Here is a 72089-nt window from a genome sequence, read left to right on the forward strand (position 1 = left end):
ATTGGGAAACATTTTTGTACATTTATTAGAATTTGTTGAGTCCCAGGTTGGGCTATTTGAATCTTGGTTATCATTATCATCTGACCAATGGCAGCAGAGCATCTTGTTCTAAAGAAATTCCAGTGTCCTGATAATTATCAAATTAATGAAGTCAACATATCTCCTTCTGTTTTGACTTCTGAAGAATGAAGTTGATAATAGTGAGACCTTGTTGGTATAATATAAAAAACAGGCTATGCTTCATATCAGGCATGGTCTTTCTGACGAGTGTACAATGGTTATGTACCTTTTATAAACAATCTCATTGGGATTCTTCCACACTGGCTAAGTGTTGTAGCTCTTATCATTTGCCATAGATTTTGGTACCAGAGAAGTATTGTTGAGGTCCTAGATTTATTTACTTTTTTAGTGAGAAAAATCACTATGTAATAGCAAGTATTCTATTACTAAATGTAATCAATTCGCAGTTAAAACAAAAGATCCATTTTAGAACAAGTCCAATTTGTTCTTGTGAAGTTAGAGGAAACATACACCACACTAACTTAACATCTTTTTTCTTTTTAACATAAAAAAACAATGTGGGATTTTAGGGGCCAGAACTAAATAAATGAACTTCTTTTCAAACCATATTGCCCCAGATTTTAAATGACCTACAATTAACTTTGTTAATCAGACTAGATACTATGGTACTAAGAAAGAGATTAAGAAAAACTATATATGCAACTTGCACATTGTTTGGTAATTTTTCCCTGTTCTTTCATTATCAAAACTTCCTTACTCTTACTTCATACATGGTGGACCCCCAAGGGAAATTCACTATCAGAAGTCTTACCAGGAGTACAACTTTCAGTTGTTTGGGGTCCTTTTTTTTCAGAAGTTAGTTCTTGCTTACTGTGTACAAAAAATGGTGATAAATAATATTACTCTCTTAATATTAACATAAGATAGTTACAAATATTGTAAATTCTTAGAATATTTCAGATAATATCAGCACTAATATTAAAACTTTATTTATACTATCTACTTTAAATTTGTAAGTTATACAACTGTTTTATGAAGTATGGAATTTAAAAAAGTTGTAACAAGTCATGATTTGTGCGTAGTTCAATGAATTAATTAGAGTTAGCTTGACATTATCACAAATGTCTTGAACTCACACCTCTTAGTTCTATATCCCACAGCTATTTCTCCTCAAACAAGTCACTTTTCTTTGGCTCAAGGTCCTCCTCTACAAAAGAAGAATCTTACTACCTTATTTCAGAAGGTTGTCATTAGGATTAAATGAGATGATAGAGCAAAAGTACATGTTCAGTAAAACAGTAAAGAAAAAAATAAACTTTATTTGTTGAAATTATTTTTGAATCCCAAATAAATCCCAATGTGAACTTTTCATGGTTTGTAACATCCAAATGTTGCAGTTTTCAGAAAACGTTATGAATTTTGGTTATTACCTGTACTGACATTGTGGTTTGTATTTCAGGGCATCTCAGCTATTATGTAACTGACAGCTAAATGTAGGTACTAATATATTACCTCATGCAGTCAGATAACACCATGCTCCCTGCTTTTTGCAGCGAATCATACCAACCACAGAAAACTAACAGAAGCCAGCACCTGGCCTGGACTCCTACTACCCTTCTCTGCCTCCTCACACTGTGACCCAGCAGATCTTTATGAGAACGATGCTGAATCTCCCTGGCCACCCCAATTGGCTTGGAAGACCCAATCCTACTGGTCACCCGTGGATACTGATGAGTCATGGATGGGCCCTTAGCAATTTTATGGACCAATAACCTACTTGGGATTCAGAGCTTTCTGTTGACTGGCTTCCATGTGAGGCATAATTTACAATATTTTGAAACCTGAGGTAAAATTAAGTCGCTTGGGAAAATTTCATTGTTATGGCAAAGAGATCCCTGGAGGGGCCAACTCAGTTAGGGAACCTCAGGCAAGCTGGTGCGTACTAGTCTGGAAAGGCCTGAGGGGACCTTCCACTCCCTAAACAAAGATGCTCCACAGGCAGAGCATGACCTGGAGCGCAGATCTGGTGACAGAGGAGGAAGGAGCCTCTGGTCTCCCCGGCAGCACTATTGGTGTCTCTCTGGCAGCTTAGCATGGTTCCAACGAACACCCGCTTCTTCTAGCCGAAGCTCTTCCGGTTTTACTGCCCCCAGCTTTCAGAAATGTTCTCTCCAAATAAAATTTTAAAAACAACAAACTATTGTACCTGTTGTCCTCATCCTGTTTTGCACCTCTGGATATTAAAAATTCCACTATGTTACTCTTGTTTAGAAGTTTAGCAAGTGCAAGTGGTGTGAGGTCACACTGTAAAGCAGTAAAAACAATTCTTAATTTAAGAAATTACATAGATCCAAATTGAATATTAAAAATTATGAAATACCCTCTGAACTTACACATATAATATAGAAAGTAAACAAAAAGTAGCCCCTTTTGCCCTGGCCAGTGTTACGCAATGGCTTGAGTGTCAGCCTGCACATGGAAGTGTCGAGAGTTAGATTCCAATTCAAAGGTAGGTCCCTGGGATGCAGGTTTGATCCCTAGCCCCAGAGGGGGCCCCTGGCGGAGGCAACCAATCCATGTGCCTCTCTCACATAGATGTTTCTCTCTCTCTCTCTCTCTCTCTCTCTCTCTCTCTCTCTCTCTCTCTCTCTCTCTCCCTCTCTCTCTCTCCACCCCCCATCCCTCATCTCTCCCTCCCTCCACTCTCTCTAAAATCAATGGGAAAGAATCTCCTGTGGTGAGGATTGAAAAAAAAAATAAGAGCCTCTTTCTTCGCACCCCTGTGCAGTCACTGGCTGTCCTTCCCTTTTAACATGCCCTCCACTCCCTCTTCACTAGATGAACTGCAACATCGTTCTCCCAATCTCACTTCCAACATGGACAGCACTGGCTCCAAGAACCTTTGTTCCTATCGTGGTACACTGTCATGGCTTTGTTGCCTGTGGACTGGGGCTTCCTCCTCCCACTCGCTCTCACCCAGCTCCCCTTGCCGGGTACTACGCCTCCTCCTCCCACCCATCCCCAGCAGCACCATTTCCTAAGCGCCTGCCAGCAGAGCAGCCAGTCCACAGCATCACTTCACGCCCCCAGGCCTTCAGTCCTCAGTGGGCTCTGAGCCTATCTCCCACTCCCAGGCACTAACAGGAAGTTCTTCCTTCTGGGGTGGAAGGGAGGCAGAGCTTTGCCCCCTTCCGTGGATGCTACATTTCTCCAGCCGCCTCTGACTGGGCTTTGGAGTTGTTTCCATGGTGACAGGGCCTGATACATTCTCTTCAGTGTATGGATGTGAGAAAGAAAATGCTTGTGCCCAGCTGCTGTGGCTCAGTGTTTGAGTGCAGACCCATGAACCTAGAGGTCACAGTTGATGACAAGTCAGGGCACATGCCAGATTTGTGGGCTCAATATTCAGCAGGGGATGTGCAGGAGACAGCCAATGGATGATTCTCGCTCATCAACGATGTTTCTCTCTCCCTCTTCCTTCCTATCTCAATACAAACATAATTTTTTTAAAAAAATGCTTGTAACTAAACTAAAAACATGTATTTCAAATATTTTGTAAATAAGGTTACTTGAGCTATACCTTGTTTCTCGCTTCAATATCTGCATTGTCCGAAAGCAGCCTTTCCACTATGACTATACTGTCACCACGGACAGCATGGTGGAGCGCAGTGTCACCTTCAATGTCCACTATATTTGGATCGGCGCCATGGTCTAGCAGCACATTTGCACAGTACGTTTTCCGGTGTTGTAGGGCCTGTCAGTATTATGTCAAGAAATAGATGATAAGTTCTAGGAATCAAAGTAAACATTCCACAAGTTTCACCAATGACTTTTAGTTCAATGAGATGAATTGATTTTTATTCTAAGTAATTAAATCAAACCCATCTCATTCTTTCACCAATGACTTATAGTCAATGAGGTAAATCCATTTTTATTCTAAGTAATTACATCAACCCCATCTAGTGCTGACATAGTTGGTGAGTGCATACCTGCATCAGAGCTGTCTGATTCTCAGCGTCACAGAGGTTCAATTCGCATCCTCTCTTGATTAGGTATTTCACGATCTTTGAATGGCCATAGGCACATGCCACATGGAGAGCAGTCCTATGGATGTCAGAGGACTCTTTAGGAACTTAAAGGGCACTGTCTCAAAACACACATTATCCATGTCATTGAAAACATGTGTCCCTATGACTTCAAAACCAACATTTCTTTTTCTTCTGCAAACAGTGCAATCATTATTAGTTCTCGTTACTCAGCACATTAATGAAAGAGCAGCCTATTTGAGTAGAGAGAAGCCCTGGGAATTCAGCTCAACAGGGGTCTGATCCTATCTTAACTGCCACTTATTAGTTATCACTTGGCCTTTCTGTGCCTCAATTCCCTCATCAACAAAATCGAGATAAAAAGAGTAATTATCTCCCAGGACATCACTGTTTGCTTAAATGAGAATCTATGCAAAGTGTTTACTACAGTTCCTAGCACACACAAAAAAGCCGGCTCAATAATTGTTAGATAACATTATTGTCATAATTACTACCACTTTATAAAGGCATTTCAATTAAATAAAATGACCTCATTATACCTACTCTGCAGACCTGTTTTAAAGATCAGAAAGAACACAGTATCTCAATGATTCTAAAATGGTTATCTTCTCACACTTTAACATCTCTGACACTGGAATCCAATTTCTAATTCAGAACGTGTTACAACTATTATTGGCAGCATTTTAAAAAGTTTATTGATGTATAAAATACTGGCATCATGCCATCCATGGTGCCTTACATTAAGTGACATAATGGTGAGTACAACAGAGCTCTTGCTGTTCTAATCAATGGTTGGCATTTAAATAAATTTTAGTTCTTAAAAGCCTTATGGAGGAAAGAGACTAAAAAAGCAAAACAAGAATTTTTTTAAAGTAATTCGTACTTTGATTTTCAAGAAAACATAAACCAAAGGAAATTCAGGATTCAAATAAATAGGATGACTCATTTTGTCCAATATTTAGATGTACCTGGTATAGATTGTCTGGAAAACAGATGTTCCCAATGATCAATATTATTTAATACTATTATACTTTTCAGAAGGGCAGGTAACGGTTACCCTTTACAATTTCCTCCCTTCAAAAACACTTTTGTTTTTTTTGTGTGTTTTTTTTATCTTTTAATTCTTTATTAGTTAAGGAATTAAAATGTGTCATCATCCCCCCCATTGTTGAAAGCAGGGAGAAAAAAGCTTCAACTGTGATTAAGTCCTAATACTTCCATTCTTAATATCTCATTTTGCTCATATTGGCCAACATGAACCTTTTAAGAATGAAAAAAGGGTCTGGGAGACAGACTGAAAGGGTCCTGAGTATACAATGTCTGCTATATAATAGATATTCAGGTTATGTTTCATGTACAAATGGATTGAAAGAATGAATAAACAGTGGGAGAGTTCAATATTTTTAAAGAAAACTTTTATAAGTTAAAATGATACTTCTGGAATAGTAATAATCACTTCTATTTTCTACTTTTTTAAAGAAATAATCCAGTTGAAGAAAGACAAATATTACATTATCTCACTTATATGTGGAATCTAATGAACAAGATAAACTGATGAACAAAAAATGTCCAGAGGTATGGATGCATGGAACAGAATAACAGATCTCAGGGTGGGGAAGGGGGAACAGGAAGAGATTAGCCAAAGAACATATATACATATATGGATAACCCATGGACATGGACAATAGTTTGGGAAAGGCATGTGGTGGGGTGGAGGCTGGGTTGAGGGGGGACAAAAATGGAAAAAAATAGGAGACATCTGTCATACTGTCAAAAACAAGACAAAAATAAAAAAGTTTTAACTATAAAAAATTATTTTTAATTCATTCTAGAGAAAGAGGGAGGGAGCGGGGGAGAGTGAGAGAGAAAAAAACATCAATGTGAGGGAGAAGCATCAATCAGTCCCCTCCCATAGGTATCCCGACCAGGGATGGAACCCACAACCTAGATATGTGTCCTGACCTGGAATGAACCCACACCCTTTCAGTTCAGAGGAGGTGTACCAGACAACACTCCAAACAACTGAGTTATACTGGGCGCTATTTTTGATTTTTGATTTTTATAAGCACACAGCTAAAATGATTAATCTATAATCATTTATAGGTAATAAATATGTATATAAAATAATATATAAAACACATATGTGTGTAATTAGATATAAGCATACACTCTACAGTCACATATAAAAAGCAGCGCAAGTGCCCATCGTCAGATGAGTAAAGATGTAGTACATTTGCACAATGGAATACTATGCTGCTCTAAAAAAGAAGGAACTCTCATATGTTTTGTGACAGCATGGATGAACCTGCAGATTATTATGCTGCGCAAAATAAGCCAATCAGAGAAAGACAAATACCGTATGATCTCATTTACATGTGGAACAAAATAAATTAACAAACAAAATAGGACCAGAGGCATGGATATAGGGAACAGACTGACAGATCTCAGAGGGAGGGGGTTGGGGGAACTCAAAGAGATTAGCCAAAGAACATATGTGCATATTTGCACAGCCCATGGACACAGACAACTGTGAAGTGAAGGCTAAAAGGGGCTGGGTGGAAAGGCACTAAGAGGGGAGATGGGGGTGGGGGATATCTGTAACAGTGTCAACAATAAAAAGAAACGTAAAAAAAGATTCCCTTTACTTCTGAAGATACCAATCCTCAAAAATCTTTCAAACATAAGTCCAAAAAATAGGAAGTAAGCAACCAATTTTATCTGTGCAGGATTCATATTATTGCTCCTCCCCAGGATTATTTCATTCATAATAATACTTACTAGAATTTTTGTACAGGATCCTTGCAGAAATCAGATTTTTTTTAAATGTTCATTTTTAATTCAAATTCTCAGAAATAAATTGTATCACATTTTGCATTTATTTTTGGCTATGATCATAATCTGTTTTTGTGTTTGTGTAACCAGACTGACCTTTTTCTTCTCATTATATTGCTATTTTAAGCAGTGCTGAATAAAACAAACTATGTAAATTGTCTATTTCATAGAGATATTTTAGTATAAATAGAATTGATGGGTATAGGAAATATAAATATGTTTTTAAATGTGGTACTCAGCACCAAATTGCCTATGGACAAAGTCAGAAGCAACTTAAACTTTAAGCAGCAGTATAAGGATAATCACTGGTCATCTTCACAAACCTTGTGGATGGAAAATATTATTTTCCTCTTTTAACTTAAATTCCTTTTGCTACCAAGGACACTAAATATTGTTTCCTTTGTCATTGGTCACTTGCACATATGCAAAAAGTACTTTGTCCACTTTCGAATTAGTTTTTTTCTTGCCAATTTCAAAAAACTTCTCCATAAAGTGAGGACTTTTTTTTCTCTAATAAACATACATTGCAAATATTTTGCTAGTACTTCTTCTTTTAGCCTGCTAATATTATTTTCTGACACACAGAGGGTTTGAATTTTTTATATTGCTCAATCAACCTCCAGGGGTTTGAAGGGTTTATAATCATTTAACAAATATAAATAGCCCTGGCTGGTTTGGCTCAGTGGACGGGGCATCAGCCTGGGCACCGAAGGGTCCCGGGTTCAATTTCGGTCAAGGGCACATGCCCGGGTTGCAGTCTCAATCCCTAGTGGGGCCCACGGTGTGTGTGCATGAGGCAGCCAATTAATGATTCTCTCTCATCATTGATGCTTCTATTTCTCACTCTCTCTCTTACTCTGTGAAATCAATAAATTTTTTTAAAAAGGAAAAAAGTATAAGTCGGTATTTGTGTTTTCTTCTAGTACTTTTCTTATTTTGTATACCTAAATTTTTTAATCTGGAATTTATTTGGAGGTGATAAAAATCTAGCTAGTTTTCTCCAAATACTCAACAGATATTTCTCCACCAGTTGTCACTGACCTTTTCCTACAACATGAAATGTCACCAGCATCAAGTTCTAAGTCTTACATATATTTGGGTGTTTGGGCATTTTCCATTCTGTTCCAATCATTTACCTGTCTTTTCAGCTATTAGTAAACAACTACTTTGTGGAAATCTACAGCACACGCTGATATCTAAAATGATCAACCTGTGCCTACTATACAAAAATGTTCTTAATCTCATCACAATGATAAATGATAACATGTAACTTGAAAATTTTAAACCATATCTATTTGCTTGTAAAATTGATAAACATAGCACACATTCTGAGAAATTGAATCTTCCTAAACAGGACCACAGCCATCTTCCCACTTCAAATTCCTTCTGAGGTCGCTCCATAAAGAACATAGGTGAGCCCTGATGTAGCTTGGTAAGTGAGCTTCAACCTATGAACCAGGAGGTCACAGTTTGATCCAGGACAGGGCACAGGTCTGAGTGGTGGGCTCAATCCCCAGTGTGGGGCATGCAGGAGGCAGCTGATGAAACATTCTCAACATTGATGTTTCTATCTCTCTCCCTTCCTCTCTGAAATCAATAAAATATTTTTAATAAAAAACATAGGCATACATTGATATAAAGTGGTTATTGGATTTTATCCAAAGAACTTTTAACCTAGAGGTTGATCTATTATGGGAATTATCTCTCTCATTATTCACTTTCCTATACTACGCAACATTATGGTATAAAATGTGTACACCAAATATAAAGTGCAATATATGCTCAATTTTGTTTCAATTATTGATATGTAGTTAAATCACTTAAAACTTGCCAGTAAAGGGTTCTGTAAGAGGAATTATGAGTGCGTCTTTCTGGTTTTGTTTTTGCTGCTCACAAAGTTGGTCTGAGAGCCCGACCCCAGGTCAGGTGTCCACCAGGGAGGTGCTGCGGGGCCCCGGAGGGGAAGTCAGCCCTGCACCCTGGCTGACAGGAGGGCTGATCTCCAGCTGCTGAGCCCAGGCCAGGGTGTGCCTCTCCCAGGTCTACCCACCTCCTCCCAGTGGACCCCAGGCCCCAGCCTTGCAGTCCCTATTACCTGGCATTCTTGTCTCTTTCGTTCACATCACTTATCCCCAAAGAGAGGATTAGCTGCAATCTCAACCGGTTGTTATCTCTGGCAGCTCTGTGGATCTCATGCAGACTTTTGTCTAGAATGCAGGGATCTCTGAATTCCCTGCCACGGGACCCCTGGCTGGTAGCGCAGACCTTGGCCCCTCTGGGAGGAGTGACCACATCCCCGCTGGTAGAGGAGTCCATGACTCCTTTGGTAGGGGAGACCTTCGCCCCTCTGATAAGGGATTTCTTCACCCCGTTCGTAGGAAAGTCAACCGCACTGGTAGGGGAGACCTTCGACGCCCCCCTAATAGGGGGTTTCTTCGACCCGCTGGAAGGGGAGTCCTTGCCTGCCACGCTGGCATTCTTCAGAAAAGAAAACACTTTCTTCATCGTGGAGAGTCTAGGCTTCAGAGAAGCCTCACCTTCCCTTCACTTTTAGCGCCTCCTGAGCCCAAAACTAGCTCTCTAGCCAACCACCTCCCACCACAGCATTCCAGCAGGGCAGTTGGGCAGTTGGGCATCTCCCAGCTCAGAATCATTGTAACCAAGCAACAGCCTCTGACATAACTGCCCATGTGCACAGAGCCTTGTGGTCAAGGGCAGCCAGAGCCCATGTGCAAGGCCCAAGCCTCTCAAATCTCAGCAACTGCCTGTGGGCAGGTGTGGGTCCTGTTCAAACTCCCTGGGAGTTGGCCAAGTGTTTCCAGGCACTTGCAAAGGTTACTCACCACAGTGAAAAGGCAGTCTTTGCCTAAGACCAGGGCTAGGGTGGTGTGGAACTTCAGGATGCTCAAGGTCTGGGGCCCCAGAAAACTCCCCTTAAAAACTTCTCCAAATCTCCTTGTGACTCGGTTTATTTCTCTTCCTCATCCCTTGGTGCCCCAGCCAAGCTCCAGGGAATGTACCTAATGCAAGAACAGATGGATGTTTTCATGGCTTCAGAGATTGTGGCGATATGTGTCTGTAAGTGCAAATTTGTGGGAAACCAGTGCCTGTTCTCCAGATGAAATAAAACCTCTTCCCGCGTGCCTCTTATTCCCCCCTGTGGCCCACCTCTTACACTTACATTTCCTTTCCCCCAAATAAATATTTAACCAATCAAAGATTCATTTCGTAGCATGGTATTAACTTTTGAGAACTTCTTGTTAAAAAGGGGCAATTCACCTGTCACAAACCACCTTCTCTCGCCTAGCTTAAAATGTCACTTTACTGTGCATTCAATTCTCAAGTTATGCTTTTAGTTTTGGGGTTTTCTGTTCTCATCCATCAAATGGTCTGCTTCTTTTTGCATCCGTGATACCGCTGTAATAAACCCAGTTACAAACAAGGGGAGAGGAGCAAAGGGAAGGCCAAATTTCATAGGCATGTCTTTTGTGCAGCTTTGCCAGAAAATGGCAATGTAACACACCCCTGGGGTTTCGCCCCAGAGGGCAGGGGGAAGGGACTGGACAGGGGAAGAGTAGATGCATGCCCAGTCAAGTCTCCGTGAAATAGGGAAGGTACTTACTTGACTGTCAGTAACACCTGGGAACAGGTCATTGGTTACAATAGGTGTGGCCACTGCAAGTGTGAGAAGATGTAAGACACTTACCTCCTAAACAAAGGAGTTCTCTTCCTTGCTAGGCACACAATCCTGGCCTGCGGGACTCTCGTGCTCCTGCTTTTGCCCACAGAGCCCAAGGCCGTGTGGACCCCACACACAATGGACTAATGGACTGCAACTAAGCTGATGTCATGCAGGACCCAGCTCCTCCAGGGGAAGGAAACTCTGGACACTGGCTCTGCTTCAAGCTCTGCTGAGTCCCCAGCTGCACATTTTCCAGGCCTGGATTAAGGGACACGGGACTTGGCCAACGCAGGGATGTCAACCACTCCTCCTCCAGTGTGAGTCTCAGACATTTCTTTTTCTCCAGATATTGTAAGGACCCGACTCCAAGCACCCAGTGGGGAAGGGGATGCCCACTTCCACTGATAGCACTGTGTGGGGACTTTAGGTCTCTGAGTGTAAGGGCTGCCAGGCACCTCCCCTGAGCTCGTCAGGTTTAGTATGTGGTCACGTTTTTGTTCACACTTGACCTGTTAAGTCTTTGTTTATTGTCTACTTTCTGCCAACTAGAATGTGCCATCCGTGAGAAAGCTAATCATTTTCTTCACCATCTATCTGCATTGCTTTTAGAAGAGTAGATGCTTAATAGTTTCTCATTAACTAAATGACTGAACTATGAAATTGCCTCACTTATATGTCTAATTTATATCTTTATGTCTCCACCGCTTCTCCACATAGAAATACTTGAAGACAGCTGTATAGGGGTAGAGGAGATTCATGCAACCCTATTTACAAACCATAATGGATTTTAACTGCTGTATTTTCAGATCTCCCCACATTCTCTCAGGAGACTCCCATCCACAAAGCCACTGGGGTTATTCCAGTCAGTCAGTCCTTGGCTGTGAAAAATGGGCGGGGGGGGGGGGGGGCAGAAAGGCCCTGTGCATATGCATTACTTCTTGTCATCACTTGATCTTTAGAATATATTCCAGAAGAATAATTGCTGGATCAAAGGGTAATTCCACATGTAAATTACATAGCTATTGCCTAACACCACTCCCATCCCTATCCCCAACCCTACCCACACACTGCACAGGGCACAGCTCCCATAAGCGTACCCACAGTCTGTTCCCCCCAGAGGAGGCCTGGGCTGCCCTGGGCCATGCAAGCAAACTGGCTACAGAAAGAGGCCCCGAGACTCATACAAGTTCTCCTGGGGACCCCGAGCCACTGTGCTCAGCCCTTGGATGGAAGACACCTGCTGCCGCACCCTGAGGCCCGCGGAAGGCTAAGGCGCCATGGAGTCTGCTCCTGGCGGAGGTCGGACGCCTGCTGCTGCAGGTTGAGCCGCTCCTCCAGGGGGACTCCCGGGGGCACCGCTGAGCTCCAGGCACAGCCTGTTCTAGAACCCGAGCCCTTCCGGCCGCACCCACAGACACCCGCCCGACAACATCAGCACCAGGGTCCCCTGAGCCAGTGCCCAAGGCACCAGGAGATTTGTAAGTTCCCCGTGTGAGTGTAATAAACCGTGTGATCCACAGCTGCATTGATGTCTCTGCAGTATATTCCTCCGGTGGTTCTTGTACTGCTAAGTGGAAAGGAATTAATAAGCCCTCGAGCCTTAGTGCCCCCTAGAGGAGCCTCCACGGTGCAAGACCACTTGCAGTCCTGCCCGGACTCACTCCTGTGCACGCTAATAACGTTTATAGTGATGGTTTAGCTGACGGAGATGAGTCCACATAGCCTACTGACTGGGACATCACTCAGTCCTCAACGACTCAACTTCTTTCTTTGCCATTTGGAGCTATCTGTCTTGAATACTGGGAGGAACACTGTTTTTCTAAAATTGTATCCTATATACAATTTAAAGCCCACTTGCATGATACACTTATAAGATTAACCTGCGTTGCTACTATTCTCCACCATTCAGTTTAAGTTGAAGCATTCAATAGTATATCTATGCCCTGACCGGTTTGGCTCAGTGGATAGAGCATCAGCCTGAGCACTGAAGGGTCCCAGGTGTGATTTGGGTCAAGGGCATGGACCTTGGTTGCAGGCACATCCCCAGTGGAGAGTGTGCAGGAGGCAGCTGATCGATGTTTCTCTCTCATCGATGTTTCTAGCTCTCTATCCCTCTCCCTTCCTCACTGTAAAAAGTCAATAAAGTATATTAAAAAATAGTATATTAAGTGAAGTATTGTAGTATTTGTCCATTTTTTTCTGGTGTAAATACTCTCATCATCATCACTTTCAGACTTCAAAAGTGATAGCACTGAATATGGGCTGATGAGATATTTCAGTAGTAAATTATTATATTTTATTTCCAACCGATTGTTACAATAGGTATAAACATGCTCAAGAACTTTCATAATAAAATAGAAAAATAATTGGGAAGTGGCAAGTTTTAATCATTTCTTAAACTTTGTTGTAAGTATAATTGATTTAAAACATACATTTAAAAAATATTTTCATTGATTTCCGAGAGGAAGGGAGGGGGGAGGGATAGAAACATCAATGATGAGAGAGAATCACTGATAGACTGTCTCCTGCATGCCTCACAATGGGGAGCCAGACCACCACCTGAGCATGTGTCCTGACTAGGAATGCAACCGTGACCTCCAGGTTCATAGGTCAATGCTCAACCACTGAAACATGAAGCAGGAGGTCCCTCAGGGGTGAGGACGACGGAGCCCAAACGCGCTAGGGCGTCTGCATGCACGACTCCGGAGACCAGGTTCAGTGATGAGATCCGTTTTATTGTGAAACGACAGGGGTATATATAACATGAGGGGACCAATCAGAGGGAGATACATTATGTTAATGAGATAGTAACTGGATGCTAAAATTTTCCACTCTCTGCTCCCAATATTCAGGGTCAACGTTTCAGAGAAATGATGCAAAATTTATGAACCTAGAGCTATTTTAAGGAAAATTCATAACAATGACACAGAAAACAGGATGAGGCCGACTGAAACCACAATAGAGTGAGTGCCAGCTTAGCACAGTGATGAGCAGGTTGCAGACATTCTATCTCATTTAACCCACTCAAAGTCATCAAGGTGTTCCATGAACTCCCATTGACTTAGCTGTATTTTGGATCTCAGAGATGCAGAAATTTAAGGAGTAATCCAAGGTTATCTTTCCTACAACTTGGTTCCATGACCTGGCCAGTGTGGCTCAGTTGGTTGGAGCACCGCTCTACACACTGAAAGGCTCTGGGTTCAATTCCCAGTCAGGTTTCATATCTAGGTTGGGTGTTCAGTTCCCAATGGGATGCCTATGAGAGGCAACCAATTGATACTTTTCTCTAACATCAACATTTCTCTCTCTCTCTCTCTCTCTCTCTCTCTCTCTCTCTCTCTCTCCCTCTCTCTCTCTCCCTCTCTCTCTCTCTTTCTTTCTCTCTCTCGTAAGCATATCCTCAGGACAGTATTTAAAGACAAAATGAGTTCCACTAGGTCTTGGAAGGTAATTTTCAAATTTTAGTTTAAATTCTTGCCAAATTTCCCAATAGTTTCAAAGAATACCTTGGAGTAAACTAAACCAGCAATAACATTCCTTTATTTATATAAGCAGTTTTACTGCACCTGAGCCTGGTCCACCTGGCTTAGTGATTGAGCACTGATCTATGAGCCAGGTCAAGGCACATGCCCCAGTTGTGGGCTCAAACCCCAAGGTGGGTGTGCATGAGGTAGTCAATCAATAATTCTCATCATTGATGTTTCTCTCTCTTCCTCTCTCTCTGAAACCAAATATAGATAGATAGATAGATAGATAGATAGATATGATGGAATCCTTTTTTAAAAAACTAAAAATAATAAAGGAAGGAAAGAGAACTCACCCTGATTAGAGAGGGCAGTTGGTCTCAGCTATGGCCCACATAAAAAAACCTGGGAAGGATAAACAGACAAGCCCCCTCTCCTCCTAGGCTAACACCTCTGGTCCTAACACCTCTGGCTAACACCTGTGGGGCCTCTTCCAAAGTGATCAGAAAGTTCTAGGATGATTCTGCTGTACAGTCCAGTCCAGCACCACAAGGTAAGGGTGGAGGATGCTTAACTAACAGGGACTCACTGCACACAGGCCAATCACAGGGTCTCACCACAGAAACACAGAAACCTGACTGATTGCCATTCAGTCCCTCGGAACTCTTGCTGACCAGGCCGGTCACCTGACTCACAGCTCCAACTACCTCCCAGACTTCCACGATGGGTCCACGTCCCCAGGGAACGCAAAGCACTTAGGCGTGAAAGTGACTCCCCAAAGCTCTTTGCAATTGCCTCAGCTTCTCTACAGGCTCAGGGTCAGAGCCCAGAACCCTCTGGATGTCATTGTCCTCAGTACCAACATCTTTTCCAGCATCAAGCGAATCCTAAAAATAGAAACACACGAAAGAGAAAGCCATCATTTCAAATTGTCTGTACACTGACCTTCAACTTTGGAAGAAATAAACCAACTCTGCTGGTGGCCATCACTGCTGATAAACCTGATGGTCTCAGGCAGACCACCCCTCTCCCACCTCTGCAGCCTTTTAACATCAATCTGACACTGAGCTTCCACCAGACCTCCACTGGGGCCTTGACCACTACCCACAAATCTCTGGTTGTTCCTCTCCTGTTCTCCCACCCCCAACTGTTTCCACTGATCCCCCCACTTATGCTCCTCCCTCCTGGCCGGGTGCTCTGGGTCACCCCTCCTCTCCACAGGGGTTGCCATTCCTTCCCGACTCCTGGGCTGTCCACTCTTTTAACTTTTATCCTGGAAATAATGCCATACTGAGAGAAAGGCTGTGGGAACAGTACAGAGACCTCCCAGATATCCCGTGTTGCTATTTCTGCAAAGGTTGACTTTTTATTGATATAGTTCACACACCATCACTCACCCATTCGAGTTCCGGCAGAGAGCGCAGCGAGAAGGGAGCGCGGCCTTCTCTGGGCTCCCGCGGCCTCCTCCGGGCCCCTCCAGGCCCCCGGCCCTGGCCGGCATGTGAACTGGGGAGCCCGGGGAAGGGCAGCAGGCTCTGTCCTGCGGACCCCGAGCCCTCCCTGCGGGTGCCCACTGCCCAGGTCCAAGCTCAGAGGCAGCAGCGAACCTCGCTCTCCACCCCCACCTCCATCTCTGCGACCCGAGGGCGGTGGCCTCCCCCAGGCCCATCCTGTGCACCGCGGGATCTCCAGCCTAACCCTCCGTGGCCTAAGGGGAGCCCCGGAACCCCCGCCAAGCCACCGCGACCCGCCCCTGGAGGCGACCAGCCCCTGAGGCCGTGCTGCCTTGAGCGATGGGCTTGGCAGGGCGAGAAGCATGGCGGCCGCTGGAATGCGCAGAGGGAGGCCCTTAGGGCCTCGGAGGCCCAGAGGCGGGTCTGCATGGACACAGCTTGTCCACCCCCAGGGCTGGAAGCGGCGCGGATGGGCGCCTGGGGTGACTCCTCTGTCCCAGTGGGAGGAGACCTCACCTCGTCTGGACCACGATGGACAAAGGCCTTCACGGGCCGAAGGGGAGCGGAGCCCCCTCCATGGCGGGTGGAGCGGTGAGCGGGCCTCCGGGCGGTTGGTCTTCATTCTACTATAAACCTTGATTTCGGAAGAGAAATGGCAGAAGAATATGCCACATCTGGCTACTAGGAAGGGCCCGCCACCCTTTGCGAAGCTTTACTGGCCCTTTATAGGCACCTGTGTATATAATATGAAAAAGCTGCTCGCAACTTTCCCCCTAACCTTTCCAAAGAGAACTTTGCTACATCTAGGCCTTCTAGCTGTAAAGAGGTTGCCAACGTATGATAAAGTAGAGTTAGAAAATCACACGTCTTGCAAACGCCCATTTAAAAAAATATATATCAAAAGAAATGTCGCCGAAACCGGTTTGGCTCAGTGGATAGAGCGTCAGCCTGCGGACTGAAAGGTCCCGGGTTCGATTCCGGTCAAGGGCATGTACCTGGGTTGTGGGCACATCCCCAGGGGGAGATGTGCAGGAGGCAGCTGATCGATGTTTCTCTCTCATTGATGTTTCTAACTATCTCTCTCCCTTCCTTTCTGTAAAAAATCAATAAGAAAATATATTTAAAAAAAAGTTAAAAAAAAGAAAAAAGAAATGTCTTCTGGAAATGACTTTGAGATGGAATTGTCAGACTACCTCTAGAAACGGCACGCGACACCCGGAGCGACACAGCCACGGTCGCCCCGTGGGTCAGAGGACCTGGAGAGAAGACCGTGAGGAGGAAGGAAAGAAGCCTCTGAGCCAGACGGGTGATGTTCAGAAGACATTTTCATAAAATGATGTGTGCATTTTATTCCTCACTGCTGTATAACAGTGGAAAATGCCAAGTACTTTTTTGAAATACCTATCTTTCTGTATGTTCTGAAGTGACTGATCAAAGTAGTGGTAGTAAAAAAAAAAAAAAAAAAAAAAAAAAAAAAAAAAAGGACATCTTAGTAAATACCTTGTTAAAATTCATATCAAATACTCTTATTTTGGGAAATGGCCAAACCACCTCTTTGACAGTACACATTTGTGCACTGGCTCAAGGGAGAAGGAAGGGCAAAGAGCTCGATGCCAGTGTGTTTCAAAAGGAGGCAGATTCACCATTGTCCTTTATGTTCATGCATTTAGTTTTCCTTAGCTGTGTATATAGTGTATATAATGGACAAATGAGTCCTAGTTTACAACATCTACTCTTTCTAGATGTTAAAGAGGTTGCCAGTGTACGACAAACGTAGAGTTAGTAAACTAATGCATTTTGTACATTTGTGCTAAAATTTCTAGGAAAGATTGTCTTCTGAATATTTGAGCATTTCAGCTTCCATGGTTGGTGGAGGAGGGCAAGAAGGGAAAGATGGGCTTAGGCTACAATGTCCATCTTTCAAAGGCACTTTCAGATTATAACTGTTAAATGTGTGCAGTTTATTTAAAACTGCTGTGTGGACAAATTAAGTGGACAAATTAAGTCCTTTTTTGAAACATATAGTCCATCTAGATGTTTAGAAGTGCCCCACGTATGTTCAATGTAGAGGTAGTAAAATATCACTTTTGTAAATATCTTTTTACTAAAATTCATAGGAAATACTATCTTTTGGGAATGGAATTGTTAAACCACCTCTGTGAGCAATATAATATAGTCGATATTTGTTCAGTAGTTTGGAGGAGGTGGGAGGAAAAGAATTGCAAAAGGTAATATGCTAGTGTGTTCATATTTGGATATTTTCAGATAAAACCATTTTTATACGTTATGTGCATTTTGTTATGTGCTGTGTATATAATGGACAAATAAGTCCTAAAATTGCAATGGCTAGTCTTTAGATGTTAAAGAGGTTGCCAGTATATGACAAAGTAGTAAAATTATCATATTTTGTACACTTTGTGTTGAAATTCATAGGAAAGCTTGTCTTGTGTAAATGACTTTTGGATATGAATTTGTTCAACCACCTCTAAATATTACACACACCTGTACTTGTCCACTGGATTGGTGGTGAAGAGAAGGGAGTGAGAGGGAATGGTTCAGGCCAACATGGTTCTATTTAATAGATACCTCGGATTATAACCATTGTTAGCATGTGCAATTTTAACAGTGCTGTGCACATAGTGGGCAAGTAAGAATTATATGAAATATCTAGTCTTTCTAGACGTTTAGAAGTGCTTGATGTACTTAAAAGTAGAAGTAATAGAATGCTTCTTGGAAATAGCTTTTAAAACCTGATAGAAAATACTGTCTTTAGAAATGGAATTGTTAAATCACCTCTCTGAACAGTGTACTCTATGTACTTGTTCACTACTAGGTTGAAGGAGGTGGGAGGGAAGAAATTGCAAAAAGATGCTTTGCTAGTGTGTAATAGAAAACTTTAGCTTATCCTTTGCCTCTCTATATGTTACATGCATTTCATTTACTTTTACTGTATATATTGTGAATATACTGGACAAATAGGTCCAATTTTATAATATCTAGTCTCTAGATATTAAAGAGGTTGCCAATGTATGACAAAAGTAGAGTTAGTAAACGAACACATTTTGTACACTCTGTGTTAAAATTCATAGAAAGGCTGTCTTCTGAAAAGGACTTTGGCAATCAGATTGTGAAATCTACCTGTAAGTGACACATGTGCCTACTCAACCTGTTGAGTTGATGGTGGTCAGGAGGAAATGAAGGGTTCCAAACTAGAATGTTCCTATAAGGAAGACACTTTCAGATATAACCATTGTTACATGTGTGTAGTTTATTCAACACTACTGTGTATATAGTGGACAAACTTAAGTCCTTATTTGAAACATCTAGTCTTTCTAGATGTTTAGAAGTGCACAAAATATGTTAAAAGTAGAGGTAGTAAAATGACACATTTTGTATATATCCTTTCGTTAAAATTCATTTCAAATACTATGTTTTGGAAATGGGATGATCAAACCACCTCTCTGAGTAGTACACATTATTATATTTGTACTGGTTCAGGGAAGAGGGAGAAGAAAGTGCAAAGGGCTTTATACCAGTCTGTTTATAGTTAGGCAAGATTAACCATCTTCCCTTGTGCCTGTGCATTGCGTTTTACTTAGCTGTGTATATATTGTATGTGAAGGACAAACTGTTCTAATTTACAACATCTAGCATTTCTAGATGTTACAGAGGTTGCCAGTGTGTGACAGAAGTAGTTAGTAAACAAATACATGCTGTACAGTTTATGTTAGATTCCTAAGAAGAACTGTTCTGAAAGCATAAGTAAAATTGTTAAAATCCTCTCTAAGCATTACAGATGCTTATTGTACTGTCCACTGTGTTGATAGAGATGAAAAGGGGAAGGGTTTTAGGCCAGAAAGTTCCTTCCTATTCAGAAGACACTTTTAGATTATAGCCTCTGTGTGCAGTTTAATCAAATCCTTATTTGAGATGGCTAGTCTTTCTAGATGTTTGAAAGTGCACAACATATGTTAAAAAAGTTAAAGTAACACCCTTTAAGTATTTTTTTCTGTTAATATATAGGAATGGTGGTATTTGAGAAGTGGAACTGTAAAATTTGATGTCTTAGAGAGTATGCTAACTGTTCACAAGGGAAGGGGGAGGGAAGGAAGTACAGAAAAAAGGGTTCTGTGCCCCATGAGTCTTTAGAGAAATTAAAATTATCTAACCATTATTACATATATGCATATTAGTAAATATTGCCGTGTATTCAAGGATAAAGCCTGAAGTATATAAAAAGTAGAGGTAGTAAAATAATCCCTTTATCAAAGCCCTCTTGTTAGTTTTTAGGAAGGACTGTCTTCTGGGAGTGTCTTTGTTAAGCCGCCTCTTGGAGCCAGGTGTTCTGTATTTAGTCACCTACGTGGTGGAGGAGGGAGAAGAGGAAGGGTGAAGGGAAGGGCTCTTTGCTAATATCTCCATACCTAGAAGAAAGTTTTAGGTTATAACTATAGGTCTATATGCATTTTTGTAAAGTTCCTGTGTTTATTGTGGACAAGGTTCTTTATTTTGCAACATTGGAGCTTTTTAGATGTCCTGAGGTGACAATGTCTGATAAAAAGTAGAGCTAGTGAATTAACCAATTTGTAAATATCTTTTTGTTATAATTGTTAGAAAAGAGGCATCTTGGACATGGAGTTGTTGAACCATCTCAGAAATGGACATCAGGACTTGTTCATACCGAGGGGTGGGTGTGGATGTGTTCATATTCACACTGTGGTGATAACCACTGATGTGCATGCATCTCTTTAGACTGCTATAGGAATATGTTGTTAAGTACTTCCATCAAAACTTGCCACCTTCTAATATTTTGAAGTATAAATCATAATTCTCGTACAAGCATTATACTTTGTGTACTCTTGCTTTGGGTCTCATTTTTAATGGAACATGAAGGGAACGCATTATTTTAATTGTAACTTTGTGAATATCTTTTATCTAGAGGTTTGTTGCTATTTTTGTCCTTTATGAAATTTTTGTCACCAAGTAAGGCAGGATTACATTTTCTTCCAGATTGAGTTGATGTTGGGTATGCTTGGTTATCAAAATACTCATAGCTTTGGGACTTTGAAATGCTAAATATTCATGATGTGTGAGAAAGCATGATACATAACTGTACCATCTTAATTACATAAAAATGAAAGCTTAGTTGTGTAGATACACAGGTCTTAGAAGGACACGTCAGACTGTAAACTGCATGTGATTATGGATGGCTAAGTTCTTTGCTTGTGTTTTTCAGTTCCCTATATATGCACATGTTAACTTTAAAAAAATAAATGTTACTTTAAAAGCCAAAAAAAACCCCACAAAAACAAAAACTCACTCATTCAAAATACACACTGAGTATATTAAGGGTTGTGCATCCATGTCCACAATTTTACATCATTTTCAGTGCTCACCAAAAAGCAGTTCCAAATACAATTTAACAGCCACACCAAAATTCCCTGCAACCCACCAGCCCTAGGCAACTAGGAGAGTACTTTCTGCCTCTGCTAACTTCTGTGCTTTTTAAATTGATTTATTTCTAAAAACATATTGCCATAGCTGGTTTGACTCAGTGGATAGAGCTTTGGCTTGTGGACCAAAGGGTCCTGAGTTTAATTCTGCTCAAGGGCTCAGTTGCAGATTCCACCCTGGCACAGGCCTTGGTTTGGGGTGCATGCAGGAGGCAACCAATCGATGTGTTTTCCTCACATTGATATTTCTCTCTGTCTTTCCCTCTCTCTTGCACTTTCTCTAAATCAACCAATGAAAAATATCCTCCAGTGAGGAGAGATGTGTGTGTGTGTGTGTGTGTGTGTGTTTGTATATATATATATATATATATATATATATATATATATATATATATAGTATTGATTTCAGAGAGGATTGAAAAAGGAGAGATGGAAGCATCAATTATGAGAGAATCATTGCTCGGGTGCCTCCTGCATGCTCCACACTGGGGATGGAGCCCACAACCCAGGTATATGCCCTGACTGGGAATCAGGCCATCACTTCCTGGTTCAGCGGTCGACTCTCCACTACTGAGCCAGGATGGCCAGGTTGAATTCTCTGTTTTAAACCTGACCTCTGTGCATTCAATATGGGGAAACTTCTTCTCTGGAACACTCCAGCCTGGTTCCCATGACCTTCCTCCTGCTCTTCCTACTCTCAACCGCTCTTCTTCCCAAAGGTCTGAATGTCAGTGCTTCAACCCTGAGGCCTCCCACCTCAGAGCCTCAGGACCTCCTCAGAGGGCTCAGAACACACCTCCTAACAGTGAACATTTTGGGATTTCAGAAAAGAGCCCATCTTCCCTTTTGAGTGTGGGTCATCAGCATGTACTGCTGTCCACCGAAGGCCCAAGCTGAGAACATGGGCTCACCCTGGCCTTCCCTCGCACCCCTCACCCACCTAGTCAGTCCTCACTGCCACACCCACTGCAACTGAGCTAATCCTCCCACCACCGGCTCCATCTCCCTGCCTGACCACCTCCGTCTTCTACGTTGTAGCCAAAGGGACCATTAGCATGAAAACTTCCTTTGCCATTTTCCCACTCAGAACCCTCTGGTGCCTTTAGGATAAAAGCCCAAATTCTTGCAATGGCCTCTGCCTGCGCCTCTGTGGGCCCCACACAAACCCTTCTCCTGCTCCTCACACGTTCTGGGGCTTCCCTGTCCTCCCCTACTCTGACCTGCAGAAAAGAAACAAGGTAGGAGCCATGCTCAGCTCTGCTTTCTAGAAGGGGAAACAGAGGCTTGGAAGGCTCAGCTACAGGGCTGTCCACTGGCTGAGCCAGAAGTCCAGGTGTGCTGACACCTGAGCCCCAAGACAAGTGGCCTTCCTCAGTAAATAATTTTTGAATACATGAGTGTTAAATAAATCAGTTCTTAAACTCAAGAACTATCCTGTTTCTTAATAATGAAAAAAGGCTTGTTCACATCATCCTATATAATAAAAGAGTAATATGCAAATTAACCATCACTTTTCAAAAAAGATGGCGGCGCCCATAGCAGCCATGGCAGGACGCTGGCTGCATCACCCCGGCAATGTGAGGCCAGCAGGCACTGCCGTGGTGACCCGGACCAGGCAAGCGCCCAGCAGGGCCTGCTGGCGGGTCACCCCAGCAATCTGCGAGCAGGCAAGCATGGCCCGAATGCAGCACCTAGCAGGGCCTGCTGACAGGTAGCTGGGAATGGTGGGTTGCCAGGGCAATCCCGAAGCTCGCAAGTTTGACCCGCAGGCAGCACCTACCAGGGCCTGCTGGCAGATCACTGTGGGGAACCCAAGCAGGCAAGCGCCCAGCAGGGCCTGCTTGCCGTTGCCATGGTGTGGTGCAGGCAGGCCCCACAGAGAGCCGAGAACCTCGGGGAGCGGGCCTAAGCCATCAGTAGGACATCCGCTGATGTTTCCCAGATTGGAGAGGGTGCAGGTTTGGCTGAGGGACCTTCCCCTTCCCCCACCTCATGCACGAATTTCATGCACAGGGCCTCTAGTATATAATGAAAGCCCAGTGACCAAACAGCAGAACGACCAGAACAATGACCAGTCACTATGAAGCGTCCTGACCAACAGAGGGCCAACACTCGATGTAGGATCTGCCCCGTGGTGGTTACTGCGCTCATATAGTGCTGACCAGAATGAGCGGCACTTCCACCACAGGCTGATCCTTGCAGTCCATGCCGCCCACACCAGTATGTGTGTGTGTGTGTGTGTGTGTGTGTGTGTGTATAATATGCTAATTATCTCTCCAACCATTCAACCAATTGACCAGATGCTATGATGCACACTGACCACCAGGGGTCAGATGCTGTGACTGGTAGGTTAGCTTGCTGCTGGGGTCCAGCTGATCAGGACTGGGCTAGATGGGACAGACACACCCTGGAGCCCTCCCCCGATCCCTCCCTGGCTCAATCATGCACCAGTGGGGTCCCTCGGCCAGGCCTTCACCCTCTAGCAACCTGGGACTCCTCGGGGCATGTCGGAGAGCCGAATCTGTGCACCTGGCCTCTAGTTTTAAAGATTAAAAAATCAAATCACAGAAGCAGAAGATAACAGATTACTAGGAAATGAAATATAGCATTTCCCCCACTTATTTCTATGTGCTGGTCAGCTTCTGAACACTTAGGTACTTAGGAGGCAGGTCGAGTGGCCCATCGTACCTTGTCTTGTCCTGGAACTTGCCGCCTGCCATGCTGGCTTTGGCCTGGGTCTCTGTGATCACTGAAAGTGACAAAACATTATATTTTCTCAACAAAAAGCCCGCATTTCTCAGCATTAACACATTGCATACCGCAAAGGTATCTCTAAGACATACGCCAGGGACCACATGTTTTTGGGCAAACTGCACGTTATTTAAATCATCATAATGCACTTTAGGGGTTAATTTTCAATAATTATCACATTTTTATTTACAAAAACAATTAAACAATTAAAGTTCCTAGTACTTTTTTAACGTATGGTACTGCGTAAAACATTTTCCTCTATGAAGAGGTACCAATAAAATTTTACATAAGTACCTACATTCGCTCCTTTTACCTTGGGCGTGAAAAACAAGAACACTCGTGAGTGGTCCTTAACAGATGACGCGCGAAACACAAGAAAACTCCTGAGCAGAATGAAATGTGTTAATAGGATCGGTCCCATATATTTCTCTGTGACATTTCTTGTAAGTTTTTCCAAAATAACTAATATGAGGAGAGACTGTACCAGGTGGAAGTCATACAAATGGGCAATGATGGTGAACAGGTTGTCACACTCTTTGCCTTCACTGCCCTTTTTACAGACGTCATCAAACTTCCTCTTGTGGCCTCCAGATTGGGAGCTTTCACCAGCACAAAGGAAACAGACGAAACGTTATTGCAAACACGTGACAATTGTGGCAGCAAGTTCCTCTCAGGGATCCTTCTCTTTAACAAGCTATAGTGTTTATGCTGAAGGAGTCAGTACTTTTAAAACCAACGCATCATTATACACATGGTAGGATGCACAGGCCCACAGGTCATACACTTTAAAAACATGTCTGAGTGTACAGTATTGATACACAGCAACACAGACCGGCAGATGCAGCACAGAGCAATCTGCCACAGCACTGGAGCCTCCCCTGTAAGCACACCCTCTCGTCTTCTAAGCCTAGGGTGGATTGCCTCAGGAAGCAGCCATCTGGCTCCTTGGAGAAAGACCACCGCACATCTCTGTCTGCAACACTGCACATCTAATGGCACTCATTCTGAAGTGCCCACTGAGCCTGGAGGACGAGGCATAGAGTGGTGACGAAGTTCCACTTGGGAAGTGAGACCTGCACAAATGCAGTCCTGCTGGACCTGGGAAGGAAGACCCCGGAACAGAACTAGCAGTTGTGACCAGCAACTAAGCAAAAGGACGTAAAAGATTAAACTCTGAGGAACAGAAGCTCAAAAGGAAACCTGAGGGGAAGAGCAGGTTATGGGGGGCTGCTTCAATTGTGGGTGCAGCTGAGCTCAACCAGACAGGTTACAGTGTGATATACACGTGTCATTGCTGAAGGGCAAACACTAAATGCTAGAAGACTCCAGAGAAAGGCACAGTTGGGCAGATGAGAATGACTTCACAGAGGCCAGTGTCCATAGACAGGGGATATTCTTTAGGGAACAAATAATTAATATAACTTGTAAACTCCCTATTGGCACCCCTCCATGAAAATCAACTTGAAGAGCATACTATGACCAGGGCATTAAGCTCAAATATAACTTAAAGAGAGAGAGAGAGAGACAGAGAGAGAGAGAGAAATTACCCAGCCAGCATGACTCAATGGTTAAGAGTCAACCTACGAACCAGGAAGTCACAGTTTGATTCCTGGTCAGGGCATATGCCCAGGTTTAGAGCTCAGTCCCCGATGTGGGGTTTGCAGGAGGCAGCTGATCAATGATTCTCTCACATCACTGATGTTTCTATCTTTCTCCCATTCCCTTCCTCTTTGAAATCAATAGAAATATATTTTTGAAAAGAGAAATTAGAATTCTGCAGACATAAAAATAACCTTATATAATAGAAGCGTAGTATGCAAACAGTCCACTCCATGGGGAGTTCAACCAGGGGGCGGGGCTGGCTGGGGGAATGGAGGGAGTATCCAGCTGCCAGCAGGCAGCTGCTAGGAACCCTACCAGTGCATGAACCCTGTGCACTGGGCCTCTAGTTTATGTATAAACTACTCATGTTGAATGTTTTCAACACACGATTGGAATTAATTAATTACATCAATGTTTCTCAAATTTTGAATTTATTTGGTGTCTTCAATATAAACTACAACTTAGGAGAGCGTTTAAAACCAGCAATACCATTCACGTTGCCGACGTTATTAAGCACTTACATGAGCTCTGATGGGGCTTGCACACACTCTGCGGAGACCTGATGTTTGATTGATAAAAGACTCAAGAGCAGCGCAGGGACCGTCCCCCTGGGCTGGTGACACACTCTGGGTCCCCCGAGGACGCTCCTGTCCCCACAGAACCGGAGCTTCATGGACGCCCATCCGGAGAGCTCATCCCTCTGGCACAGGTTTCAGGGGACGCCATGCTCCCAGGCACCATGCCGAGGCCCCTGCACCAGTCCTTCCTGGTGTCCTTCAGGCCAGGAGAGAAGTCGATGTGCGAAGTGGACCAATGACCTCCTGTGCCCACGGCCAGTGGACGCCTGACCTGCTGCAGGGGGTCAGGTCTATGGCGTTTATTCCAACTCGGTGACATTCTGTCTGAGCCCAGACCCTTGGCCTGAGGAGGATCCCGGTCCGTCACAGGAGGACTTGGGCCCAGGAAAGCCCTGGGACAGCGCCCTGAGCTGGGGCCACACAGGGCACAGGCAGCGCGGGCTCCATCACCCTCTGCGGGAGGGCGGGCCTGGCCCGTGCGGAGGAGTCTTTCTCAGAACCCAAACCCCGACTTCAGAAGGCGGCTCCCAAGCAGCTGGTCCACGCAGAGTGGGGGTCCTCAGCCAGCGCCCCGCAGCCCCCACTTCCCATCTTTGCTGCAGAAGCTGCCTGACTCCCTGCAGGGAGCACACCTCCACCAGGGCTGCCCTCTGAGGACGCCTGCACGCCCTCCTCCCCGCAGGGCAACCGCCTCAGGGCCCCGCCCGCCGCCCCCAGGCCCACGTCCCCGCTGGAGGCTTCCGGCCCCGCGCTGCCAGCAGCCACACAGCCTAACAGTCCTGCACCCCCGGACTCCGCTGTCTACTGGACACACCTTGCTGACTCCCGGCAGACGCTGGACTTCCGGGTGGTGCTGGAGGGCAGAGCACTGCAACAGGCGACGCGTCGCCCCCTGGTGGCGGGAGGCTGCAATGTGTCCACTGTCAGAACTCTGTGCACTGAGTAGGTGAGTGCAGAGATGGGCTCACTTCACACAGGAAAGCCCTGCAGGTCCTGGTACAGAGGCCTCATGCCTGTAGGAAAATGTGCCCTTGGGCCTGGGCGTGCATTTACCAGTATTTACGGGAAATGTCTACTCAGCTTGCTGTTCTGAGACTGGTGTTTCCACTCAACCCCGGGCCTCGATGTCCCCTGTGCCGTGTGATACCTGTCCTGAGGTGTGTTCTGCAGGGTCCCCACATCCATGCAGACGGGACACAGCGACCGTGGCCTTATTTGGGAATGGGGCCTTTGCAGTTGTCATCAAGCTCAGAGGAGGCCTTGGCTCTTGGATGGCTGGGCCCTCACTGCAGTGACAGGTGACTTGTAAGAGGGAAATTAGACTCACTCGCAGAGAGAAAGTCATGTGACTTGGGCGCAGAGATGGGTGGGGAGGATGGGTCTCCAAGCCAAGGAACTAGGGATAGCTGGCACCACCAGAAGCTGGGAGAGGTTTTCCCTTACAGCCCCAGAAGGACCAACCATGTCCTCACCCTGATTTCTGGGGGTGAGTGTTTCAGAGGCAGTGTGGAGAGCTCTGGTCCCTGCCCACCTGCCCAGATCACTGTCTCCTAAGCTCCTGCAGAGAAGGCACAGTGGAGGAAGGAACTCCCAGCTGCAGCCTCCAGGCTGGGGGTGAAGAGCAGGAGGAGGGGGTGCCTGGGGCACTGGTTCCTCACTGCCTCCCTGGGCACCTACCATCCTGTGCCTTGACAAGTGGACCAGGGCTGATATCTGCCCAGAGGGCCTGAGACCAGGTGTGCAGGGCTGTGCGAGGGAGACTCAAGAGCAGACATGACAATGTTCGTCTTCCATCTGTCCTACCTCCTCCAGTGTTGCATATACTCAGCACCCTCACTACCCCCGCCCAAGTCTCTACAGGCTCTCCCTCCGGTCTTACACCCTGGACAGCATGCCTGTCTCTCATTCAATCATTTCCTGGTGAAAACTGGGAAGAGGGAGTCAGTCACCCTTTTTGTCACCACATTTAACAGGAACTATATGAAGTACACCCCTTAATTTCCGCAGAGTGCTTAGAAGGAGTCTGACCCAGAGTAGCTTCTCAGTGAATGAAAGTCAGCACCCTCCCCAGGCATTCAGGGCAGTTGGTGGACAGAAAGTTCTGTTTCTCTGGACCTGGTGAAAGGGCTGGTTGCAAATATAAAACATTCCATGAATGACACAGGAGCCGATGGGTGTGCAACAGGGCTAGTGGTAGGGCCAGGGTGCTATACAAATACACTACAAGAAATTGAGGCTGCCATTCAGAAAAGGACTACCTGATTGAGTGAGGTTCTCATAGACACCTTCAGCTTGTTTTACTTGCCAGCATAAAAGAAAACATCATCCAACATTCACGTTGGAACCACACTCATCTCTTCATTGAGGGTAAGCTATAAATACACCTGTTTCGCGAAATCAATGACAGCAAGTAAGCAAGAGGAAACAAAATGTGTCAAGAACAACGCCAAATACACACATGCTTTAATGGAGGTGAAGTAGCTAACACGTGTCCTAAGGGGCACACTCTCATAGTGGTGGCCTCTGGGAAGGCGGTTTGTCATTGCACTGTGAGAATCCCCAGGCCAAAGTGGATTTGTTCAAAAGATACCAGTGGCTGGAGGTACAAACAGGAGTTTCGCATATGGGGTGTGACCCTTAGGGCTGGCACAGTGTTCTCAATAACAGAACAAATGGAAGCAGCACGGGAACCCTTTTCTCCTTCTACAGCCACTCGGGCAACGCAGGCCTACAGGAGAGGAGGCCGTTATCTTCAGAAGACGTGTTGGTAGTTTGAAGGCTCTGGATCTGCTTTGGGGTCAGGAGGAGGGGCCACTATGGGTGCTCTGGCCTTTCAGTACGGGTCATTGGTGGTCTTATATGATTTTTCTTTTTGATGATTTTGGTATTTTGTGGGGGGTTTTGGTTTTTGTGTGGGCTTTTCCTAAATGTGGGAGGGTATTTGGTGGAGGAACTTGTAAAGGGAGGGAATCACCAGTATCTGGAAAAGGGAGAACCTATTTTTAAGGGGGTGGGATGTTCAAGGAAGATGAGGACTGAAAGCGTTTCAACACAGCTGGGCGGGCCAATGGACACTTGTCTTTGTTCTTCCCTTTGTTCTTTTTTCTCCAAGCAGCTAAATGGTTATCCCCAGATCACCAGGAGAAGAAGAAAAGAACACAAAACAGCAAATAAATGAACTGAATAACACGAATGACGCTACATTCGCTAAATGTATTTGGGAAATCAGAATCCTGTCCAGCCCAGGAGAGATGGAAACAATACCCACGGCACAACCAGAATTAGGACTCCTTGAATCATTTAGGCTCTGACTCCACTTAATTAATTCAGTGGCAACCTTGTGCCATTGTTTTACTTAGCAAGTGAGGAGAAGTCTATATTGCTCTAGGAGCTGACACATTAGACCATTTTTCAATTTCAATATATTAAATTATTAAATAAGCATGTTTATTTAGTACTTGTCTTTTCTCACTCGTCCTTTTTTAAAATATATGTTTTTATTGATTTCAGAGAGAGGAAGGGAGACGGAGAAAGAAATACAAAGATCAATGATGTTTCCATCACTGATCGGCTGCATCCTGGATGTCCCGTCCTTAGAATTGAGCCCACAACCCAGGCACGTGCCCTGACCAAAATCAAACTGTGACCTCCAGGTTCATGAGATGATGCTCAACCAACTGAGCTACACCAGCTGGGCTTATTCATCCATTTGAATGACAGGCTTCCTGACACCTTGGCTCACACACACCACCTCCAGCTCCTGTTCAAAGCCCTTGGGATACTTAATGGTATCTTTCTGTAGTAAAATGGGCTACCTCAACTATTCACTAATATATTTTTTAAATCCACACTGGAAGGTATTTTTCACATTGACCTTTAGAGAGAATGTGGAAGGGGGAGAGTAGATGGAGATAGAGAGAGAAACACCATGTGAGAGTGTCACATCCACTGGCTGCTCCTCACATGAATCCCAACTGAGGCCTGGGATCAAACCTGCAACCGCGGCACATGCCCTTGACCAGGAATCAAACCCCTGCCCCTTCATTCTGTGGTTTGGCGCTCTATCCACTGAGCCAAATCCAGCCAGGGCAAACTAATAATTCTTATACATCTAACGTAACCTCTTATAGAAGAATAAGTTTGAAAATAATGAAAGTACCTACCTCTGCCAAAATGGCTAGGGCTCGGAGAAACTAAGATGGCGGCATAGATAAACACCGGGAAATTGTCACCTCACACAACAATTGAAAAATACCACAAAGGACGGAGCAAACATTGTCCAGAACAACAGGAAGGCTGGCTGAGTGTAAATTCTACAACTAGAAGAAAAGAGGGGCACGCTGAGAGCCAGAGGAGCTGCGGAGGTGAAGTGCAGAGGTACGGCGGCGGCTCGCGCGCGCGGAAAGGGGCTGGCACCTGAGGACGCGGCTGTCTTTTTAAATCACAAGCTCCCGACTGCTCTGAACTCCAGTTCCGGCGAGTCTCTGGGGACACAGGACTCATACGGGGAGAAGCTGGTCTGTCAGGTGGCAGTGGGCGAACTTGAGGGCGGCGTTCCCTCAGAGGTGCTTGCAGCCGTTACCGGGACACTGAGTCGCGCGACTCCAGGCGGAGAATCAGCCATCGCTTCTGGAAAGCAAACGACTGGATATAGAGTTCAAGGCCACGTTTATAAGGTTTTTCAAGAATTTTATGGAAACCGCCGATAAATTTAATGAATCCCTCAAGGAGTATAGTGAGACCATGGAGGACATGAAAAAGGACCAACTAGAAATTAAGCATACACTGACTGAAATAAAGAATAATTTACAGAGATCCAACAGCAGACAAGAGGATCCCAAGAATCAAGTCACAGATTTGAAATACAAAGAAACAAAAAATACCCAACCGAAAAAGAAAAAAGAAAAGAGATTCAAAAAATATGAAGATAGTGTAAGGAACCTCTGGGACAACTTCAAGCGTACCAACATCAGAATTATAGGGGTACCAGAAGGAGAGAGAGGGCAAGATATTGAAAACCTTTTTGAAGAAATAATGACAGAAAACTTCCCCCACCTGGTGAAAGAAATGGACTTACAAGTCCAGGAAGCGCAGAGAACCCCAAACAAAAGGAATCCAAAGAGGACCACACCAAGACACATCATAATTAAAATGCCAAGAGCAAAAGATAAAGAGAGAATCTTAAAAGCAGCAAGAGAAAGACAGTCAGTTACCTACAAGGGAGTACCCATTCGACTGTCAGCTGATTTCTCAACAGAAACCATGCAGGCTAGAAGAGAGTGGCAAGAAATATTCAAAGAGATGAATAGCAAGAACCTGCAACCAAGATTACTTTATCCAGCAAAGCTATCGTTCAGAATGGAAGGTCAGATAAAGAGCTTCACGGATAAGAAAAAGCTAAAGGAGTTTATCACCACCAAACCAGCATTATATGAAATGCTGAAAGGTATTCTTTAAGAAGAGGAAGAAGAAAAAGGAACTCTTACCATTTGCCACAGCATGGATGGAACTGGAGAGCGGATAAATACCACAGGATCTCACTCATTTGTGGAATATAATGAACAACATAAACTGATGAACAAGGACTGATCCAGAGACGGAGAGGCATTGATTGGACTGTCGGGCCTTGGAGGGAAGGTAGGGGAGGGTGGGGGCAAGGGGGAAAGATCAACCAAAGGACTTATATGCAAGCATATAGGCCTAACCAATGGACACGGACAATGGGGGGGTGAGGGCATGAGCGGGGGGGGGGGGTAGAGGGTACACATATGTAACATCTTAATCAATAAAAAATATATATAAAAAAAATGGCTAGGGCTCTACCACTTTTTGATGCCAAAACACACTCAACATCAAGAATGATTCCTGTTCAGCCCTGGTTTTGCTCTGTGGACAGAAAATAGGCCTGCAGACTAAAAGGTCCCAGGTTTGATTTAGGTCAAGGGCACATGCCTGGGTTGCAGGCTCCAACCCAGTAGAGGGCATGCAGGAGCAGCCAATCAATAATTCTTTCTCATTATTGATGTTTCTATCTCTGTCCCTCTCCCTTCCTCTCTGAAATCAATAAAAAATATATATCCAGAAAGTATTATTCCTGTTTAGATCAATATGCATCCTCTACTCTACACCTCCCCTTTAGGACCTGTAAATTATAGTCTGACAATTGGTCTAACATTCTGAGCATGTCATGTGCATGATCATAACTGATTCACCAGATTTCTGATTGAGGATTCAAGTTCATACATAGAAGAACCTCTGTTACTTCTCTCCCCCATCGCCACCTGCTGACCACAGCTCACACCACATGATAAGTACCCACTACTCAATCCTGGGGCCACAGCCTGATTCAGCATCTTCAGAGACCAAAGCAGCTTGAAGTGCAGGCAGTGCTCACAGGGGTCAAAGTTCAGGCACCATAATCCGTCAGAGCCGGGGTGGGATCCCGAATCCAACACTTATTTCCTGGGCCAGTACTTCACCCTGTCAAACCTCACTTTCCCAGCACTGAAAAGGGGATAGGAATCGTGCCTACCTCACCCGGCAGTTAGGACTGAAGGTGGTAGATAAAGCGAGTCAACTCCCTAAAGTGTGCTGAGCCCAGGAAGCACCATTGCAAGGCTGCCATTACTATTATTTACCACTGACTTGCTCATTCATGGATCCCAATGACAGTTTAGATCTGTCAAGCATTTTTTTCTCTGAATGGTTTGCTAACTCAATTAGGCTGATCATATGCATTAAGTCAATTTAGACAATAACAGAAGTTGAGGTGGTAAATGTCACAACATTTAAGGAGCCAATATGAAAACCTCAGGCTAAAGAACCCCTCTAGATAAATCAAATGTTAATAAGCGTCATTATCATTTACCTGCATCTGAGCATTTGACAGAATTCACCTGCTGTAAAGACTGAGAATGCAAGCATTTGTCCCCAAACAGGGGGCATGCATGTGCACACTTCATTTTTGCATCTCCACTGACACACCAAAACTTGAAGTGGTGAATGCCACCTGGAGAGGTTTGTGCACATGTCACACTCAGAAGGCGGCTTGTCACACTCCCTAGGTCTTGTTAGGTACTGTAATGCCAGCTGCTGCGTGCACATGAGTCTCAGGCTTGTCCCTGTTCTTCAGAAAGCTCTAGTGTCCCTCACCAATTTTAACTTATTCAGGGTGCATGCTGGGCAGGTTTATAGGTAAATAATCAACACCATGATATTTAAAGATGAATTTGAAAACTACACCATGCTTAAGACGATGGCTTTGTTTAATTGATTGTAAGATGCACATTTTCACCCCCTGTTCTCTGAAGTCAGGAAGCACCTTTGAGAATCGCTCGCAGTCACTGTCGGCCAGTTGGCAATTCTTACAACATCCTCCTTGTCACCACCCATTCATATCCTTGTTATGAGGACATAATCGTGCAGCTTTGACTAACAGCTTCTCATATCTGATGATATACATGCAGCACATGCAACTAGAAACCAATTTTGGAACCTCTGGCACACTCCCATCGACAGAACTAAATGACCAGGTATAGTGTACCCCCTGATGACAGGAATCAAGGCCAGGAAGGTGGGAGAAGAGAACCGATTTTCAGAGGGAAGGGAAGACCAGAGCCTTGAGGCCTTACTGAAGACCTTGTGCATGTCCATTACATGTTAAATGCAGGGGATATCCCTCCAGACATGGCTTGTCCTAGGTCTGGCAACTACAAGGAAACCCAAAAACTTACCCTCTTGAGCTCTCTCTGCGTTAACTCTATGGAGATCCGCACTGTACATTCCAGGACCTACCAACTATATGTGATGGGTAAGGCTCCTCATGCTAGCAGAACTAAATTGTTCTGGGAAAAAAGTGCCCAACACTGACAAGGGCTTATATTTTATATTTGGTTGTTCACAAACCTAAGAGGAGGCACACCCGCTTCCGGCTCCTACACACATGTGCACACCCAGCACGCCATCTCCGTGGTGCCCATCTGCCCGTGAAGGAGACCTGAGATCCTCCCCTTTATTTCCCACCTACAGCCCAGTCACCCCTCTTACCTTTTGGAGGTGGCTCACTGGGGGCATCTTGCTCTTCCACCCAGTATGAGCATGATGGGGTGGCCTCCAGGGGCCCGGGAGGGCTGTGTTGGGGTCGCTTCGCTGGTTCTCCAGAACCATTGTTTTTGGGTTTGAAAAATTTGATGAAGGCTGTGGCTCGAGTCCACCAGTTTTTCCTATTAGAGTAGAGGTTCAGGACATTACCAACCCTCACTGTCCCTCCAGCCGGGCAAGTGGCTGTTCGTTTGGGGTTCAGACGGATGGTGCTCTTCTCCAGCACCACGATATTCATCTGTGGGTCTCAGGGGGTGGAGCACTATTTTCAGTGAATTCACACAGACCCAGGGATGGTAGAAGCGTTCATTGTGGCAGAAACCCACACCAGCCTCTTGGGAAATGGAACTTCAGATACAACTATAAGGTTCATCACCGGACCTAATCACAGTGTGTACAGGATTACAACCAATCGATGTGTCTCTCCCACTGATGTTTCTCTCCCCGCCTCCTTCCTTTCTACTCTCTCTAAATATCAATGGAAAAAATATCCTCAAGGGAGGTTATAAAAATAAAAAGAAATAAATGAAAACAGTGAATTTAAAGGGTAAGTCAAACATTGCAGCTAACCGGAAATGGGGGCATTCGAATAGAATAAGAAGAACTTATTAAAACATGTGGGTTTTAATCCTGGCTCTGCCATAGACCAGCACTGTGCTTTCACAAATTACTGAATTTCCTCATCAATGCCTCATTTCCCTGTCAACAGAAGGGTCAGGCAGAAGGTGGAGATTTCAACAGAGAGGTCTTACAGGATTCATGGTGATATGACCTCTAGGCTGGGCTGGGACAGTACAATCTGAAGGCCCAGCTCATGGGGCTCAGGCCTGCACCAGAGGAAGCCCTGCTGTACGGAGCAGACCGGCAGTCTCGGGGACCGAGCCGGCCCACCACCGGGGCTGATACTCTGCAGAAGGGAAGGTGTTTGTGAACCACCCTGGGGTCCAGAGACTCCAAAGGAATGTCGGGAAGACCTAGATGTCCCTATGATTGAAGACCCTGGGTGCTAGGCAGGTGTCTGGCCCAAGCTTTCTTCCCAAAACAGACACATGGTTTTCTAGGTCCTGAAACTTGGAGACACAACCTGATAGTCCTGCTTTAGTGGCTCTAAACCTGAGACTCTCTGACCCTTAAACAGGCTCATGGCCAGCTGGCCTTCACCATCACTCGTATGATAATCCTGAGTATGGAAGGTGGGACTGAAAGAAACTCTAAATTCTTCAGTGCTGGGAGAGACATGCACACAGTGGACCAGCCATAGAGAGGAAGACGGGGGCCCCACGAACTGGCCACTGCTGTAGATGGCTACAGCTTTCCCCACTCGTGAAAGAGCAAGCTTTCTGTTCTGTGCTTAAGTTACTGCCATTAAGTCAACTCACTTCTGTGGAACAGGACCCCAGGACTCATAGGAATCCATAACTGTTTCCTCTTGCTCTTCTGTTATTGTCGGCAGGTAATTTACTTTTACTCTGTAAATAGAGGAGAAAGAAAAACAATCTGGTTTTTAAAATAAAACATGTAAATTGACTCACCGGCCCAGCGTGGGACCAGGCCCAGAAGGGTCGGCATTTTCCTGGGATTCAGACAACACGGTGCTCATGGCCTTACTGATTGTTGACTCGGCAATATGGGGATGGAAGCACGGGACATAGGTCCGGGAACCCTAACACGTCGAGGAGACCTACTGAAGCACCCAGGATCAGGCTGAATATCATCTCAAGACAGCAAGCCCCAAACCATGTGAAACTCAGGGTCGGAAACCCGTGGGCCTAGACAGCTCAGACCCGGGTTTCCTTGCTGGAAAAGGAGTCCTCCGGATCAAGGCGGCTGCTCCAACTCTGTCGGTCATGAAGCTGCCGAGGTTCCACCAGTACGAGGAAATTTCCACCAGTTCACCGTGAAGTAAGCACCCCGTTAGTAGTGATCACTTGCAAACTGCTGGACCCCTGACCACCGATCCTGCTCTGCTCCCAGCGCCCTTGGCACTGAGTTGTTCTCTTCCCACAGCTGTGCTGCTTGGCCTTATGCTAGAGCGCTTTCCTGTCTGGCTCTGACCAACCCTGCACCGCTAGGTGCAGAAACTCACGGAAGGCAGGACCTACAACCCTCCCAGGACTGGGGTAGACTCTGCTCGGAACAGGCTCAGCAAGCCTGCCAACTCCCTGGCCTATTGCAGACACTGGCTAATGCAAAACCATCATCAGATCACCCCCTCGATACCAGGCCCCGACTCTTCTGCACCTGCCCAACCTCTGCTGGTAATTTTGACCTCCTGTGTCACAGAGAGCCAACTCAGGCCACAGTCATTTCTGCCCCAAAACTACAGTGTGGCTTTCCATGTAAACCATCCTGGGTAGGTGGCTAACCACCCCTAGATGAGCAGAAGAATCTGAGAGAACAGTAAAGCAGCACCGTGACCCCAGGGACTTGGACAGTGGCCCCCGTGGTCACTGTGACCATGTCCCTCTGTCCCACATGGCCAGCCATTCCTGATCACAAGGAAGGACAGTTCAGCAGCACAGCAGCGAGAGGGGAAGACCACCCTGGACCCAGCAGAGGCATCTCGGGTTACTTGACTTCCCACCACAAGGTTTCCAACACCAAAGCTTTTCCTTCTGCCCTCCTTTCTGGCAGCTCCCTGGGCCCTGTAGACCAGCTTCCCATAAACACTCGCTTCCCAGTGGACCCAACTCATTAGCCTGGTGTGGATACCTTCTACAGCTGAGCGCTGCCTGCTGCAGCTTTCCCTCCTGCCACTGCCTGCACCTTCCCTGCACCCAGACTACCCATGCTCTACCTCAGGTCCCCCCACTGGCTAGACCTGTCCCCATCCGGGTCAGCAGCAGCACCCCAAATCCCACCACCACGCTTCCTCCTCGGCCTCTTTGAAGCTCCTCAACATCTGTCTGCTGCGCACACAGCTCTGCTCACTTCCCATCACGCCAACTAGTTTCTGGCCACCAGGTAACTGGTTCTGTGCACCTCACAGCGACTATGCCAAAGCCAGGAATGTGTCTTGTCCACAGAGGGAGGAAAACCACGGTGCACCCACAACCCTCTCCCCAGCTCATTAAGGGAAAACACACAGAAAAACCTCCGCCTGTAATCTGGATTCCTTCCCTAGGCACCACTCTTTACTGCCATCATATTTTTAAAACTGAACTGAATTCCAAAGGCAGATGAAGAACCATCTGGCAGTGGGCAGTATCTTTGAAAAGCCAACCACCCCGACTTGCAGAAATCTAGAACCGTTCCAGGGAAAACGAGAGGAGGATGCAATGGGAAGATGGGGTGTCCCCTTCCCTTGGGACACCAGTGCACCAAGGGACTCTCTGCCCAGGATCTTGAGGCCTAGGCACGGACTGGAAAGCAGGATCCTTTTGCTGACAGGTCAGCCCACACCCCTTACTTGCGCCAAGCCTTGTCTTTCTCATTCTCTCTCAGAAGCTTTCTGTTTCTCTTAGCCAGTGTCTGAGTCTTCCTCTTGAGCTTAACGTTTTCTTCTTGAAAGTTCTCCTTCTCACGAGAGAGCACCTAAAACACAGGTCAACAATGTCTCACATACCACGCGCCCCTGTGATGCCACTGCTGGTAACTGGTTCCCAAAAGAAGAAAATGGCCAAGTGCTCAAAGATGGTCATTTCGGTGTGATCCACGCCAATGGGAATGACCAACACCGCCAATGACACGTGGATGGCCACGTGTCCCGACCAACCAGTCAGCCACGGCCCTCCTGTGGCCACCGAGCACTGAAAACACAGCCGGTCTGAGCTGTGATGTGCCACCACTGCAAAATAGACAACAACTTCTGAGGCCTTAATCACAGTCTTAAAAAACAATGGAGAAAACATCTTGTTAATAAGCTGCCCCACCGGTGAGGCTCATTTGTTTGAGGTCCTCCCAGCACCAAGAGGTCACTGTTGCAATTCTCGGTCAAGAGCCATGACCAGGTTGTGGGGTCCATCCCCAGTAGGGGGCCTGCAGGAGACAGCCCATCAAGGATTCTCTCTCATCATGGATGATTCCATCACTCTCTCCCTCTCCCTTCCTCTTGCTGATATCCATAAAATAAAACGTAACATATTTAGAAATGTATTCTTGTTTCACAGACATAAAAACACACAGGAGCAGGGGTTGGATATGAATATATGGCTCAGCTTGGACTGCTCCTGCTCTAGAATATCATCCCGGTTTTTGTAGCGGAAAAGTCTCAACTTTTGGCATCAGACAAACTGGGTTGCAACCCACTACTTAAGAGGAACGAGAATGGGAACCCCAGCTCACAAAATCATTGCAAGAATTAAATGAGAGGACATGGGTGAGCAAAGAGCAAAGTGCTCAGCCGAGGGTTCGGAAATGAAACAGTACCTGGCTGTTTCCATGCACTGCCCCAACCTTGCAAAATGCAAAGCTCAGGTGCAAGGTGTTTTCTAACGCAACCCCACCAGTCATGGGGTTTGTCCCCTTCAAATGCCTCTGGCTTCCTCTTAGCCTCTGTCTGACACTTACACATGGTCTTTGAGCACAGACGCCAATGAGCACCCATTGCAACATGGCTGATCCATGGCTGTCGCCCAGGGCACATGCCTGCGGTCCTGAGCCACCAGCCCAGTCCTCACCTCGCACTGCCTTCTCAGCTTCTTCAGCGAGATTTCCATACTCTGAAGTTCCTCCTCCGCCCCTTCATACTTGGCCTTCCAGAGCCCCACTTCCCGCTGCACGATCTCTAGTGAGCTTCGCATCTCTTTCCTCTGGGTGTGCAGCTCCTTCTGCTCCGCCATCATCAGCTGGTTCCAGAAGTTGACTCTGGGGGTGGAGAGCCACAGGGCCAAGGGCTGAGGAGCACTCCCAGCCTCCGTCCCAGGTGTGCACCTTAATCAAAACCACAACCTCGCTGGGCCTCCATTTTTCCCGTGTGTAAATGAGGGTGGAACAAACTCAGTGGTTTTCAAACTGTGTCCCTTGGGGTTCTAGAAGGCTAGCACAGCTGCCCACTGTGGGCTGGAGGAGACAGGACAGGCAGGCTCGGACACCACCTCAACAGAGCACCCTGTGAGAATCCTTCCCATGGAAGGCTTTGGCAGACCTGCCGACTGGGAACAAAGGGTTCTTTGACTGAAATACTTTTGAAATACATGGAATCAGAACATTTTTGCTGTCAATTTATATGTCTTTGCCCAGCTCTTCTCCCCATTTCCAAGCCCTTTCTAATTTCTTCTCCTGAAACAAATAAAATATGAGGTTGGGGAGTGTTATGTAAATCCACTGAAATTATCATCATCGTCATCTTAACTGCCCGATTGAGTATCAGGGGGCAGATTTACACCAGAAAGCTCACATGACCAGAGGCTCAGGGTCTCAATTGGAACAGATTTGCCCTGTGTGGCCCACATCACCTGTCTTTTTCCATTTAAATTAGTTCAACAAAATTTAAAAATTTTTAAGTGTCACGTCAACATTCAGGTATCTATCTTCTCAGATGGTGGGGAGAAAGCATAAACAAAAGGCCCTAGCAGGTATGGCTCAGTAGTTACAGCATCACCCATGTACAGACGGGTCATGTGTTCAAGTCTCATTCAAGGGAACAGACCTGGGTTGCCCGTTTGCTCCCCCGTGTAGCTTGAGTGTGTGCTGTAGATATCCAATAGATGTGACGCTCTCACATGGATGTTTCTCTCTCTCTCCCCTTCTCCTTCCCTCCCTTTCACTCTCTCTAAAAGTCAATGGAAAAATTACCATGGGGTAAGGTTTTTTAAAAAAAGATTATAAAAAGAATGACCTGGCAGTCCGGGCCTGCCTCTTAGCAGGGAGCCCTAAGAGGGTGTGTATTCTCCACGAGGGTCTGCTATAGCACTGACACTCCTTCCCCCACCTGCTGGACCTGCCTGGCCACTGGAGGCACCTGAATTTGTAACCCCCAATACATGTTAGAACAGGGCTGTGGGAAGGAAGGCTTCATATGGACATCCTCTGGGTTGAGACAAGACCTGGAATTGAATCCTGACAGGCTCAATAACTAGGAGCATGAACTTGAACAAGACATTTAATCTCTCTGAGCTTCCTCCCTCATCTGTGTTTTTTGTTCTGTTTGTTTTGTTTTGTTTTAAGAAATAACTATAGTGCAGTCAATTCTCATGATTCTCGGTATAAAGCTCTATGAAGCCACCGCGAACACTCCGTTAGAGGATACTGAAACTGTACCCGCCGGTTCGTGTGAATCTTTGGCCACATTTTTGTCAACCGACCAAGTCATCAAGACGCCTTGTGTAATATACTCACAGCCAAGCGCACCGTACCCTGGACCAAAAGCAACCTCACGTGCCTCCCCTTTTATTCCCCGTAAGGCCCAGTAAAGCCTTGAACTTGGGGACACTAGACAGCACTTCAGCACTCCATTTGGGGGCCATTTCTAACAGTGACATCACCATCAAAAAGCATGAAAATAGAACTCCATGGCACTCAATGGACCACAAAAGGGACACTGGTTTGCAGTGTGAGAGCTGAAAAAGGCAGGAGCCAAAGGTCTTGTTCAACCTCATCTGAAAATGTGCCGATCAGCGACTCCAGTATCTTGCACTCTGGACAAGCCCATGAAAGGCCATGGGTATGACTTGGGGATTTAAGTGCATTTCAGTGAGGAGGTGAGTTCACCAATAGACAATGCGTGAATGCGAGGACCAAGCGTCTCTCCCTCACGGGATGGCTGGTGTTCGAGGATGAAGGGGCCCACGACTGATACAATCACCACCATCATCAAGGTGGGAGAGGAAGTCATCCACGCCTAGACAATGCAGCATCCCAGTGCTGCTATCCTTCCATCCCAGCCACCATCTGGCGTGCCTTTACCTTGTGACCATCCAGCTGTGACCATGACAGGGTTGGTAAAAATATACCATTACCAGGAGACTCGCCTGAGCTTAGCTCAGTGGGTGCTGAGTGAGTTGCTCTGAATGTAACCTGGCAGATTCCACTGCAGGGGGCGAAGGCGGTTACCTCTCCTCCTGTGGCAGCCTCTCCTCCTGGGCAGCCAGGACATTCGCCTCCTGCGCCTGCATCAGAGCCTCTCTCTGGGTGCTCACGAGGTCCCTCAGCTCCTGTAGTGCGGCCTCATGTTGGAGCTGGTCCTGCTCCCTGACGAGGGAAACACACCGCTAGGCACCCACACACAGGAGACTGCACAGCCTCTGTAAGTGGCTTCTCTCTGCAGAGCTGAGGTCTGTGGCAATGGGCAGGAGTCTCCTCCAGCCCCAGGGCCGAGTGTCTCTCTTCCCACCCAACACTTCTCCAGGGTCCCTTCCAGTCCCTGTCTCAGCAGCCTCTCTCCGTTATCCCGCTGGGAACACCAACACTGTTTTCTGAACTGCACACCCTTCTCACAGCAACCAGCATCTATTCAGGGAATCCCACCCACATGGCAGCTGAACCTCTACCCCACCAGGGCCTGGTGAGCACTCCGCCCAACTCCAGAACAGCCTCCCTATGCTGAGTCAGGCAGCGTGGGGGCCAGAGGCCTGCCTGTTGGGGCCCAAGCAGCTGCCAGGGTCCATTGGCACACAGGCACATGAACATCCACTCAGGCTGTTCCTCCAGGCACCCCCATTCCAGCCCTTACCTTCCCCTCAACTCCCCCTCATTTCCCCCGCAGTTCAGGGCTTTTATTTTCTTCCTGTCTCAGTGTTTATAGGGTCCTGCACAGCTTCTCTAGAGGGTTGCAGAGAAAAAGGGGAGTCCCTGAGCAGCCCCTGGCTGTCCCGCCACCTACTGGAACCTCCCCTGCTTAGGGTGACTCAGCAGCTCCTTGTGGGTCATCCACTTTCTCTTTTCCCCACACAGGCAAATCCCTTTCCAGAACCCCTTCCTGACTTGTCCATACCCAGAGACAGGCTGACAGAGAACACGCAGGGTTCCAGGGTTTGCAGCCTCTGTCTGGAGCCCTCCACCTCCACTCCACCACCCCTAATAGCTGTCCTTGTACCATCTGCCAGAGCCAAGACTTGGGAGGACTCAGACTCAGAAACCTGCTGTGGCAGCTGCTGAAAGACAAGAGTCCTGTGGCCTTCAGCCACGAGTGGAGGCTGCCATGAGTGGGAAGTGGCAAGTGGAGGGGGTGGGATTTCCCCAGCTTTCAGGTGGTGATCTTTCTCATCCAGGTTAATGATTCTGGATAAATCCAACCAGGTTTCACAAATAGGGCCAAGGAACATTAGGGTTCCCTACTCCTGTGTCCCTGTTGTGTCTTGGAAAAGGACACGGATCAAGCACATTACAACTGATGGTAACCACCCTACTGCAGGGCAGAAACTGCGAGTCTCACTCCCCACTGAGTCTCCGGGATGAGGCTTGACACCCAGGAAACATGTGCTGGGGAACGAAGGAGTGAGGATCCCACTCAGGCGTCAAGTGAAATGAACACACAGCCACCAGCCTGTGCTGCAGGCACCTCCACCTCCCACCCTGTAGCCCTGCTGCACAGAGACTAAGGGCCCCAGCTCTCTGTGCACCAGGAAACACCACCTAGTAACACAGGAGGTCTATCAAGCAAGGAGCTACCAGTAGAATGACAATGAACCCCTCCTTCAGAGCCAGTGAGATGCCACTTGCACAAACCTACCCCATGTGAGCAGACATTAACAATATCACGACACTGTTATAACCACATCATAAGGCCTGAAGGCAACTGGTGAGGGGTGGGCACCACACGATTCTCCCCTCATTAGTCAGCTGGGAGCATTCCCAACAGGTCTAGCAACATATGCCCCACAGAAGCTCACTAAGCATCACTTGAATGTGGGATGGGTGCAGGAGGAGGCAGAGAGGGGGATGCCAAGAGGCAGAAGGTGCTCATTCTGGCTGGAAGGAACGGAGTCTGGTAGGAGCAGACGTCTTAGCACTCCCAGAGGATGGAGCTCTTGGAGGATAAAGGGGGTGGATGGTCCTATGGTGTTGACAGGAACCACTGGGTTAGTAAATAAACGAATTTCATGGGCCCCACACTCATGGCAGCAGCAGGCACCTTCAGCAGGCTCTGCTGGCTCAATGCCCTCCCAGACCCTGTGATTGAAACACCCTGCACCTCAGCTACTTACACTACTGAAGACCCCACGTTTGCTCAGTGTCTTTGAAGAGGAATCAAAGGAAATGCTGTGAGCAGGGGTGTCTCACAAGCATAGGAAGTGGACAACAGCTCTCTCCTGTGCTGCTCCAAGTGTGGGAGGGGCTCTCTTTAGCCTCATCTCTCCCCCTCTCTCCTGAGTTGGAATCCTGTGCACATCAGACCTCCCGCAGGCTCTGGATTCCGCTGCACCTGCCCTGGGACGCAGAGCAATCTGGGATCTGCTGGATCAGGAGCTTGGGCGACGTTGGCTGTCTGCACGTACACAAAGCCCTGATCTAGCAGAAGCTCAAATTTGAGATTTGTGCATGTCAATGGACATCAATTTTACCTTAAAAAAAAGAGTATGCAGGTGGAGAGTCAGAGGTAAAAATGATATGAGATGGGCACAGTATAGAAGTACTGATGTCGCGGATGAGTACCTGGGAATCACACTATACAATTCTGCACATTTCCATATATTCAAAACTTTCCAAAATTAAAAGTTAAACACACGCACACACACAGAAGCCCAGACTTTGAGACTTTGAAAGGGAAGAAGAGGCCTGGAAGCTGGTGAGGCATGCCCCTTTACATCGGAAGCTGTGGTGAACGCCCCCTCCTTTTTCTTGGTTGGGAGAGAAGAGAAAGAGGGGCAGGAACCCCAGAGGAGCAGGGACCCCAATGCCGACACATGGTTTCCCTGAGCCGGGATCAGCTGGGCACACCATCCTCCCCCGGGGGACGCCCCTGCCCCTCAGCCTCCAGCTGCACCCACCCCACATCGCATAGGGGGGCATTCCAGTCACTTCTCTTCCCTGTGAAGCAGCAGATGCAGAGGAACCATGAGGGGCCAGAGTGAAGGGGACAGGAGCCTGGAGAGCTTGCTAGTCACCCCGACAGTTGACGGCACCCACCTACGCCTGAACGCCTTGCTCTCCATTTCTAGGAAACGAAGCAGCAGGGTCTTGTAGCGGCTGTGTTCATCCAGGAGGGCCCGGTGCTGGACTTTACTGATGGTCTCCAACTTCTGGGTGTTTTCTTTTTCTTTGTGGAGTTTCAGCTCCCACTTTTCCATCTGCAGAGCCAAAGACCCAGCCCCTGTGAAAGTCTGCTTCACAGAGTGAACTTTACTCTAAGGCAAGCCCTAAACCTCTTGCCTCATGGAACACTTTCACAGGCTATTTCTCAAGGATTAACCTTCCTGCCCACTTCTTGGGGAGGTACAACAGCCGTGCCAAGGCTGGCAGAGGGGGAAGAGGGAAACCTGGCCCCTGGGTGCAATCAATGAGCCGCTGCCCCAGCGCTGGGCTGCCTTCCCTGGGCCGTGTGGTGGTGCCAGGCAAACCCACCCTGGAGGTTTTCCAGGGTTCTCAGGGTGACCTTGGACATTTGGAGCAGGACCATTCTTTGTCCAGCGGGGCTGTCCGGGGGGCTGCAGGACATGGAGCAGCATCCCTGGCCTCCAGGCACCAAAGCCAGAAGCACCACCCCTCCCCTCCCCCAAGTCCTGTCAATAAAAAACACGATGGCCAGTGTCCCTGGGCAGAGATACCTGTTTCCAATCACCCAGGAATCACTGACCAATGACCAGGACACGGCTGTGATCCTGGACACTCCCCATTGCAGGCAGGGGCGCCAGGGGAGGCACGAGCTCTGGGGGGCCTACCTGAAGGGCTCCAACTTCATTGAGCAGCTGCTCTAGGGCTTTAACGAGCTCCTCAGTGAGGGTCTCCCACTCCTGGCTGCTGGTCTTCTCCTTCCTGAGTTCCAACTCCAACTGTTCCTTCTGGAGAGGCAAAGACCCAGCCGTGAAGTGGCCCATCCGTGGTCCTATACACACGTGCGTGGCTTCCATGACTGCTTCCTTCTCAGGCCCTCCCTGTGCTAACAGGGCGCTGCTCTCCTTTCAGTAAGCACTTACTATGTGCTCAGACCCTTCATCTACGCTAACTCATCTGATCCTCAAAACACCTACAGGGGGCACAGCATTAACCCCATTTCACAGATGAAGATGAGGGCAATGGGGCACAGACACGTCTATAGTGTCCACTCACTCTGCTGCACCGACATGTGATGCTGCCTCAGGCTCTGCTCCATGTGGACTCATGCCCCACTACCATAGCTGTTGCTGCCCTGCATTCCGCATTTCTCCCAGTTTCACATCCCCACCGACACCTGGGTGCTCCACCTGGCCACCTGCTCGCACATATGTTCGGTATACCACCCACCGTTACCTGCTTCCGGAGATGCTGGTTCTCCTCCTGAAGCGCCGTGCAACTAAGGCTGCTGACCTGCAAGGCCAGAGAGGCACCTCGCATCTCCTGGACCGTGCCCGGGAGGGTCTGGTTTTCTAGGATATGGTTGGAGGCTAAAGAGTAAAGTTGAGTCAGAGCCCAGATTGCATGGCGTGGGCTTCCATCCTCTGCCCCCGGCCCCAAGACAACCATCACCCTGAGCCCTAGGTTGGAGGGACCTGGGATGGTTGGCTGGGTGCCCTCACTTGTTCACAGGGTGCTGTTGCTGTCGGCACCTGAGGGTTCCTCAGGCGGTTATGGCCCCTCTGCTGGCTCAGCTGGGGCCTGGTAGGGAAGCAACCCAGAGCTTAAAAAGAAAGAATGTGATGGTGGAGAGGCCAATGCAAAACCTCAAGATAGTAGAACTGCTGGAACCGCTTTTTACCAAGTTCTAACCTGGCCATCAAGTCATGGATTTCAGAGAGTAACAGAGATGGCAAAGAGATGGAGTTTCTGTGCCAGCCCTCAGAGTGGTGGGGGCCTGGGTGGCTCAGCTCAGGGTGTGGGGGCTGTGATAATTGACCAGTACGTCTGCAGGTGGTAGAGGCTCGGAGGCAAGTATGCCCAGTACCTACCATCCCTGGGCCGGGCCTTCAGATGGAGATTTCAATTTGAACTTTTACAATTGCATTGAAAAAAGAATGAGGCAGTACATCTAAGTGGCTTGAAAAGGTCTAAGCGAGATCAAAACATAAGGTAAAGACAGAAGAAGGCAGATTTCCGCCTTTGCTTTTAAACAGCTTGAACACAGAACAGAAAGGGGAGCACAGACCTGGGAAGAATGGGAGTTCTTAGCCCCTTCCTACCACACACAGGTGCGTGACTTTAGGTAAATGAATGGGTGAGGGGTCAGGGTGCTCCCTCACCTGTCCCTCCAGAGCCACATCCTCAACCCCGGGACCCTACTCACACTGCTCCACTCCTATGGCTGCAACCCACCTGCTTCCTATTCACCCCCTCGGGGCTGGAAGGACCTAGAGTGGATACCGGCTTTCACCCCAGGACATGAAGGTGGATGTGATCAGCTCCCACCAAGGAGAGCAGCACAGACCCAAGAGGCCAGAACAGACTGAAGACCCCAAGCAGCAGGCAACTCAGCAGTGGAGCAGATGAACCTTCCTGGCCCAAGTCCAGCTCAGCGCACCCCACAGACAAACACACATGCTGTCAACACACGGAAGCACGCCAAGGGCTTCATCCTGACAGGGCTGCCAATGACACTAACAGCCAAAGACTCCACTAAGTCACAACCTGTGCTCATTCAATGGCACCTTTGCAGCATTCGCTTTAAAAATAACGGTTTTTTGAATCGGGGTGAGCCCAGTCAGTGTGGCTTAGTGGTAGAGTGCCAACCTATGAACCATGAGGTCATGGTTCAATTTCAGGTCAGGGCATATGCCCGGTTTGTAGCCTCCATGCCTTGTATGGGGCATGCAGAAGGCATCCAATCAATGATTCTCTTTCATCTTTGATGTTTCTATTTCTCTCTCCTTCCGCCTTCCTCTCTGAAATCTATAAAAAATACATGTTATGAAGATTGGGGTGAAATATATGTACAACACTGGGTTCACCATTTTAACTATTTTTCAGTGTATGGTTTTGTGGCATTAGATGCATCTCCACTGACCTGCAACTCACCCCGCCCACCTCCTGCCTCACTCAGTGCCTCACCCTTTGCTCTGTGCTCCTGGGAAATGACTGTGAAGAACCGTCCAGTGCAGCAGTGGAGCTGAGGACCAGCCTCATTTCTTCTTCCCTGAAGGCCAGCCCCGCAGAGGCTCTTATGTTGACACAGCAGTTTATGGGGAAAACAATGGTTCTCCACTGGGTACTGTGCTCCTGAGCACCCCAAGAAGCAGAGCAATGGGGTCTTTTAATTCAACAAGGGCGTTGAGGACAGCCGTCTTTGTTGGTGCCCTCGGGCCAGGCACAGCGTAAGGCTTCACTGTCTCCTCTCAGGAGGTACACATAGCAATCCTGTGAGGCAGCTTCATTACCCCCATTTTGCAGATAAGAAAACTGAGGTACAAAAGAGGTCACCTGGCTAACAGGTGAAGGAGCCAGGACTTGAAGCCAGGCCTTTCTGACTCACGAAGCCAGCACACCATCCACGCAGAAGTACATTCACGCTATGTTGAGGAATGTCAGTTATACTGGAGTTAGTCCCCACTGGGGAGGCTCCTGCCAGCTAAGCAGCAGAAGTGTGAACACCAAGAAGGAGTCAAGGGCAGTGACCTGAAAGCGCTCACAAACTACACAGAGGGCCTGAATCAGGGAGGCTTCCCAACCCACCAGCCTCCCTGGTCTCTAACAGAAACATGAGGTCTGAGAGGTCCCTGCCAGCCGGCCCCACTCCTGCCTGCCACCAGGGGGCAGTGGTCCTCCCCAGGAACCTGAAGTCCCAGAGCAGGGATCCCTGTTTTGCCCACCCTTGGTCCCAGGCGTGCCGAGATAACAAACCACTGAAAAAAAACTGGCTTCTCACACAGATTCACAGCTCAATGAACTGATTTTAGGTTTGGAACTGATCTGAACCCTTGAAGAGAAGGAATATCCAGGTTCTTTCAACAGCCTCTCCATGATGCTTAGGAATGTTGATCAATATTGGAAAAGCAGCACCTCTCCCACCCCACAACCTGCCCAAGGCCCTCCTGAGCTCTGCAGAGATCTAAGCACACCTTCACCTGCACCCTCAGGTGCACATGTGATGTTCTTGAGCACAGGAAATGGCTACTTGTTTGCTGGGTGCACTGCCTGCCCCCCTCCCCACCTTCCGCTCGCCAACCCCACACCTCCTCTGGGGCTGTGAGGGGGCAAACACAAGAGGGAGGGGAAGAGGCCTGGCTCCCCTGAGAAGCCAACACGTAGCAGTCCCTGCCCAGGGGGGACAGAGAACAGACTGCACCCATCTGTCCAATTATGAAATGAATGGAGGAAATCATGCCCAGGGTCAGGTATACTGGAGGTTAGTAACCACTGGGGAAGGCTCCTGACATGCAGAGCTTTCAATCCCCCATGGACAGACCTAAGATATCCTAAGGGTGCCAGTGTGCTGTCATCTGGAAGCTCCTGGGACTGTCCACATGGGAGCTGAGAAATCTGTTATTTTGTAGTTCACGTCCTGACGTCAAGGCTGCCAGACCTTTCATGTTCTCCTTGGGGAGAATTGCAATGAAAGTTCCAAATGGCTTTTAAATAAAATGTTATTCCCTTGGGGTGAGGATGAGCTGACACATGAGATTCAGATCCAAGGGCTCAGCTCCCTGGATGAGGAAGCCACATCCAGGCTGGCTCCCAGGCACCAGGGGCTGCTACCTAGCTTCTGACAGCTGCTCCATCCTCAGGCTCAGGTGGGTGTGCTGGTTCATCCTCTGGACCTGTTCAGCCTCGAGGGCCATGCTGTCCCCCAACAGCTCATCAAGAAACCGCTGGGGGATTGTCCACGATCCTAGTGCAGGAAGAAGGGTAGGGCGAGGATGTACCCGGGGCACCCTCTGGACAGGCCCAACCTCCCCATGCATCTATCCTCATTCCCCCAGAATGAAGGGCCCCCATGCACCTTCTCACTTCCAAAAACACAGCTGCACAGAGGTGACTCCAACACAGGGCCCAGCTGGGAGACCTACAGCCACTAACAGACATGCTGACCCAGTGGCCTTAGGTGATGAAGACACCCAATGTCTCTCAGTGGTGTCTGAACAAAGGGGCGTACAGCACTGGGCTTTCAGGCAAGGAATATGATGATGGGCAGCTCTGCGGCTCCTTACAGGTTTAACATGTCTTGGAAAGGTCGTAGGGACTCCCAAATCACAGCTCAACCCACATGCTAAACACTACTAGAGACCCTTTTTGCAATAGTCGCCCACGTACATCCATCCTTTCAGAAAAGCAACACAGCAGTCAGGTCCTATCTGGTTTTGAGGGTTTTTTTTTAAACACACACACATACACACACACACACACACCATTTTATAAATAAATAAAATATAAATATAAATATATATATATATAATTTATAACAGAGAGGAAGGGAGAGGGAGAGACAGAAACATCAATGATGAGAGAACCATTGATCGGCTGCCTCTTACAGGCAACCCCTGGGTGAGGTTCCTCCAACCAGGGCACCAGCCCTGGCCAGGCAGGCCCTGTCTGTTTTGCAGGCCTTAAGTGTTGCCCAATCCAGTCAAGCCACTGAGCTTAATAAGGAACTCTTCACCATCAGCAGGTCACCATGTCGGCAAAAGCAACAAACCAGTATCAGAAAGTCAGAGAAGGGCACCACAGAATCCTAACAGTGCCCCAGTCTGTTGTACATGTGGTGCAAGAGGGTCTGACAAGTACAGCTACTGATAGCCATGAGACTTCGCTGAGCCCATTTCCTTAACACGGAAGGGGTGGGGCTAAGGGTCTGTCCAGGGTTTAAGTGCTGAGTCTAGGTCTCTCGATTCCACTGTCACTCCACTGATCTGGGGCTGGAAATAAGTAGCTCTTCGGGCAAGCTTTTATTCAACACACAGTTCCTATCTGGACAGTTTCCCCATGTCCTCTTGGAAAACCATTAGCTCTAAGCAGTTTCCTGGAAATGAGGGCTCAGACACAACAAATAATACTATGGGCCTCTGGGTGTCAGGCACATGCTGGGTGTGGGACGCCATGGCTGGTCCCTAGCAGGTCCCCTCACGGGAGGAGTGTGATGGACTTACTCCTGTCCCAGTGCCCAGCACACATGGGGGATCCATTTGGCTCTTTCCCCTCATCTCTGCTCCCGCCCCAGGAGCCCTTCCAGAACCACTGGGTGTCTTAGGGGTCTGAGTCTCTCCTGAATGCCTTCACAGTGTGGGAACACGCATACAGGGGATGTGACCCTTTCTCTCGGTGGCAGTTTTCCAAGGTTGACCCCACTCAGGGTTTCTAATGACTGGGAGTGGGCGGTAACTGCTGCCTTTCCATCTCCTGTTCATTTTCCCCGAAGGGGCCAGAACACAAGATTCTTGGTAGAAGGGAAGCCATGGACCTCCCATCAGTGGACATAGTTTTGATCAAGACCTGGCAGCCGGAAGGGTTTGCTCACAGACTCTGGATTCACCTGGGCACCGTCTATCTGCCCATCCCCTGCCCTGCACTAGGCGCCCTCTGTCCTTGCCACATTCACTCTTCACAACAGCCCTGAGGGGGAGGCAGGGACAGTCCCTTCTTACACATGAAGAGGCTCTGCACTCACCGACTCTGCTCTCACCGAATCTACGTCCACCAACTCTATGTCCACCGACTCCTCACACACCGACTCTGTACTCAACCGACTCCACACCACCAACTCCACGTCCACCGACTCTGCACCGCACATTCCACTGTTTCCATGCCGCCCATTTCAAACTGCCCTATGGGTCGCATTCTAAACTGCTCTGCCAGCCGCCATGCCCCATGTTAACTGCTTTGGAATACACAAATATTAGGGCACTCTCCCTATGAAACTTAAATCCTATCTGGGCATATAAAATATAAAGAAACAAAAAGGATATACATATCTTCATCCTACATGAATACAAATGGAAATTAACTATTTCATTCTAATTTTGTCTACCGCATTTCTAAAAATTATTGTTTTCCCATCAGCTGAATTACAGAAATCAATCCGTATCATTTAGGTAACAACACTTTTATTTTATTTTGTGGAGTATTATCTAGAGAGCTCATTTCTGAAATTCTTCTCATCATCGACTGTGAATAGTTCATACATTAGAACACCTGAACTCCACCAGTCAACTGCCTAAAAAACAATTTGACAGACGATTTACTAATGTGTAGTATGTAAGAAAAATGAACAGAGTAAAGATGTATATTTGGAAAATACTTTATTTACTTACTTTTAAAATATATAGTTTTATTAAGTTCAGAAGGAAAAGGAGAAGGAGGGAGATATATAAACATCAATGATGAGAGAGAATCACTGATAGGCTGCCTCCTGTATGCCCCATAATGGGGATCGAGCCCCCAACCTGGACATGTGCCCTGATCGGGTATGGAACGGTGATTTCCTGGTTCATAGTTTGACGCTGAATCACTGAGGCACATGGCCAGACTGGAAAAGATTTTAACAAAAAGATTTTGTACACAGCTTTCTTCTGTGCAAGGAGTCTGAAATTAGCACATGCAAGGAAGACATTTAGAGAGCAAATATGCAGGTATCCTCTGAACAGAATTGAAACATTTAGGCTGTAAATCAATGAGCTAAATGTGTTTTAATTATTTCTAAATTAGTCATGGTTTTACTTGGGTTAATTAAACATTCATTCTTAATTTAAAATAAATGTGAATTGTTTTAAGTAGATGAAGTCCTTGGACTTATGATGGGGGAGAATTGATTAGCATTTATGTTAACTACCTAGCTTCACTAACTGCTATAAAATTACTTAAAGTGAAACTGGACAACCAATGGGTCCATGCTGCTGGTTACTACTTGAACAAATGTAGCAGAGACTGGGTTGTCTCATATATGGCGTTTATTCCATTAATGTGGGCAGAATGGGAGAGCAGCAGGCCATCCACAAACATCTGCTCTACTCTCCCCATAAGCCATCAGCTTCTCTTGGGTAGAATGATACACAGTCCATGGGAAAGGAGAAATTACACACTTGGGAAAGGAGGCAAGATACTGTGGCTACTGGTTACAGGCAATGAGGGTTGGGGTTCGAAGAGGGCAGGTGCCTCAGGGACCAGCTTACAGGCAATGAGGTTGTTAATCTAGGCCATTCTCAGGAAAGGAGGATGGCTGGATTCCCATGTTAACTCAAGCCCCAGGGCATACAACTCTCAAACAGATTAGAATGTGCTTTCTCTAATCGGAACAGATCAATTACAGTTAACAGAGCACAATTAATATTTCTTATTATTATAGCTAGTCCCAATATTATATTCCTGCCTCTAACAAAAGTACAAAAATAAAAATAAATCACACCTAAAGCTGTTATTTTTCATAACGACCTCAATCAAGTCCTCTTGTAGAACCTATCCCATAAATCTAACATGCTTCATTTGTGGGAAGCATTTGTGGGATGAGATTTAAAATGTCAAACAAAATGTGATCTAAACTGGACACAACCTTATAGATGTAGTGATATGAACTGAAAACACAGCAAACTACATTTAATTTAAGGAAACCTGACATATTGAAAATTACTTCTTTTATCAATATGAAACTCAAGATTTCAATAACTGTTGAATTTAGGAGCTTATATCTATGAGATAGGAACTGGATACTAAAATTTTCCACTCTCTGCTCCCAATATTCAGGGTCAACGTTTCAGAAAAATGACGCAAAATTTGAACCTGGAGCTATTTTAAGGAACATTCATAACAATGACACAGAGAACAGGATGAGGCCGACTGAAACCACAATAGAGTGAGTGCCAGCTTAGCACAGTGATGAGCAGGTTGCAGACATTCTATCTCATTTAATCCACTCAAAATCATCGAGGTGTTCCATGAACTCCCATTGACTTAGCTGTATTTTGGATCTCAGAGATGCAGAAATTTAAGGAGTAATCCAAGGTTTTCTTTCCTAAAACTTGGTTCCATGACCTGGCCAGTGTGGCTCAGTTGGTTGGAGCACCGCTCTACACACTGAAAGGCTCTGGGTTCAGTTCCCAGTCAGGTTTCATACTTAGGTTGGGTGTTCAGTTCCCAATGGGAGTGCCTATGAGAGGCAACCAATGGATACTTTTCTCGAACATCAACATTTCTCTCTCTCTCTCTCTCTCTCTCTCTCTCTCTCTCTCTCTCTCTCTCTCTCTCTCCCTTTCTCTCTCTCATAAGCATATCCTCAGGACAGTATTTAAAGACAAAATGAGTTCCACTAGGTCTTGAAAGGTAATTTTCAAATTTTAGTTTAAATTCTTGCCAAATTTCCCAATAGTTTCAAAGAATACCTTGGAGTAAACTAAACCAGCAATAACATTCCTTTATTTATATAAGCAGTTTTACTTCACCTGAGCCTGGTCCACCTGGCTCAGTGGTTGAGCATCAATCTATGAGCCAGGTGGTCACCGTTTGATTCTAGGTCAAGGCACATGGCCCAGTTGTGGGCTCAAACCCCACGGTGGGTGTGCAGGAGGCAGTCAATCAATAATTCTCATCATTGATGTTTCTCTCTCTTCCTCTCTCTCTGAAACCAAATCTATATATATATGATGGAATTCTTTTAAAAAAATAAAAATAATAAAGGAAGGACAGAGAACTCACCCTGACTAGAGAGGGCAGTGGGTCTCAGCTTGGCACCACATAAAAAAAAAAACCTGGGAAGGATAAACAGACAAGCCCCCTCTCCTCCTAGGCTAATACCTCTGGTCCTAATACCTCAGGCTAACACCTGTGGGGCCTCTTCCAGAGTGATCAGAAGGTTCTAAGATGGTTCTGCTCACAGCCCAGTCCAGCACCACAGGGGAAGGGTGGAGGATGCTTAACTCACAGGGACTCACTGCACACAGGCCAATCACAGGATCTCACCACAGAAACACAGTTGCCACTCAGTCCCTCGGAACTCTTGCTGACCAGGTCGGTCACCTGACTCACAGCTCCAACTACCACCCAGACTTCCACGATGGGCCCATGTCCACAGGGAACGCAAAGCACTTAGGAGTGAAAGTGACTCCCCAAAGCTCTTTGCAATTGCCTCAGTTTCTCTACAGGCTCAGGGTCATAGCCCAGAACCCTCTGCATGTCACTGTCCTCAGTACCAACATCTTTTCCAGCATCAAGCGAATCCTAAAAATAGAAACACACGACAGAGAAAGCCATCATTTCAAATTGTATGTACAACTGACCTTCAACCTGGGAAGAAATAAACCAACTCTTCTGGTGGCCATCACTGCTGATAAACCTGATGGTCTCAGGTAGACCATCCCTCTCTCGCCTCTGCAGCGTTTTAACATCAATCTGACACTGAGCTTCCACCAGACCTCCACTGGGACCTTGACCACTACCTACAAATCTCTGGTTGTTCCTCTCCTGTTCTCCCACCCCCAACTGTTTCCACTGATCCCCCCACTTGCACTCCTCCCTCCTGACCGGGTGCTCTGGATCACCCCACCTCTCCACAGGAGTTGCCATTCCTTCCAGAATCCTGGGCTGTTCACTCTTTTAACTTTTATCCTGGAAATAATGCCATACTGAAAGAAAGGCTGTGGGAACAGTACAGAGACCTCCCAGATATCCCATGTTGCTATTTCTTCAAATGTTGACTTTTTATTGATATAGTTCACATACCATCACTCACCTATTCAAAATATACACTGAGTATATTAAGGGTTGTGCATCCATGTCCACAATTTTACATCATTTTCATCGGTCATCAAAAAGCAGTTCCAAATACAATTTAAAAGCCACCCCAAATTTCCCCGCAACCCACCAGCCCTAGGCAACCAGGAGAGTACTTTCTCCTCTGCTAACTTCTGTGCTTTTTAAATCGATTTATTTTTAAAAACATATTTGTATTGCCATAGCTGGTTTGACTCAGTGGATAGAGCTTTGGCCTATGGAACAAAGGGTCCTGAATTTGATTCTGCTCAAGGGCACATTCCTTAGTTGCAGATTCCACCCTGGTCCAGGCCTTGGTTTGGGTGAGTGCAGGAGGCAACCAATCGATGTGTTTTCCTCACATTGATATTTCTCTCTGTATTTCCCTTTCTCTTGCACTTTCTCTAAAAAAAAAAAATGGAAAATATCCTCCAGTGAGGAAATATATATATATATCAAATTGATTTCTGAGAGGATTGAAAAAGGAGAGAAGGAAGCATCAATTATGAGAGAATCATTGCTCGGCTGCCTCATGCATGCTCCACACTGGGGATGCAGCCAAAGACCCAGGTATATGCCCTGACTGGGAATCACACCATCACTTCCTGGTTCAGTGGTCGACTCTACACTACTGAGCCAGGATGGCCAGGTTGAATTCTCTGTTTTAAACCTGACCTCTGTGCATTCAATATGGGGAAACTTCTTCTCTGGAACACTCCAGCCTGGTTCCCATGACCTTCCTCCTGCTCTTCCTACCCTCAACCGCTCTTCTTCCCAAAGCTCTGAATGTCAGTGCTTCAACCCTGAGGCCTCCCACCTCAGAGCCTCAGGACCTCCTCAGAGGGCTCAAAACACACCTCCTAACAGTGAACATTTCGGGATTTCAGAAAAGAGCCCTTCTTCCCTTTTGAGTGTGGGTCTTCTGCATGTACTGCTGTCCACCGAAGGCCCAAGCTGAGAACATGGGCTAACCCTGGCCCTCCCTCCCACCCCTCACCCACCTAGTCAGTCCTCACTGCCACACCCACTGCAACTGAGTTAATCCTCCCACTACTGGCTCCATCTCCCTGCCTGACCACCTCCGTCTTCTACGTTGTAGCCAAAGGGACCATTAGCATGAAAACTTCTTTTGCCATTTTCCCACTCAGAACCCTCTGGTGCCTTTAGGATAAAAGCCCAAATTCTTGCAATGGCCTCTGCCTGCGCCTCTGTGGGCCCCACACAAACCCTTCTCCTGCTCCTCACACATTCTGGGGCTTCCCTGTCCTCCCCTACTCTGACCTGCAGAAAAGAAACAAGGTAGGAGCCATGCTCAGCTCTGCTTTCTAGAAGGGGAAACTGAGGCTTGGAAGGCTCAGGTACAGGGCTGTCCACTGGCTGAGCCGGAAGTCCAGGTGTGCTGACACCTGAGCCCCAGGACAAGTGACCTTCCTCAGTAAATAATTTTTGAATACATGAGTGTTAAATAAATCAATTCTTAAACTCAAGAACTAGCCTGTTTCTTAATAATGAAAAAAGGCTTGTTCACATCATCCTATACAATAAAAGAGTAATATGCAAATTAACCATCACTCTGCGAGAAAGATGGCGGCACCCATACCAGCCAGGGCAGGACGCTGGCTGCGTCACCCCAGCAATGAGAGGCCAGCAGGCACTGCCGTGGTGACCCGGACCAGGCAAACACTCAGCAGTGCCTGCTGGCGGGTCACCCCGGCAATCTGCGAGCAGGCAAGCATGGCCCAAATGCAGCACCCAGCAGCACCTGCTGACAGGTAGCTGGGCATGGTGGGTCGCCACGGCGATCCCCAAGCAGGCAACTTTGGCCTGCAGGCAGCACCCACCATGGCCTGCTGGTAGATCACCATGGGGATCCCCGAGAAGGAAAGCGCCCAGCAGGGCCTGCTTGCCATTCGCCATGGTGTGGAGCAAGCAGGCCCCACAGAGAGCAGAGAACCTCGGGGAGTGGGCCTAAGCCATCAGGAGGACATCCGCTGATGGCTCCCAGATTGGAGAGGGTGCCGGTTGGGCTGAGGGACCCTCCCCTTCCCCCACCTCGTGCATGAATTTCATGCACAGGGCCTCTAGTATATAATGAAAGCCCAGTGACCAAACAGCAGAACGACCAGAACAATGACCAGTCACTATGAAGCGTAATGACCAATAGGGGGACAACACTCGATGTAGGATCTGCCCCGTGGTGGTTATCTCGCTCCTATAGTGCTGACCAGAATGATCAACACTTCCTGCAGGCTGATCCTTGCAGGCCATGCCCCCCCCACCCACCCACCAGTACATGAATCCCTTGCTCTGGGCCTCAAATATATATGTATGTATATATATCTGCCTAATATGCTAATTGTCTCTCCAACCGTTCGACCAATTGACCAGATGCTATGATGCACACTGACCAGCAGGGGTCAGATTCTGTGACTGGTAGGTTAGCTTGTTGTGGGGTTCAGCTGATCAGGACTGGGCTAGATGGGACAGAGACGCCCTGGAGCCCTCCCACGATCCCTCCCTGGCCCAATCATGCACCAGTGGGGTCCCTTGACCAGGCCTGCACTCTCTAGCAATCTGGGACTCCTCAGGGCATGTCGGAGAGCTGAATCTGTGCACCTGGCCTCTAGTTTTAAAGATTAAAATATCAAATCACAGAAGCAGAAGATAACAGATTACTAGGCAATGAAACAGCATTTACCCCACTTATTTCTATGTGCTGGTCAGCTTCTGAACTCTTAGGTACTTAGGAGGCAGGTCGAGTGGCCCATCGTACCTTGTCTTGTCCTGGAACTTGCCGCCTGCCCTGCTGGCTTCGGCCTGGGTCTCTGTGATCACTTAAAGTGACAAAACATTATCTTTTTTCAACAAAAAGCCCACATTTCTCAGCATTAACATATTGCATACCACATAGAAATCTCTAAGACATACGCCAGGGACCGCACGTTTTTGGGCAAACTGCACGTTATTTAAATCATCATAATGAACTTTAGGTGTTGTTTTCATTATAACATTTTTATTTACAAAAACAATTAAACAATTAAACAATTAAAGTTCCTAGTACTTTTTTAGCATATGGTACCGCGTAAAACATTTTCCTCTATGAAGAGGGACCAAACAAAATTTACATAAGTATGTAGATTCGCTCCTTTTTCCTTGGGCGTGAAAAACAGGAACAGTCATGAGTGGTACTTAACAGATGACAGGCAAAACATGAGAAAACTCCTGAGCGGTACGAAATGTGTTAATAGGATCAGTCCCATATCTTTCTCTGTGTAATTTCTTGTAAGTTTTTCCAAAATGACTAATATGAGGAGAGACTGTACCAGGTGGAAGTCATACAAATGGGCAATGATGGTGATCAGGTTGTCACACTCTTTGCCTTCACTACCCTTTTTACAGACGTCATCAAACTTCCTCACTGTGGCCTCCAGATTGGGAGCTTTCACCTGCACAAAGGAAACAGACGAAACGTTATTGCAAACACCTGACAACTGTGGCAGCAAGTTCCTCTCAGGGATCCTTCTCTTCAACAAGCTGTAGTGTTTATGCTGAAGGAGTCAGTACTTTTAAAATCAACGCATCATTATACACATGGTAGGATGCACAGGCCCACAGGACATACACTTTAAAAACATGTCTGAGTGTACAGTATTGATGCACAGCAACACAGACCGGCAGATGCAGCACAGAGCAATCTGCCACAGCACTGTAGCCTCCCCTGTAAGCACACCCTCTCGTCTTCTTAGTCTAGGGTGGATTGCCTCAGCAAGCAGCCATCTGGCTCCTTGGAGAAAGACCACCGCACATCTCTGTCTACAACACTGCACATCTAACGGCACTCATTCTGAAGTGCCCACTGAGCCTGGAGGAGGAGGCATAGAGTGGTGCTGAAGGTCCAGTTGGGAAGTGAGACCTGCACAAATGCAGTCCTGCTGGACCTGGGAAGGAAGACCCCGGAACAGAACTAGCAGTTGTGACCAGCAACTCGGCCACTAGACATAAAAGATTAAACTCTGACGAGCAGAAGCTGGAAGAAGAAACCTGAGGGGAAGAGCAGGTTATGGGGGGCTGCTTCAATTGTGGGTGCAGGTGAGCTCAACCAGACAGGTTACAGTGTGATATACACGTGTCATTGCTGAAGGGCAAACACTAAATGCTAGAAGACTCCAGAGAAAGGCACAGTTGGGCAGATGAGAATGACTTCACAGAGGCCAGTGTCCATACACAGGGGACATTCTTTAGGGAACAAATAATAAATATAACCTGTAAACTCCCTATTGGCGCCCCTCCATGAAAATCAACTTGAAGAGCATACTATGACCAGGGCATTAAGCTCAAATATAAATTAAAATAGAGAGAGAGAGAGAGAGAGAGAGAGAGAGAGAGAGAGAGAGAGAGAAATTACCCAGCCAGCATGACTCAGCAGTTAAGAGTCAACTTACGAACCAGGAAGTTGCAGTTTGATTCCTGGTGAGGGCATCTGCCCAGGTTTCGAGCTCAGTCCCCGATGTGGGGTTTGCAGGAGGCAGCTGATCAATGATTCGCTCACATCACGGATGTTTCTATCTTTCTCCCTTTCCCTTCCTCTTTGAAATCAATAGAAATATATTTTTGAAAAGAGAAATTAGAATTCTGCTGACATAAAAATAATCTTATATAACAGAAGCGTAGTATGCAAACAGTCCACTCCAAGGGGAGTTGTCCTGGAGTTCACCCAGGGGGCGGGGCTGGCTGGGGGAATGGAGGGAGTATCCAGCTACCAGCAGGCAGCTGCTAGGGACCCTACCAGTGTATGAATTTCGTGCACTGGGCCTCTAGTTTATGTATAAACTACTCATGTTGAATGTTTTCAACACACGATTGGAATTAATTAATTACATCAATGTTTCTCAAATTTTGAATTTATTTGGTGTCTTCAATATAAACTACAATCTGGTAGAGCGTTTAAAACCAGCAATACCATTCACGTTGCCGACGTTATTAAGCACTTACATGAGCTCTGATGGGGCTTGCACACACTCTGCGGAGACCTGATGTTTGATTGATAAAAGACTCAAGAGCAGCGCAGGGACCGTCCCCTGGGCTGGTGACACACTCCGGGTCCCCCGAGGACGCTCCTGTCCCCACAGAACCGGAGCTTCATGGACGCCCATCCGGAGAGCTCATCCCTCTGGCACAGGTTTCAGGGGACGCCATGCTCCCAGGCACCATGCCGAGGCCCCTGCACCAGTCCTTCCTGGTGTCCTTCAGGCCAGGAGAGAAGTCGATGTGCGAAGTGGACCAATGACCTCCTGTGCCCACGTCCAGTGGACGCCTGACCTGCTGCAGGGGGTCAGGGTCTATGGCGTTTATTCCAACTCGGTGACATTCTGTCTGAGCCCAGACCCTTGGCCTGAGGAGGATCCCGGTCCGTCACAGGAGGACTTGGGCCCAGGGAAGCCCTGGGACAGCGCCCTGAGCTGGGGCCACACAGGGCACAGGCAGCGCGGGCTCCATCACCCTCTGCGGGAGGGCGGGCCTGGCCCGTGCGGAGGAGTCTTTCTCAGAACCCAAACCCCGACTTCAGAAGGCGGCTCCCAAGCAGCTGGTCCACGCAGAGTGGGGGGTCCTCAGCCTGCGCCCCGCAGCCCCCACTTCCCATCTTTGCTGCAGAAGCTGCCTGACTCCCTGCAGGGAGCACACCTCCACCAGGGCTGCCCTCTGAGGACGCCTGCACGCCCTCCTCCCCGCAGGGCAGCCGCCTCAGGGCTCCGCCCGCCGCCCCCAGGCCCACGTCCCCGCTGGAGGCTTCCGGCCCCGCGCTGCCAGCAGCCACACAGCCTAACAGTCCTGCACCCCTGGACTCCGCTGTCTACTGGACACACCTTGCTGACTCCCGGCAGAGGCGGGACTTCCGGGTGGTGCTGGAGGGCAGAGCACTGCGACAGGCGACGCGTCGCCCCCTGGTGGCGGGAGGCTGCAATGTGTCCACTGTCAGAACTGTGCACTGAGTAGGTGAGTGCAGAGATGGGCTCACTTCACACAGGAAAGCCCTGCAGGTCCTGGTACAGAGGCCTCATGCCTGTAGCAAAATGTGCCCTTGGGCCTGGGCGTGCATTTACCAGTATTTACGGGAAATTCCTACTCAGCTTGCTGTTCTGAGACTGCTCTTTCCACTCAACCCCGGGCCTCGATGTCTCCGTGTGCCCTGTGATACCTGTCCTGAGGTGTGTTCTGCAGTGTCCCCACATCCATTCGGACGGGACACAGCGACCGTGGCCTTATTTGGGAATAGGGCCTTTGCAGTTGTCATCAAGTTCAGAGGAGGCCTTGGGTCTTGGATGGCTGGGCCCTCACTGCAGTGACAGGTGACTTGTAAGACGGAAATTAGACTCACTCGCAGAGAGAAGGTCATGTCACTTGGACAAGAGATGGGTGGGGAGGATGGGTCTCCAAGCCAAGGAACCAGGGATAGCTGGCACCACCAGAAGCTGGGAGAGGTTTTCCCTTGCAGCCCCAGAAGGACCAACCATGTCCTCACCCTGATTTCTGGGGGTGAGTGTTTCAGAGGCAGTGTGGAGAGCTCTGGTCCCTGCCCACCTGCCCAGATCACTGTCTCCTAAGCTCCTGCAGAGAAGCCACAGTGGAGGAAGGGACTCCCAGGTGCAGCCTCCAGGATGGGGGTGAAGAGCAGGAGGAGGGGGTGCCTGGGGCACTGGCTCCTCACTGCCTCCCTGGGCACCTACCATCCTGTGCCTTGACAAGTGGACCAGGGCTGATATCTGCCCAGAGGGCCTGAGACCAGGTGTGCAGGGCTGTGCGAGGGAGACTCAAGAGCAGACATGACAATGTTCGTCTTCCATCTGTCCTACCTCCTCCAGTGTTGCATATACTCAGCACCCTCACTACCTCCACCCAAGTCTCTACAGGCTCTCCCTCCGGTCTTACACCCTGGACAGCATGCCTGTCTCTCATTCAATCATTTCCTGGTGAAAACTGGGAAGAGGGAGTCAGTCACCCTTTTTGTCACCACATTTAACAGGAACTATATGAAGTACATCCCTTAATTCCCGCAGAGTGCTTAGAAGGAGTCTGACCCAGAGTAGCTTCTCAGTGAATGAAAGTCAGCACCCTCCCCAGGCATTCAGGGCAGTTGGTGGGCAGAAAGTTCTGTTTCTCTGGACCTGGTGAAAGGGCTGGTTGCAAATATAAAACATTCCATGAATGACACAGGAGCCGATGGGTGTGCAACAGGGCTAGTGGTAGGGCCAGGGTGCTATACAAATACACTATAAGAAATTGAGGCTGCCATTCAGAAAAGGACTACCTGATTGAGTGAGGTTCTCATAGATACCTTCAGCTTGTTTTACTTGCCAGCATAAAAGAAAACATCATCCAACATTCACGTTGGAACCACACTCATCTCTTCATTGAGGGTAAGCTATAAATACACCTGTTTCGCAAAATCAATGAGAGCAAGTAAGCAAGAGGAAACAAAATGTGTCAAGAACAACGCCAAATACACACATGCTTTAATGGAGGTGAAGTAGCTAACACGTGTCCTAAGGGGCACACTCTCATAGTGGTGGCCTCTGGGAAGGCGGTTTGTCATTGCACTGTGAGAATCCCCAGGCCAAAGTGGATTTGTTCAAAAGATACCAGTGGCTGGGGGTACAAACAGGAGTTTCGCATATGGGGGTGTGACCCTTAGGGCTGGCACAGTGTTCTCAATAACAGAACAAATGGAAGCAGCACGGGAACCCTTTCCTCCTTCTACAGCCACTCGGGCACCGCAGGCCGACAGGAGAGGAGGCCGTTATCTTCAGAAGACGTGTTGGTTGTTTGAAGGCTCTGGAACTGCTTTGGGGTCAGGAGGAGGGGCCACTATGGGTGCTCTGGCCTTTCAGTACGGGTCATTGGTGGTCTTATATGATTTTTCTTTTTGATGATTTTGGTATTTTGTGGGTTTTTTTGGTTTTTGTGTGGGCTTTTCCTAAATGTGGGAGGGTATTTGGTGGAGGAACTGGTAAAAGGAAGGGAATCACCAGTATCTGGAAAAGGGAGAACCTATTTTTAAGGGGGTGGGATGTTCAAGGAAGATGAGGACTGAAAGCGTTTCAACACAGCCGGGCGGGCCAATGGACACTCGTCTTTGTACTTCCCTTTGTTCTTTTTTCTCCAAGCAGCTAAATGGTTATCCCCAGGTCACCAGGAGAAGAAGAAAAGAACACAAAACAGCAAATAAATGAACTGAATAACACGAATGACGCTACATTCGCTAAATGTATTTGGGAAATCAGAATCCTGTCCAGCCCAGGAGAGATGGAAACAATACCCACGGCACAACCAGAATTAGGACTCCTTGAATCATTTAGGCTCCGACTCCACTTAATTAATTCAGTGGCAACCTTGTGCCATTGTTTTACTTAGCAAGTGAGGAGAAGTCTATATTGCTCTAGGAGCTGACACATTAGACCATTTTTCAATTTCAATATATTAAATTATTAAAGAAGCATGTTTATTTAGTACTTGTCTTTTGTCACTCATCCTTTTTTAAAAATATATGTTTTTATTGATTTCAGAGAGAGGAAGGGAGACGGAGAAAGAAATACAAAGATCAATGATGTTTCCATCACTGATCGGCTGCATCCTGGATGTCCCGTCCTTAGAATTGAGCCCACAACCCAGGCACGTGCCCTGACCAAAATCAAACTGTGACCTCCCGGTTCATGAGATGATGCTCAACCAACTGAGCTACACCAGCTGGGCTTATTCATCCATTTGAATGACAGGCTTCCTGACACCTTGGCTCACACACACCACCTCCAGCTTCTGTTCAAAGCCCTTGGGATACTTAATGGTATCTTTCTGTAGTAAAATGGGCTACCTCAACTATTCACTAATATATTTTTTAAATCCACACTGGAAGGTATTTTTCACATTGACCTTTAGAGAGAATGTGGAAGGGGGAGAGTAGATGGAGATAGAGAGAGAAACATCCATGTGAGAGTGTCACATCCACTGGTTGCTCCTCACATGAATCCCAACTGAGGCCTGGGATCAAACCTGCAACCGCGGCACATGCCCTTGACCAGGAATCAAACCCGTGCCCCTTCATTCTGTGGGTTGGCGCTCTATCCACTGAGCCAAATCCAGCCAGGGCAAACTAATAATTCTTATACATCTAACGTAACCTCTTATAGAAGGATAAGTTTGAAAATAATGAAAGTACCTACCTCTGCCAAAATGGCTAGGGCTCAGAGAAACTAAGATGGCGGCATAGATAAACACCGGGAAATTGTCACCTCACACAACAATTGAAAAATACCGCAAAGGACGGAGCAAACATCGTCCAGAACAACAGGAAGGCTGGCTGAGTGTAAATTCTACAACTAGAAGAAAAGAGGGGCACACTGAGAGCCAGAGGAGCTGCGGAGGTGAAGTGCAGAGGTACGGGGGCTGCTCGCGGTCGCGGAAAGGGGCTGGCACCTGAGGACGCGGCTGTCTTTTTGAATCACAAGCTCCCGACTGCTCTGAACTCCAGTTCCGGCGAGTCTCTGGGGACCCGGGACTCATACGGGGAGAAGCTGGTCTGTCAGGTGGCAGTGGGCGAACTTGAGGGCGGCGTTCCCTCAGAAGTGCTTGCAGCCGTTACCGGGACACTGAGACGCGCGACTCCAGGCGGAGAATTAGCCATAGCTTCTTTCTCCGCCCTTTTCACTCCCTGAGACCCCGCCCCACCCAGGCTGTGGCAGAGGCTTTTGCATGTGAATGTACCTAATTGCAGCCGAGCCAGGCAGACCCGGAACTTCCAAGAGAAGGCCCAGGGCCCCGCAGCGGCTTGCATTGCTTCACAGCTGAGCCTCTTCGTGGCTCCTGCTGTGTGGCCTCAGGCAGAGGCTGAATTAGCACCTCCTTAGATCCAGGAGCCACTGTGCCCAGTGGTCAGAGGGGGACCATTCTCCCACTTCAGACACGGCTGATTCCCACAGCCGGTTGGCCTGGAGGTCAATTCCTCCCAGTGATCCTACAACAACCAAGGCACCAAGAGTGCACCAAGAGTGTCCACCCCAGGTAACTGGGGAGGCTGAGCCACTGGGCCCTACAGGACACCTGGCGCACAGGGCCACTCTATCAACACAGGGAAGCAGCCAAAATGCGGAGACAAAGAAACGGGTCACGAATGGCAGAAATGGAGGAAAGCAAACGACTGGATATAGAGTTCAAGGCCACGTTTATAAGGTTTTTCAAGAATTTTATGGAAACCGCTGATAAATTTAATGAATCCCTCAATGAGTATAGTGAGACCATGGAGGACATGAAAAAGGACCAACTAGAAATTAAGCATACACTGACTGAAATAAAGAATAATTTACAGAGATCCAACAGCAGACAAGAGGATCCCAAGAATCAAGTCACAGATTTGAAATACAAAGAAACAAAAAATACCCAACCGAAAAAGAAAAAAGAAAAGAGATTCAAAAAATATGAAGATAGTGTAAGGAACCTCTGGGACAACTTCAAGCGTACCAACATCAGAATTATAGGGGTACCAGAAGGAGAGAGAGGGCAAGATATTGAAAACCTTTTTGAAGAAATAATGACAGAAAACTTCCCCCACCTGGTGAAAGAAATGGACTTACAAGTCCAGGAAGCGCAGAGAACCCCAAACAAAAGGAATCCAAAGAGGACCACACCAAGACACATCATAATTAAAATGCCAAGAGCAAAAGATAAAGAGAGAATCTTAAAAGCAGCAAGAGAAAGACAGTCAGTTACCTACATGGGAGTACCCATTCGACTGTCAGCTGATTTCTCAACAGAAACCATGCAAGCTAGAAGAGAGTGGCAAGAAATATTCAAAGAGATGAATAGCAAGAACCTGCAACCAAGATTACTTTATCCAGCAAAGCTATCGTTCAGAATGGAAGGTCAGATAAAGAGCTTCACTGATAAGAAAAAGCTAAAGGAGTTTATCACCACCAAACCAGCATTATATGAAATGCTGAAAGGTATTCTTTAAGAAGCGGAAGAAGAAAAAGGAACTCTTACCATTTGCCACAGCATGGATGGAACTGGAGAGCGGATAAATACCACAGGATCTCACTCATTTGTGGAATATAATGAACAACATAAACTGATGAACAAGGACTGATCCAGAGACGGAGAGGCATTGATTGGACTGTCGGGCCTTGGAGGGAAGGTAAGGGAGGGTGGGGGCAAGGGGGAAAGATCAACCAAAGGACTTATATGCAAGCATATAGGCCTAACCAATGGACACGGACAACGGGGGGGTGAGGGCATGAGCAGGGGGGGGGGTAGAGGGTACACATATGTAACATCTTAATCAATAAAAAATATATATTAAAAAAATGGCTAGGGCTCTACCACTTTTTGATGCCAAAACACACTCAACATCAAGAATGATTCCTGTTCAGCCCTGGTTTTGCTCTGTGGACAGAAAATAGGCCTGCGGACTAAAAGGTCCCAGGTTTGATTTAGGTCAAGGACACATGCCTGGGTTGCAGGCTCCAACCCAGTAGAGGGCATGCAGGAGCAGCCAATCAATAATTCTTTCTCATTATTGATGTTTCTATCTCTGTCCCTCTCCCTTCCTCTCTGAAATCAGTAAAAAAAATATATATCCAGAAAGTATTATTCCTGTTTAGATCAATATGCATCCTCTACTCTAAACCTCCCCTTTAGGACCTGTAAATTATAGTCTGACAATTGGTCTAACATTCTGAGCATGTCATGTGCATGATCATAACTGATTCACCAGATTTCTGATTGAGGATTCAAGTTCATACATAGAAGAACCTCTGTTACTTCTTTCCCCCATCACCACCTGCTGACCACAGCTCACACCACAGGATAAGTACCCACTACTCAATCCTGGGGCCACAGCCTGATTCAGCATCTTCAGAGACCAAAGCAGCTTGAAGTGCAGGCAGTGCTCACAGGGGTCAAAGTTCAGGCACCATAATCCGTCAGAGCCGGGGTGGGATCCCGAATCCAACACTTATTTCCTGGGCCAGTACTTCACCCTGTCAAACCTCACTTTCCCAGCACTGAAAAGGGGATAGGAATCGTGCCTACCTCACCCGGCAGTTAGGACTGAAGGTGGTAGATAAAGCGAGTCAACTCCCTAAAGTGTGCTGAGCCCAGGAAGCACCATTGCAAGGCTGCCATTACTATTATTTACCACTGACTTGCTCATTCATGGATCCCAATGACAGTTTAGATCTGTCAAGCATTTTTTTCTCTGAATGGTTTGCTAACTCAATTAGGCTGATCATATGCATTAAGTCAATTTAGATAATAACAGAAGTTGAGGTGGTAAATGTCACAACATTTAAGGAGCCAATATGAAAACCTCAGGCTAAAGAACCCCTCAAGATAAATCAAATGTTAATAAGCGTCATTATCATTTACCTGCATGTGAGCATTTGACAGAATTCACCTGCTGTAAAGACTGAGAATGCAAGCATTTGTCCCCAAACAGGGGGCATGCATGTGCACACTTCATTTTTGCATCTCCACTGACACACCAAAACTTGAAGTGGTGAATGCCACCTGGAGAGGTTTGTGCACATGTCACACTCAGAAGGCGGCTTGTCACACTCCCTAGGTCTTGTTAGGTACTGTAATGCCAGCTGCTGCGTGCACATGAGTCTCAGGCTTGTCCCTGTTCTTCAGAAAGCTCTAGTGTCCCTCAACAATTTTAACTTATTCAGGGTGCATGCTGGGCAGGTTTATAGGTAAATAATCAACACCATGATATTTAAAGATGAATTTGAAAACTACACCATGCTTAAGACGATGGCTTTGTTTAATTGATTGTAAGATGCACATTTTCACCCCCTGTTCTCTGAAGTCAGGAAGCACCTTTGAGAATCTCTCGCAGTCACTGTCGGCCAGTTGGCAATTCTTACAACATCCTCATTGTCACCACCCATTCATATCCTTGTTATGAGCACATAATCGTGCAGCTTTGACTAACAGCTTCTCATATCTGATGATATACATGCAGCACATGCAACTAGAAATCAATTTTGGAACCTCTGGCACACTCCCATCGACAGAACTAAATGACCAGGTATAGTGTACCCCCTGATGACAGGAATCAAGGCCAGGAAGGTGGGAGAAGAGAACCGATTTTCAGAGGGAAGGGAAGACCAGAGCCTCGAGGCCTTACTGAAGACCTTGTGCATGTCCATTACATGTTAAATGCAGGGGATATCCCTCCAGACATGGCTTGTCCTAGGTCTGGCAGATACAAGGAAACCCAAAAACTTACCCTCTTGAGCTCTCTCTGCGTTAACTCTATGGAGATCCGCACTGTACATTCCAGGACCTACCAACTATATGTGATGGGTAAGGCTCCTCATGCTAGCAGAACTAAATTGTTCTGGGAAAAAAGTGCCCAACACTGACAAGGGCTTATATTTTATATTTGGTTGTTCACAAACCTAAGAGGAGGCACACCCGCTTCCGGCTCCTACACACATGTGCACACCCAGCACGCCATCTCCGTGCTGCCGATCTGCCCGTGAAGGAGACCTGAGATCCTCCCCTTTATTTCCCACCTACAGCCCAGTCACCCCTCTTACCTTTTGGAGGTGGCTCACTGGGGGCATCTTGCTCTTCCACCCAGTATGAGCATGATGGGGTGGCCTCCAGGGGCCCGGGAGGGCTGTGTTGGGGTCGCTTCGCTGGTTCTCCAGAACCATTGTTTTTGGGTTTGAAAAATTTGATGAAGGCTGTGGCTCGAGTCCACCACTTTTTCCTATTAGAGTAGAGGTTCAGGACATTACCAACCCTCACTGTCCCTCCAGCCAGGCAAGTGGCTGTTCGTTTGGGGTTCAGACGGATGGTGCTCTTCTCCAGCACCACGATATTCATATGTGGGTCTCAGGGGGTGGAGCACTATTTTCAGTGAATTCACACAGACCCAGGGATGGTAGAAGCGTTCATTGTGGCAGAAACCCACACCAGCCTCTTGGGAAATGGAACTTCAGATACAACTATAAGGTTCATCACCGGACCTAATCACAGTGTGTACAGGATTACAACCAATCGATGTGTCTCTCCCACTGATGTTTCTCTCCCCGCCTCCTTCCTTTCTACTCTCTCTAAATATCAATGGAAAAAATATCCTCAAGGGAGGTTATAAAAATAAAAAGAAATAAATGAAAACAGTGAATTTAAAGGGTAAGTCAAACATTGCAGCTAACCGGAAATGGGGGCATTCGAATAGAGTAAGAAGAACTTATTAAAACATGTGGGTTTTAATCCTGGCTCTGCCATAGACCAGCACTGTGCTTTCACAAATTACTGAATTTCCTCATCAATGCCTCATTTCCCTGTCAACAGAAGGGTCAGGCAGAAGGTGGAGATTTCAACAGAGAGGTCTTACAGGATTCATGGTGATATGACCTCTAGGCTGGGCTGGGACAGTACAATCTGAAGGCCCAGCTCATGGGGCTCAGGCCTGCACCAGAGGAAGCCCTGCTGTACGGAGCAGACCGGCAGTCTCGGGGACCGAGCCAGCCCACCACCGGGGCTGATACTCTGCAGAAGGGAAGGTGTTTGTGAACCACCCTGGGGTCCAGAGACTCCAAAGGAATGTTGGGAAGACCTAGATGTCCCTATGATTGAAGACCCTGGGTGCTAGGCAGGCGTCTGGCCCAAGCTTTCTTCCCAAAACAGACACATGGTTTTCTAGGTCCTGAAACTTAGAGACACAACCTGATAGTCCTGCTTTAGTGGCTCTAAACCTGAGACTCTCTGACCCTTAAACAGGCTCATGGCCAGCTGGCCTTCACCATCACTCGTATGATAATCCTGAGTATGGAAGGTGGGACTGAAAGAAACTCTAAATTCTTCAGTGCTGGGAGAGACATGCACACAGTGGACCAGCCATAGAGAGGAAGACGGGGGCCCCACGAACTGGCCACTGCTGTAGATGGCTACAGCTTCCCCGACTCGTGAAAGAGCAAGCTTTCTGTTCTGTGCTTAAGTTACTGCCATTAAGTCAACTCACTTCTGTGGAACAGGACCCCAGGACTCATAGGAATCCATAACTGTTTCCTCTTGCTCTTCTGTTATTGTCGGCAGGTAATTTACTTTTACTCTGTAAATAGAGGAGAAAGAAAAACAATCTGGTTTTTAAAATAAAACATGTAAATTGACTCACCGGCCCAGCGTGGGACCAGGCCCAGAAGGGTCGGCATTTTCCTGGGATTCAGACAACACGGTGCTCATGGCCTTACTGATTGTTGACTCGGCAATATGGGGATGGAAGCACGTGACATAGGTCCGGGAACCCTAACACGTCGAGGAGACCTGCTGAAGCACCCAGGATCAGGCTGAATATCATCTCAAGACAGCAAGCCCCGAACCATGTGAAACTCAGGGTCGGAAACCCGTGGGCCTAGACAGCTCAGACCCGGGTTTCCTTGCTGGAAAAGGAGTCCTCCGGATCAAGGCGGCTGCTCCAACTCTGTCGGTCATGAAGCTGCCGAGGTTCCACCAGTACGAGGAAATTTCCACCAGTTCACCGTGAAGTAAGCACCCCGTTAGTAGTGATGACTTGCCAACTGCTGGACCCCTGACCACCGATCCTGCTCTGCTCCCAGCGCCCTTGGCACTGAGTTGTTCTCTTCCCACAGCTGTGCTGCTTGGCCTTATGCTAGAGCGCTTTCCTGTCTGGCTCTGACCAACCCTGCACCGCTAGGTGCAGAAACTCACGGAAGGCAGGACCTACAACCCTCCCAGGACTGGGGTAGACTCTGCTCGGAACAGGCTCAGCAAGCCTGCCAACTCCCTGGCCTATTGCAGACACTGGCTAATGCAAAACCATCATCAGATCACCCCCTCGATACCAGGCCCCGACTCTTCTGCACCTGCCCAACCTCTGCTGGTAATTTTGACCTCCTGTGTCACAGAGAGCCAACTCAGGCCACAGTCATTTCTGCCCCAAAACTACAGTGTGGCTTTCCATGTAAACCATCCTGGGTAGGTGGCTAACCACCCCTAGATGAGCAGAAGAATCTGAGAGAACAGTAAAGCAGCACCGTGACCCCAGGGACTTGGACAGTGGCCCCCGTGGTCACTGTGACCATGTCCCTCTGTCCCACATGGCCAGCCATTCCTGATCACATGGAAGGACAGTTCAGCAGCACAGCAGCGAGAGGGGAAGACCACCCTGGACCCAGCAGAGGCATCTCGGGTTACTTGACTTCCCACCACAAGGTTTCCAACACCAAAGCTTTTCCTTCTGCCCTCCTTTCTGGCAGCTCCCTGGGCCCTGTAGACCAGCTTCCCATAAACACTCGCTTCCCAGTGGACCCAACTCATTAGCCTGGTGTGGATGCCTTCTACAGCTGAGCGCTGCCTGCTGCAGCTTTCCCTCCTGCCACTGCCTGCACCTTCCCTGCACCCAGACTACCCATGCTCTACCTCAGGTCCCCCCACTGGCTAGACCTGTCCCCATCCGGGTCAGCAGCAGCACCCGAAATCCCACCACCACGCTTCCTCCTCGGCCTCTTTGAAGCTCCTCAACATCTGTCTGCTGCGCACACAGCTCTGCTCACTTCCCATCACGCCAACTAGTTTCTGGCCACCAGGTAACTGGTTCTGTGCACCTCACAGCAACTATGCCAAAGCCAGGAATGTGTCTTGTCCACAGAGGGAGGAAAACCACGGTGCACCCACAACCCTCTCCCCAGCTCATTAAGGGAAAACACACAGAAAAACCTCCGCCTGTAATCTGGATTCCTTCCCTAGGCACCACTCTTTACTGCCATCATATTTTTTAAACTGAACTGAATTCCAAAGGCAGATGAAGAATCATCTGGCAGTGGGCAGTATCTTTGAAAAGCCAACCACCCCGACTTGCAGAAATCTAGAACCGTTCCAGGGAAAATGAGAGGAGGATGCAATGGGAAGATGGGGTGTCCCCTTCCCTTGGGACACCAGTGCACCAAGGGACTCTCTGCCCAGGATCTTGAGGCCTAGGCACGGACTGGAAAGCAGGATCCTTTTGCTGACAGGTCAGCCCACACCCCTTACTTGCGCCAAGCCTTGTCTTTCTCATTCTCTCTCAGAAGCTTTCTGTTTCTCTTAGCCAGTGTCTGAGTCTTCCTCTTCAGCTTAACGTTTTCTTCTTGGAAGTTCTCCTTCTCACGAGAGAGCACCTAAAACACAGGTCAACAATGTCTCACATACCACGCGCCCCTGTGATGCCACTGCTGGTAACTGGTTCCCAAAAGAAGAAAATGGCCAAGTGCTCAAAGATGGTCATTTCGGTGTGATCCACGCCAATGGGAATGACCAACACCGCCAATGACACGTGGATGGCCACGTGTCCCGACCAACCAGTCAGCCACGGCCCTCCTGTGGCCACCGAGCACTGAAAACACAGCCGGTCTGAGCTGTGATGTG

This window comes from Myotis nattereri (assembly GCF_964212035.1).
Source record: "Myotis nattereri genome assembly, chromosome: 21".
Classification (NCBI taxonomy): Eukaryota; Metazoa; Chordata; class Mammalia; order Chiroptera; family Vespertilionidae; genus Myotis; species Myotis nattereri.